This window comes from Saccostrea echinata, unplaced genomic scaffold (assembly GCF_033153115.1).
Source record: "Saccostrea echinata isolate AGI-Se365-2 ecotype Australia unplaced genomic scaffold, CSIRO_AGI_Sech_v1 ptg000060l, whole genome shotgun sequence".
Taxonomy (NCBI): domain Eukaryota; kingdom Metazoa; phylum Mollusca; class Bivalvia; order Ostreida; family Ostreidae; genus Saccostrea; species Saccostrea echinata.
The window spans coordinates 3,327,359-3,399,447 of NW_026889809.1; the positions used below are offsets into that span (position 1 = coordinate 3,327,359).

A 72,089-nucleotide genomic window follows, 5' to 3' on the forward strand; every position below is an offset into this window, starting at 1 on the left:
TATGTGTGCAGCCTGCATGTAAAAATAGGAATCCAAACTTAACATACTTTAAATACTTCAAAAGAGAAAAAAATGATCATTTTCTTCTAAAAAACCTTCCGCCACAAAATATAGTTCCTCACTTACTGCTTTTGGTATGGAATTAAATCATGGAGTTTTAACTGAATATAGTTAAATTGGCATTGTAGAATCCAAATTTATTGTAAGAATTAAAACATTATGCAGAATTTTTGAAATATAGGTTAAGATAAGAATCTGCTCAAAAGCTCAGGAGCGAACCTCGTTAAGAAAAGACAGAGGCAAAAGAAAAATCAAAGGAAATGTAATAAACAGAAAATTCAACATTTTGTAGATGAATATGGAATTTATTTTACTCATGAGACAGAATTTTTTGATATTTTCACTCGTGCTTCGCACTCGTGAAAATATATATATATATATAAAAATTTTTTGTCCCAGTCGTGAAGTAAATTCCATATTCATCTACGAAACATTGAATATCCTCTATTTACATGTATAATACTTTCTTCAGCGATACTTTATGCTCAATTAAATTTGTTATTAATATAAAGAAAAAGAAAGGTTTATTATATATTTACATTGCCATATGCGTCTGTGGTTGGTGGCGGCGGCCTTGATCGGTCCCCTCGCTTAAAGTTACTCTGGAAAGCAAAACACAAGGATAACTTCTATCTGTCATATAATAAGCTATATAAGATAAAAACGCTAGCTGATTGACTTATGCGAGTATCAATACACTGGAGCTTACACACCGAGGAATGCACAAACCCTAATACCTACTTGTATAATTATGTAGCTTGAATACTTTTGACATGCATATGGGGTTTAAACGGGGTTTATATCTCTCAGTTGATTCGATACGCAAGAGCATGCTCTACGTATGTACATTTTCTAAAACGAGGTAAATTATTGACAAACAAGTTCATGAAACAAGAATATCAGCAGTCCCGTTAAAGTCATCATTTCGTAAGTTCTATGGTCGATTCAATGACCTTGTCAGCATATACAATTTATCATTGAGTCAAATGCTGACTGATAATTTTCATACTAATTGTTAGGCCATTATTTACCCACGGAATTGTCGTCGGATTTTTCCGTTATTTCCCGATAATGACAAGGAGCACACGGCGAGTTTGACCGGTCGACAGGGGATGCTCATTCCTCCATGGCATCTGATCCCACCTCTGATGTTTTGGAGGTCCGTGTTTGCTCTGCTCCTATTTTGTTTTGTTTAATGAACTTTTGAGTTTGAATACTGTTCGCTATCTCCATATATCTCATATACTTTATTATGAGGACCTTATATCCTTATTTTGAGGGACAACTTTTGTGAACCCCGATTTTTCAATTGGCGTCAATATCAATAGTGTTGAAGATTATGCCAGACCATGGGTCAAATAGGAAAGAGAAATCTGAATAATCCCTGGTCAAAAATAGTATAAAATCATGATCTAAGAATTGGTATGATATATGGCTATCAAAATACGACCTTATGATAGGTAATATTTGCTTTCAAGGGCGTTATAACGACCATAGAATTTACGAACTGCTGACTTAAAACGACGTTGTTGACATCCTTGTAACATCATTTTATCTGTCAGTACCTTAACTCTTTTAGAAATTGATCGTTATCAGAGCGTGCTCTTGAGTATCGAATAAGTTGAGAGACGTAAACTCTGTATGCAGGTGAAAGCGGAATATTAATACATAAATAAGGAAAGGTGACGATGGAAAAGCTGAAGTCATCTCGTTTGCCATATAGTTTAGTTGTTAATTGGTCCTTATCGTTTATATAGTCAGCAAAACATCCAAATAAGAAACAGATGTAGTAGATTCTCTAGTGTCTTTTATTTCAAGTTTACTGATATATCGAGTCGACATTTGAATGGAAGTAACTATTGTTAATTAATAAAACGTTGTCGATATATCTGAATGTGGAGTTGAAGGTCAAAGCAAGTGTTTCCTTCTCATGTAGATTGATTGATTGTATGTTGTTTAACGTACCATTTGAGAAGTTTTCACTCAAACACAGACCTCGCCATAAACCGGTGAAGGGCTTCAAATTTAGACCTTTATCGGCACTCAGGGCCATTGAGCATTGAGAGATCTTTAGATGGGACCTCGGGTTTTAATGTCTCATCCGAAAGTCCCGTTATTTTCACTTCTATTTCCCAGGCGTTTGGCGAAGGAACAGTTACTATCTGCGTTGACGTCTTACATTTGACGCGGCTCGGTAAACGAGAATCTAACCCGAGCCTCCCGATCACGAAGCGAACGCCCTACCACTAGGCGCTAGCCTATCGGGACCGCTTTTTCCATGTTAAAGTTTTTGAATAAATCCATAATTTATAATTAAAACATAATTTTTAATTTTAATCATTGAAATAGTTAACACAGCATGTTGTGTAAAACTCTTCATTATGATAATTTATAGATATATATTTACCCTCTTTGACTCCTCTGTGGTTGATGGCGGTGGTGGTGGTCTTCTGGATCCTGATGGTGGCGAGTCTTCTCGTTTGAAGTCACTCTAGAAAGAAAAGCACAAATGACACGTTGATATAATAAATACTCATATTCGGACAGTAAAATAATGATAAACTATGAAACAGATTTGTAATATACTTACAAGTGAGGAAAAGGCTCGCCGATTAAATAGCTTGAGCTTATTTTGGCCTAAAGACTGTCGTGACTTTGACCACCTATATCCCGCAGATTCCTCGACAAAAAGGAAGATAAGGAAAACACATATGCCTAACAATATCTTCCCCATTTTGTCTAAATTTAGGTCTAAAAACTGGCTGCTGTATAATGGGTCTAAAACCCGGCTGCCACTTTTAAAGACACTGAAGTCACGTGATATTTGTTTATGGTTGGACGGAAACGTAAAAGGTTTCTATGGGTGATACTCTTTCTAAATTCTATTATTGATTGAAATTCCAATTGAATTAAATTAGGTATAACTTTTTTTTGAAATTGGTTTTATTTTTTACACTCGACATAATGTAGAATTTCCACACAGTCGTTTCAAAAATTGTACTAGAATTATTTTTTATTAAGTAGCACGTGAAGTACTTAGTGACTTGCATCAGTCCGAGGTAAATCCTACACTTTGTAAGACATTATGAGCTAAGGATGATCATATCAAAATTATATTTATCTTCATATAAAGAATCAACTCTTAATTCCTTACAAATCTCAAAACTTTCAAAATTCATTATTTCTCTTGGAAAAAAAATAATTTGAAATAATGATATACAGTCATCATTATGACATTATCATATAACGAATCAATCCTTTCTTAAAGTAAAGTTTGTAAAGACAACTGCAAAAAAAATCTCTAAGACATATTCCGCTTACAAATTTATACAGCTATTAAGTGTCAGAAGTTTTTGCAAACTATGTAACTTATAAATATATTGTTGTTAAGCCTCTGAGCTCAGTAATTACAACGAAGCATACATGTTCTTAAATTTCTACATGTCCCTTTCCATTAATAATGTATACATTATTTATGGTCTGTGTATTTTGAATGTTTATAATTGCATGTTACTTTGTTAACCTGCCATGATATGCATTATTTCTTTTTTATTATGTATATATCAACGAATGTGTTTAATCTGTTAGTGTGGGAATAAAAAAAATATTATTAATGATAAGATTTAGAATGTTACGTGAGCTTTTAATTCATTTATAACTTATAAAAATTAGTCTTAAAATCACGTTGATTGGAATTGGTATATCATTGTCATGAAAAAGCTGATTAATAATGTCTAACCCTATAACTAAAGATCCTCTAAATTGGTTTGACCTCATGAACTCTAATACTACGTGTTAACCATTAGCTTAATGTTGCCATAGTATATGAAAACAAACTAATGAGAATATGTATATGGACTATTTAAATTAATCGTAACAGAATTTCTGGGTACATATACAATCAGTTCTTATCTTAAAGGTCGTTCAAATATGTAGCCGGTACAGGGAAGTCCCATATTTTAAGGTTTAAGTGGTTGTAATTTGGAGATGTATTATCTACTTATAAGTTTGTTTTTATATCTAAGTCAGCATTGTATCTATTTAAAAAAGGCAATGACCCTTACAGAGCCCGACCCGAGTTAAAGTGATATGGTCACTCAATTTGTGTACTTTTGACAAAATAAAATTGTGGGTGTTATATGCTCAAAAATGGCTTTCTCAAGAAAAACCCTTCTTTACTACTGTTTATTAAGATATCATGCCTAAAGTGAGTGTCTAGGTATATAAAAAGTTCATGAAGATTAATCACGGAAAGAACTTGACTGACCCCAGGTCTCACACTATCGACGAAAAAGTGAAACTTGCTGGCTGAATGGCTATGCTTTGACGCATTAAACCATTCAATTCCATCGAAACCGCACTTCATTTTCTTCAACAAACTTGTTTTATGCTTTGAAATGATATTTAAGCTTGATCGTTAGACGTCGCAAAACATCAGATTAAACATAATTTAGTTTGGAAGAAGCAAAACATTTATGTCCCAAGTACTATATGAAAAATTAACGATTTGCGGTCCATATAACTTTTATTTTTTAAAAAGAAGTGTTTTAAAGAATTTTAATAAACTTAATCAAAAAGCTTTATAATGAGAGTCTATTAGTGGAAATCTGACGAAATGATGCTAATTGTAATACTCTTAGATTAGTGTGATACACCGTGCTTGACCTTAAGCTGAACTTTACTATTGTATAAAGTAATCTAAGGGTGCCTTAAAATGAAAGGCTCATCTTAAAAGGAATTTAATTGAAATGCTGAATTGGAAATTTTATTTCAGAAAGGGTGAGCAAATTCACAGAGAGATATTCCTTTAAAATGCATTAGAAAATTGTTTGTTGATTAGATTTATTTTGAACTTTTAAACTATTCGTCGTATTTTATAAAGTTGACCAACTAAAATTCACATACCCTTTCCAATCGTATTTTTAAGTTATCCATGATATTTCAGGCATTAAAAGTGCATGAGATTGTACTCTGAACTTTTTTGTGAAGCTATTTATCAATGCTGATTATAAATCTTTTTGCAAAACATTATTAATATGAGCTATATTTTTATCAAGTACTGCCGATTCCATATTTTACGGGAGAAGTTAAAATCGCTTAATGACATGTACACATTAAATCCTTTGATCATGAAACAGAATTTATTAAAAAATCATGTCGCTTGAGTTTTTTTATTAACAATATCTATGTAGTTTTTGTAGATAAAGTCTTCAAACAATTTGTCAGAATTTCCATGGGTACTAATTGTGCTCCTTTATTGAGGCAGAATTTATACAAAAAAATATACGTGAGAAGAAGGAAACTTTGCTGTGGCCTTCAACTTGACATCCAGATATATAGACATTTCAATAATTAACAATAGTTACTTCCATTCATATGTCAACTTGATATATCCCAGTGAACTCAGAATAAAAGATACCACAGAGTCTGTCACATCTGGCTCATATTTGGATGTTTTACTGACTATAGACGATAAGGGCCAACTAACAACTGAACTGTATTACAAACGAGATGACTTTTCCATTTTCTACTATCCTTATTTAATTACATGTAGTAATATTCGGCTATCACCTGCATTCTTATTCGATACTCAGGAGCATGCTCCGAGGACGATCAATTTTTTTAAAGCAAGGCAGATTACTGACAGATAATTTGATGTTATAAAGATTTCAACAACCTTGTTTAACGTTAGCATTTCGTAATTTCTATGGTCGATATAATGACATTGTTAGCAAATTAAACTTATCACTTGGTCGTATTTTGACTGACATACATGTATTTCATACTAATTGTTAGGCTTGATTATATACTTAATTTGACTACGGAATATTCCGTCTACTTGATCAGTACATAGGGCTCACGACGGATGTGACCTGTCGACAGGGGATGCTTACTCCTCCTAGGCACCCGATTTCACCTCTGAAATGTCCAGGGGTACGTGTTTTATGCCTTATTCACAGATTTGTATTGTTGTTTTTTTTTTGTTTTTTTTTTAAAGATTTATCTCCGTTCGTTATCTTCAACTTTTTTCTGTATTTAAAAATATTGTGAACATTTAAAGAAACCAAAAAGATAACACAAACTCTGTACTTATCACATTGACATTGGGGAAGAGATAGAAATAGACATATTCCATTTCCTAATACAAAGTTTACTTTCTAAATAGATTGTATCACACAACAGACCATTTGCCAGAGAGCCAATATGCCTATTCCATCATTAACAGACTTGTTTTTGTATTCTTATGAAGCAGAATTTATTTGAATACTTTTACGTGAAAAGAATAAGTCTCTTGCGTGGCCTTCAATTCGACATTAAGATAAAATGACGTTAAAGCATTAACACTATTCATTTTCACTCCTATGTTGATTCGATATATCCCTTTGAACTCGAAATAAATCATCTCATCCATATTTGAATTGAGAATTAGAAAGACATTAATGCTAAACTTACAACTAAACTTTATGATAAACGTGATGACTTCAACTTTCCAATCGTTAACTTCCCTTATTCATGTAGCAAAATACCATTATCACCTTCATGTTAGATGTTTATGTCTCCTAGCTGATTCAATACGCATGAGCATGTTCCACGTAAGAACCATTTCTAAAACGAGATAGGCTACTCACAAATAAGTTGATGAAAGAAGGGTATCAAGTCAATATTTCGCAAATTCTATAGTCGGTACAATTATCTTGTTTGCAAATATATACAATCTGTCGTTAGGTGGAATTTTGACTGACGTTTTTTAAACACATTGTAAGACCATTATCTTATCTGTTTAACCGATGACACGTATGTCACTGGTCGTACAATATAAAATGTGTACAATATGCATAATTAAAATATTTAGAATAAAATTAAGTTTATGACATGAAATTATGATATGTCATTAATTTAATCATGGAGAAAAATGCACATCGTACTTCTTGAATTTAGACAGTGTCAGAAGGAAAGCGCCAGCAAAATAATGTTATAGAAAAAATAAGTGAAGGTGAAAATTCTGTATATAGCAATAATGAAATGTTAGGAACGTTGCCTAATTTTTATGCAAATCTATATAGTCTATCTTATTACTTTACAATCGTATTCCAAGATAGCAATTAAGAAACCAATAAAAAATAATGACCACACGTGTCTTAACCATAATTTTAAGTCTAGAAACGATGTGCATTTATTTAATAGCCTTTTTGTAAGAAGGGATTTTTTTCTAGTAAAATGCTCTCTCTCTCTCTCTCTCTCTTACAGAACAAGTATACTTCAACAGTCCCTCGTTTTCTAACCATTCATTTTTCATTCAATTCACATGAATGATTTAAGAGGGACAATTTTCAGGTTATCTTTCAGCAAAAATATTTTGGCTCCGCACCACTGATTGCTAAAATGGTAATGTTTATTTACACAGCTTTTAAAATTTAAATGACAGTTCATGAAATTTACACAAAATTTCCCTTGCTAAAAAAGAGAAAATTCTTGATTTATGGAAAACCATTGTAAGCATTAAGACCAGAAAATTGTGAAAAAAAATATCGAGATCATTTGAAATTTTCACCCCCCCCCCCCACCCCGCATAAAGGGAAAAGAAATGGAATGGCAAACATTAGCTACATTTATCTGTTTACACTAGGCAAAAATTGTACCTGTAACACTATGGAAAAGGGAAAAATGAATAGGACAATGTCGGTGGAAAACGTGTGTTTTAATATTATAAGTGTGATTGATATCATTTGAGGTTATTCTTAGTAAACCTTCAATAATAAAGACAGAAGACTAAAAGATTAGATTATGTAATTGGTTATTGATTGACTCTATTGTGGTACGTGAAGAAAGTAAAATTTGAAATCTAGCTTTAGGCTTTTCAATTCAATATATAAAAAACACGCAAATGACTGAGAAAGAGTCAATAAATTGTGTACACAATTTGCGATTGTGTACACTTAGGGCTAATTATTCCACCATTTTTCCAGTAGAATTGCTCTATGTTGTAGTACACAGCACCTATGAATTTAGTTTTAACTCTGTTATCCTCTCTAACGCATCAAATAAATAAAATCTCTAAAATATCAATGAAGTGATGTTCTGAACCAAAAATATAAATTATGACATTTCTTTGCCATAGTCTGAAAAAAAAATTGCAGACATCCGATACAATTAACGTTTGGGACCTTACATCTTGTAATCTGTTTTTTTTTTTTTTTTGGTTTTTTTTTTATCGATGTGTGATTTTAAAGAATTTAAACTTATTTTTCTTCTATAGGTTGTAAAGGCCTGATAATGTGGACACATGATCAAGAAGTCTTCAATCCTAAAGCTCAAGGTCAAATCTTGAGGTTAAATGTTAAATATGATGATCATTCAACGATCCTTAAATTTTTCTTCATTGAACTTTGTTAAAAGGCCAAAGTATCTGAAAATCCCTGGTGAATTTTCTTCACTCTGAAATTTATCAATTTCAGTATATTTTTCAATTTGTTTTGGTTAGCTTTCCCTAAAATTTGATTTATACAATTTCTTCTAAGAGATCAAAAAATGTAGCTGCTTTACTCATTTATTCGCAACTTACAAAGCTATCTAAATTCCATTTTTACATCGAATTGTACACAGATATAGCAATAACAATATATTTATCTGAATTAATAAATGGGTCTCTTTTATAAGTAGACTAACAAAAATTTGTAATATCTCAAATTAATAGGTCATTTTTACACATTTTTACACATTCTAATGACAAATGTCCAATATATTTCAAACTATTCTTTTTGAATAGTCATATGATATTCTGGGAATAATGAGGACAAAAAGCGGGGGTTCATACTTCATTCTAATCATACATAGTTAGAATTTGTGTTACACATAACAAAATATAAAAAGGACAAGTGCACTTAAGCAATGCTTAATGGGCCCTTTTCAGTGCCGTATTGCTTTAGAATATATTACCAAATTGTTCTCATTTGGTAATAGTTAAACACAAGTGAACATTTCTAATTACAATCACGTTAAAACATCACCTAAATCAGCATGGATTTGAAACAAATGAAGTTCTTTAAAATGCTTGTAGAACTCCAAATCCGAAAAAGTCGTACCGAACCTATTTTGATTTTCGTTTATTTAAATCAAGGGGAGGAGGCATTTAAATCGAACACTTGAACAATCTGATGGTGGATCATTGACAGGCGCGTTTGCCGAAAGATACTTCATGCGCTATTTTACCTGAGAAAAAAATTGAATGAAGTTGTATAGATGCCTGTATCCATAGTGATCAAACTCAGAAATTTGCACGCTTGCATTTGAAATAATACAATAAGTATTGACATTAGTTCCTTTAAATTTTAAAATAAAAAAAAGTGTATTTAGGTGGCTTTCGATACCAGTACCATTGTCTTGCATGAATTTTAAAATGTTTGACGCTTTTATTTATGATGACATTTTAACGAAACTAAACTCTCCTAACCCTCCCGTGTCCCTAAAACCAAATACATACAAACTTCTCTATGCGGCACGACTTCGATATGATACAAAACGTGGCTATCTTTTACAGTGAGCATCTTTGAGGAATGTTTACGTGGGTAGAACTCACGTAACTACCGGTATTTTAAATAATTTATTCCACGGGTGGGTTCAACATAGGTCATACAGGTAAATAGCTCTCGCTTGCTATAGGAAAAACATTGACCTTTTCATACATTTTTAATATTTTAAGTACAAGCCTAATCTTGTACTAATTTCCTACTTTCACACAAGTTTTATAAATGTATAATGCGTTTTTTGTCAATCGCACAAGTTTGTACAAAGTTAGGCTGATAGTAAACAAAAGCTTTGAAATGAATGACAGTCCTCGATTTACTATAGAAAATCAGGAATGCTGGCTGACCACTACCACATTGTATGGCTTTACTCTTTGCATATTCATGAATATCAGCGATAAAATTTATTGAATCTTATGGTTTAGATATCAATCAATGATCTGAGATGGAAAATTATGCTTAATTTGATTTTTTTTTATTGGCTCTTTTTTTCATATACAATGTAATAAAATAATAAACATGCAACAAATTTAACTATATACAGTAGCGTCAGTCTGCATCCCGCAAGACAATGTTTTGCAATTCATGAAAGATCACAGTGCATACTCTCTACAGATACAAAACATATTTTCACTTCTTTCACATAGAAATATGTTACAGGGGATATTACTTTTTGATTATGACATTTGATTTAAATACATAGTGAAATAATATCATTAGTTCTGATGTAATAACTATAATGCATCTAGTATTGGTTGCCAAGTTTCATTAAAAATATCTAAATTACTATTTGAGCAATATGCTGCCTTTTTAAGTAGTAATTTCTTTTTCAGGAGGTATAAAAAGGCATGAAAACTTGGTTCTTTTTTAAGGACATTCAAATTAGCTATAGACACTGAATGTATATAAAACTTAGAAAGCAAAATACAGTAATTCAAACTATCACATTTTCCCTCATACAGACCTAATATAACATTTTGACAAGATAGCTTGTCTATGTGGAAAATGTGTAAATCATTCCACCAAGTTAGAAAGTGGTTCCAAAATGTAGCAACATAAGTACAGTAATAAAACTTGTGTTCTATAGTATCTTCCATTTTACATAAAAAACATTGGGGGGAAGTTTTAATTTTCATTTGAAACAGTAGTTTATTACGAGATAAAAATCTATGAGTTAGCTTATACTGAAAAGACTGTAGTGATGTTTCATTAGAATATACAAAAGGTAGCATGAAAATTTTTTCCAAGTCTGTTTGTGAAAAATTTGCTTTAAATATTTCCTCCCACTTTTGTACACATGTTGGTACTTCATTTAAACTTTCCACTGTAATCCAGTAAAAGTCTTTACAAGATGTTTTTGACAAAGGACTTCTTTTATTATTGAAACATAAGGTCAAAGAATCTCTATTAAAAGAACCTTTTTTGTTTTGTCTTACATATTTTCGCCAATGATATGGAATTGCATTTCTTAAACAAAAGTAATCAAAAAAAGGTATATTCAAGTCATACAGATTACTTAATTCTTCATGGCTTAAAAAATCATAATTATCACCTAAAATGTCTCCAATAAATAAGATACCTTTTTTATACCATTTTTTCCAAAACACAGTCTCATTATTTATTTTAATGTTATCATTGAACCAAAGAGCTTCTTTAAATATTATTGGTTCAATATTAATAACAATGCATCTAAGTTGTGTCCATGTTTCAAAAATGTCTCTGTAAAATTGTGGTAATGATGAACATGCATGTAGCCTATTTAGACAACCTCTGGTAATTATAAAATCATTCAATTCTATATCATTCAGGTAAGATTGAATTATACTTCTCCATCTTCTCTTGTATTAATAAATATCCTTCTAATCCAACCAAGTTTGAATGATTTCATTTGTGCTTCAAGATTAGGAACTTTCAATCCACCCTTATTGATTTTTTGACAGGATACTGAACTTTTAACTTTTGGCTTTTCATTATTCCATATAAACTTGTTCAGTTCTTTAGACACCTCCTTTATCATTTGTGGGGGAATTGGAAGTACTTGTGCTTGGTATACTATTTTTGATATTACTAAAGTTTTTACAATTAGAATTTTGCCAATAAGTGTTAAGTTCCTCATTTTCCATAAATTCAAAGTTGCTTTTAGTTCATCTAATTTTGTATTTAAGTTTTTAGCAAGGGTCTTTTGTTCACCGCTTGAACTAAACCAAATACCAAGAGTAAAAAATTGACCTTCAGACCATTTCACTGGCAAGATTCCTGGTTTGAAGTTTTTGTTCTTTCCTATCCAAATTGCTTCAGTTTTATTCAAATTAATTTTCAGACCAGAACAGTACTTAAATTTTTGAATAACAATTAATATTTCAATTCCTGATTTTTCATCACTTAGAAAACATGAAGTGTCATCTGCTAACTGGCTAATCTTAAATTCTGTCTCCCCTATTTTTATTCCACGTATATTTCTATTTGCCCTTATGGCTATTGCAAGTAGCTCGACACATAAAATGAACAGGTAGGGTGATAAAGGGCATCCTTGTCTCACCCCTCTAGTTTATTTGAAGAAAGAGGTTGTATACCCATTGTTTATAACACTACTAGAGATATCTGTATAAAGGATTTGAACCCAATGTCTGAAACTTTCACCAAATCCAAATATTTCTAAAGCTTTATCGATGAAAGCCATTCTATCGTATCAAATGCCTTTTCAAAATCAACTAAGAGAATTAGTCCAGGAATATTCTTAATACTAGTATAGTTTATAAGATCAGATATGGTTCTAATATTTTCTCCTATAAATCTATTCTCTAAATATCCAGTTTGGTCTGAATCTATTAAATGAGGTAAATAAGTTTTCATCCTTTTTGCCAATACCTTTGATAATATTTTATAATCAAAATTTAGAAGAGATATTGGTCTCCAGTTTTTTAACAAAGTTCTATCTTTATCTTTTTTAGGAACTAGAGTTATTATTCCTTTTCTTTGGTCAACTGAGAGAGTGTGTTTTTCAGTGCTTTCATTTATACTATCAATGACTAGTTCTGATATCTGATTCCAGAAATACTCATAAAATTCCATTTGAAACCCATCAGTTCCTGGTGATTTATTATGTCTAAAAGTTTTCAAAATATTTGCACATTCTTCATAAGTAATTGGTCCCTCACATGAAAGAGATTCCTCTTTTTGTAGTCTTGGAATGTTTACATTATTTACAAAATAGCCAAGATTTTCATTATATTCATTATAATCCAAGTCAGATGTATATAATTTCTTATAAAATTTCATCTCCTCCTCTAATATTTCACTTTTACATTGTACAATATTTTCATTTATATTTCATGTTGAGATACATTTATTTCTGTAATTTCTTTTTTCCAAAGATAAAAAGAATTTTGTGCATTTTCCCCCCTCTTCACACCATTTTGCCTGAGATCTTAATATAATTCCTTTAGTTTTGTTATCATTTAATATTTCCAACTCTTCTCTTATTTCATTATATATGTTAATATTTTCTTCAGTTGGATCTGTCGCCAATTTTACATTTTGTTCCTCTAGTTTCTTAATAAGACTTTCTTCACTCTTTCGATTTCTACGAGCTTTTAGTTTTGAATACTTTACAATAAATCCTCTTAGTTCACATTTAATTGTATCCCATTTCAACTGCTTATTTTCTAACTTAAAGTATTTTTCTTTTAACTGTGCAATTGTATTTTTTATTCTCTCTACAAATACCTCATCTTGTAATAAGGATGCATTAAATTTCCAAAAACCAGGGCCTCTAGCTACAAAAATTTTTCCCTTTAAAGTTATGGTTATAACACTATGATCTGTTTTTATTGATGGTTTTATACTTGTCATTCCAAAAGGTACCATAAAAGCTGGAATCAAGAAAATATCTAATCTTGATAAAATAATTGGATTTTTTCGCAAAAAAGTGAAAAGTTTTCTATCTGGATTTTTTTCTCTCCATATATCTATTAAATTTAGATCATTCATTGCAGCGATTAGATTATCTCTGTATTTGGATTTCCCTTCAATGCCTCCGCCTTGTTTGTCTATAATAGGGTTTAAAGTAATATTAAAATCACCACCTAACATCAAATTCTTATCACTCTCTTCTTCTAAATGATTCAACAAAAAAATCTAAAAATTCAACTTGTTCAACTGAGTTATCTTTTGTTGGTGCATATATATTTATCAATGTAAATTTTGAATCATCTAGTAAAATAGATACTTTCAGAAATCTGCCAATATCATCACCCGTGTGTTCAATTATTTTATAGTCTATATGATGTGGAAATAAAATTGCTACCCCTTTGCTATTAGATTCTCCATGAGTAAAAATGATATCCGATTCCCACTCAGTTTTCCACATCTGCTGATCTTGTTCAGTAGAATGTGTTTCTTGTAAATAAATGATTGGGAAATTTCTCTTTAAACCATGTAAACAAACATCTTCGTTAACTAGATAAACCTAACCCCCTTACATTTAGAGATAAGCAAGATATATTAAAAGACATAATCTATTTTGATTCTGTTACAGAGCACCAACACTGGCTCACTCGCAATAAAAAAGAGTGCAATAAACATTGCCAATACAATTGAAGTTGCATGTAAACAAATAGTTCTTTTTTTAACATAGAGCCATGTATATAACAGAAACACAAAAGAAAAAACATACAGCGTATGTACAAAAAAAGGATAAGTCATTTTATTTCGAGTACCTTAGGCTTTAACCAAAAATGTGTCTTTGTCATCTCTCGATCAGTATCGAGATTTCAATACCGGAAAGGAAAAGCAGTAACAAATTTTAGACCAAACACTGCGGATGTAAAAAATCCGTATTGTTTAATACAAGAAAGGAAAGGAAAAATTTTGTCAATTTAGACATAAATAACAAAAAATAATTAAATAATTAATAATAAGCATTATTAAATATTTAATAATAATCATTTTTGATGGAAAAGAGCAGTGACAGTTCCAATAAGGAAATTACCTGACATGAGCACATATTTAGCCACTATGTGCAAGAACAATGTCTGCAGTCAAGTTTTCAATAATTTGAAACCTGCGGAAGCCTAGGTGTTTACCGTAAAACCTGGAGATAACGCATGCCATGTTTGTAACATTTAGTGATCGGAGAACTTTGACGAGCCGCCTCCCTGCTCCATACTCGCCGTCATCGTTGTGACCCTCGTGGATTGCGCCGGTACTATCTTTAAAACGGTACACTAAAATATTGTGTTCAGCAGTTGAGTAGGCTGGGTCAATAATAATTTTTTTTTATAAAAGTTCCTGACTTGTTTTTATGTCTCTAGTCTCTACTGTTGCTACAGCTGCTTTGAATGTGTTTCCGTCATCTGAGCAATCCATGGTGGACATAGAAATCTGTTGAAGCTTTTCCTTATCTGATTGGGTCATCTCAAGGATATTTTCTGGCTTTGGTTTCAATACTTTGTCTCTGTACACATTTCCATTCACGAATACTAATTTCTCTCCCACAAATCGTGTCATTACTTTCTCCTTCCAGTACTGATTATTTATCTCCTGAAGTTTCTTTCGGTTTTCCGCTATTTCTATTGGTCTCTGTGGCGTGACGTAAAAAGTTCTTTCGGGTGCATTTGGTTGCGCGGACTGGTCAGACGCTTCACGGTCACTTTTGTTCAGTTCTCTTTGCGCTTGGAGGATTTTTTCCTTATCAGTAAATTTTGACAGTCTGCCTGTAATAATTCGCGATCTCCCTGGAGTTTTCGGCCCATTTCTATGTATGTTTGCAAAGGAAGTGTCCACTCCAAAATGCTGCTTTATGAGTTGTGGGATTTTCTCAAATAAGTTTTCTTCATTGTCTTCTGGAAGATTGTGAATAAGAATATTCTGATTCATGGATCTTGACTTTAAATCTGTAATTTCAGATTGCTGTTTTCTGACCGTTCTGTCTAAATTAATGACAACTGATTTTAACAGATTGATATCGTCTCGCAAACTCCTGTTTTCCTCTTGAAGCAGTTGAATATTGTCAATATTCTCCTCCTGTTGTTGAGCAACATGAGATATGCGAAAATCAAATCCATCTTCCTCCCATAGATCTTTCCTTATATTACTTATATCTTGTGTTAAACCCTTAATTGCTTTCAAAGATTCAGTTATTTCCCCCCAGGCTTATCTGCAAATTCGGTAGTGTCTGCATCGCACCGAGTAGCTCAGGCGTGAACGGCGGCATGAATTGAGGAACAAACGAAATACCGCTAGTGCTGGAATCCGAAGTAGGCTGACCGTGTCCACTGTTACCTATTTGTACTGACATCTGCTCACGACTAGAACTCATAATTCAATTGTTCAAGGGGAAGGCAAAAAGGAAACACAAATAAATCACTGAACACTCACCAAAAACTCCTTAAAAAAAATGCTTAATTTGATACTTCATTTTTTTTTTCACATTTTACCGGGGCCCATAAGTGCACTCGTTCTTTAAGAGAAATTGAATCTGAGGAATAATTCGGCGTATCTATATATACTACCTTAGAATTTAAATATAGGAATCCCATGTTGACAATATTTTCATATTCTCTGGAGACCACTCAAGATCTTCCCGCAATTTTTGGAATTCATAAGGGTGCAAAATGTGCTCTTTCATCAGCCAAACTGTATTTTTCAACAAGTACAGCATATGAAGAAGAAATCGATTCGACATTAGGTTATATTGACGGCGTTAATCTCATGTCGACTAGATAATTAACCCTAGTAAACTCGGGAAAACAAGAGACTCCTCTTGTCTTGTATATCTGTTTCATAATTTATGTTTTATTAAATATTGCTGATAATTGCAAACTGACAATAAAGTACGAGACAAACAGAAAGGCTTAAACTTTTCCATCGTCTTCTGATATTCAATGCAGCAATATTCTTTTTTTTGGTGATCTCCCAGCTGATGCTGTATGCAGGGACATATTCTATGAATAATTGCATGTAAATTCTAAACCAAGGCAGACCACCGATAAATAAACTGCTGTTACAGAGTTTTCAGCAGTTTTGTTAAAATCTGCATTTCGTAAATTCATTACAATGGCCGCTATAATGACACTGTTTACAAATAAAGGCTATCTTTTGGTCGAGTTTTGATTGACATGGTTCATACCAATTATTATATCATATTTATTTTTATGCTGAGTTTGATAATAGACTACTCCGTATCCATGATCAAAACAGACGCCGGATGTGATCTGTCCACAGGGAATGCTTAATCTTCTAAGTACCTGATTTCATCTCTGGTCTTCCAAGATCTCTGTGTTTTGCTCTCGATGGTTGTTCTGGTTAATTGGTTATGAGATTGATCACTTTGTTATTTTTTCATTACACCTGTACTTAGCAGGCATGGCTTTAATGCAGTGAAAAATATTTTTTGTGCCAGAATCTTAACTTGGATTTCGGTTTGTACGGTCTCATCCGAAGGATTGATGTCCACGTCCCAGTCACATGGTTATAATCAATGTATCGTGGTTAATTCAAGTATGAAAAGAATATAAAGAATAGTGGTCAGCCTCATATTTCTTTAAGTATCATAAAAAAAATCACAGGATCAGAGTTAATGAAAATATCAAAAGAATTTGAAGTTTCATCATATTAAAACAAAGTATTGTGGTAGACTAAAGCATCATACTAAATCAAAGTACCATATTAAAGCAAAGTCTCGAAGTTCCTACTCTGATAAATTAAACAATACTATAACATTATTTAAAACATGATATTTTACTTCAGTTTATTAGTCCCCTACCGGTTAAACCGGAGGGGACTATAGGTTTCCTCTGAGTCCGTCCGTCTAGCTGTCTGTCTGTCTGTCCATCTAGCTGTCCCTCTGTCTTTCTGCCAGTCTGTCCCACTTGGTTTCCCGCACATTTTTTTTTCTAAACGCTTGCAGATATTGAGCTGATTTTTTGGTATGTGACTTTACCTTGATGAGTTATATATCAAGTTTGCATTTCATTCCACTTTATGGATTTTTGACGAAATTATGTTATTTTCAATTTTTAACGGGAACCAGAATACACTTGCTGGTAGGGAACTAGTGTTGCTAATGCAATACTCTCAGAATGCTTGTTAAATGTATAGTATGATAGTATGATAGATTCTTTATTTCCAGATCAGGACCCTTTCAGGCAACACAAACAACAAGCATGATTTCTACAATTACAAACAGTACAGACAAAATATGTGTATACTTTAGAAATAATCTACAGTAAATGTCTTTGTATATTGTACAATTTGACACTGTATATGTAAGTAATGTTGATAAATGAAATAGTACTACCGTATATCCAATGCAAAATGGGGAGATTCTACAATCCTCGTATTGCAAAAGATAACATGTGGCGATGTAAAAGTACTAACTATTACAATACATGAAGTGTCAATTTTTTGTATGTATTATTATTTTTTTTAACAATTACATACATATATTTACATGTACTTAATATTAAAAAAAAGGGAAAAAAATGTTGTAATGTGACTTTATGTGCATAATATTTTAAATGGCTTGTCTAGCCAGTTCACGTACAGCAGAAAGCACTTGAACAAAAAATTGATACAGTGTGTTTGTATAATATTCATCTTCTCTCTTTCTGTAACATAATTCAAAGATTCAAAAAGTGTGTGATTTTCATCTTCAATAACATTCATTGAGCGTTTAGTACAAAGGAATGCCCAAATAACGACCTCTTTCTATTTGTAAATTGTGAGAAGATGTATGCAACCTACATATTACTTTCCTTTATTCAAATGGTAAGCAAAGTAAATATTTTTCAAGTCCAAAATTTGATTTGATCTTAACATAAGTATCCAGTTTACCTTCTTGTGACAATCTTATTAGGTTCAACTCATTCATGTAATATGCAAATAATTTTTTTTGCAATTTGTTTTGAAAGTTTGCAATTTGTTAGAAAAAGTATCCTTATTAAAATTTAACATTTCTGCAATTTTACTAAATGTTCCATACCAGGATGGTATACTGTTACTCCAATTATTCTTACTTTGAGAGTATGCTGCTTTCAATAATGGAAATGACATGTCTGGACATTCTAATCTATGGACATAATTCAAAATACTTTTAATAATATCAAAATGAAGAGACAGTCTTCCAAGCTCAGATAATGAAGAGAAGTTTGCACATTTCTATGCAATCCTAATATATTCTTACAAATTTTTATGAGTAGATTCCCACACTTTAACTTATTAATTAAAAATGTCATATACCGAGAGTTTGCAGGTTTTACGAAAAATACTAGGTCGATTGATGTTCCCCAATATTTCACATCCATAAAGCAAAATGGGTTTTATTGTATGATCAAATACATGAAGGGATGTTTTAACACTTGGCTTCACAGACAAAAAATCTTTGTAGTTTATAAAATGCTTTCAAAGCTTTTTTTATAGAGGTCTTCCTGAGCATATGAGAAGGTTCCAGAGGCACTAAAGACTACCCCCAAATATCTATAAGATGACACAGATTCTAATATCTGATCAAATAGCTTAAATTCTTTCTTTTTTTTTTTTTTGTATATTTAGAGTTATCTCTCCTAAGTAGCTCTGACAAAAAAATTGTTGAATGAGCAATAAACACACACACTCACCTCGTGTCTTTATTTATTTTGTATTTACGGGTTTTCTTTGATAATCCTTTACGCTAAAGTGAAAAGTATAATTGATGACAAATCTGTTATTAAAAATTGCGAAAAACCAAGAGCGCAGAGGAGCGAAATGTTTAACAATAATGAAAGTCTTGCAAAATATTACCTTTTTTGAGTACTTCTGGGATTTTTCCTAATTGTGATGAAACTACCAACATTGTCTTCCTAATAAACGTATCCCAAGGTTACGATTTAAAGTGCGATTTTCTAATCAAAAGATTTCAGCCGTCACATGCCTTAATGTATATAAACGCAATAAGAAATACAAAGAAATATTTTCAAAGTTTGTGCAAATTATCATAATCATCAATTAATAGATGATTAATTTGCATTTCTTTTTTCTTATCTAATAGAACTAAGCCTTTAACCTCTTTTCCAGTTATCAGCTCGGTTTCAAATTCCATTACCACTATTACAATTCCAAGGAGGTTTCTTGACGTAAAATCAATGTTACGTAAGTCCTGAAATGAAAATTAAAAAAAAAACTTGAAGTTACAGACGACAGCGAAAGGATATACTGGAGTAGGTTGATGTGCTTAGAAATAGAATAATTTATTATATTTCTCCTCTTTCTGCATGCATTGTATTCTTTGAAACTTCGTTCATATACAGTGGGTTTGCTTTCAATTAATTTTTAACCCTGATCAAAGCAGCTTAGAATTAAATTGTTATTGGCATTTCTTGCATCTTGTCTGAATAACAATATTCTCATTCCTTCATCAAAGCTTAACTAATTTCAAGTTAATTTTTTTGCAAGGCCGTAACTAGGCAAACAATTTAGTGAGGTAAGGGATCTGGGGCCACCCGAGTCCCAAGCGGCTCCAGGGTAGTGTCCTAATGAGGGTTCTCTGAGGGAGGGGGAGTTCCCGAAACCTGGGTTTTAGTAAATTAAAGACTTAATCTTCGAAAGTTTTCACATTTTGAATTAAATTTTACATGCGTTTTAAACTATGATGAAGCACCTGGTGAGATAATCGATTTACAAAAAGTTGAAAATATTAATTTAGTACAAAGACATGCGTAATTAATTAAAGTTGAAAGTAAAATTTTTCACTTTTTAGAAAACTCTAAAATTTTAATTAGGTATTCGCCTCACTTGCCTCAATGGTAGTTACGGCCTTGGAGAACTGACACAGAAATAATTGTTGTTGCCATTTAGGCGCGGATCCAGGAATTTTTTTACGGGGGGGGGGTTCCACCCCAGTCAAAAAAAGTATATACTTTTAATAACTCTGCAAATTCCAGGGGGCGTCCGGACCCCCCCCCCCTCTAGATCCGCGCATGCCATTGATTGTACGGTAGTCAGTTGCAGCTTCAAAAATGACCGGTTATTGTAACTTCAATGTGACAATATTTTGGTGCTTCATTTAGGTCAAAACTAAGAAATTTTGTGATGACCATCATGATACACAGCACAATAATCTAGCTTTTAATTCTTTATGAGAACTACAGGAGTAAACAAAAATGACACTTTGCTGACTTACTTGTTAGCTTGTTTTTAATGTCTTACTTGTTAGCTAGCTTTTTAATTACTTACTCGATCTATAGTGACTTACTTGTTATCTCGTTCTTTGGAAACTTACGTGTTTGCTCGTTCTTTAATGACTTACTTGTTAGCTCGTTCTTTAAAGACTTACTTGTTTCCTCGCATTCTCTATCCAGAGTTGTCTTCCGTGTATGTCATTCTCTATCCAGAGTTGTCCTCCGCTATGCTCACAACACCTCTGTCAATGCTCGTTGTACAAGATTCTTGTACAAATTTTAAACGGTGAAAATTTGAAATTTAAATAGTAATTAATTATTGTAATTATCGATAAAGATATTAATTCATTATTTATTTTAAACCTATAATACTTCAAAACGACTTATTTTCAAAGTTTTTAGGGAACTATTTTGCGGAGTAACAATTTAAAAAATCTTAATTAAAAAATCCTTTTAAGGTGTAATAAATTAAAATAAATAATGTTTTCCGATAAGATATATAATTAAAAACGATTATTTATACAACTTTTAACCATTTACAATTTTTCTAAGAATCTTGTATAACAAGCGTTGACAGAGGTGTATGTGGGAGCGTAGCGGGAACGACAACGGTTTCCTCGTTCTTTAACGACTTACTTGTTAGCTTGTTCTCAAGTCACTTACTTATTAGTTCGTTCTTTAATGACTTACTTGTAAGTTCGTTCTTTAATGATACTTGTTAGCTAGTTCTTTAATGACTTACTTGTAAGCTGTTTCTTTAATGACTTACTTGTTAGTTCGTTCTTTAGTGACTTACTTATTAGTTCGTTCTTTAATGATACTTGTTAGTTCGTTCTTTAGTGACTTACTTGTTAGTTCGTTCTTTAATGACTTACTTGTAAGCTGGTTCTTTAATGACTTACTTGTTAGTTCGTTCTTAAGTGACTTACTTATTAGTTCGTTCTTTAGTGACTTACTTGTTAGTTCGTTCTTTAGTGACTTACTTGTTAGTTCTTTCTTTAATGACTTACTTGTAAGCTGGTTCTTTAATGACTTACTTGTTAATTCGTTCTTTAATGACTTACTTATTAGTTCGTTCTTTAGTGACTTACTTGTTAGTTCGTTCTTTAGTGACTTACTTGTTAGTTCGTTCTTTAATGACTTACTTGTTAATTCGTTCTTAAATGACTTACTTATTAGTTCGTTCTTTAGTGACTTACTTGTTAGCTTGTTCTTTAGTGACTTACTTGTTAGCTCGTTCTTTAATGACTTACTTGTAAGCTGGTTCTTTAATGACTTACTTGTTAGCTCGTTCTTTAGTGACTTACTTGTTAGTTCGTTCTTTAATGACTTACTTGTTAGCTTTTTGAAATATATTTCTATTTTGTTTTCTTAACTGCAATCAGTATTCCTATTTTGAGAGCATTCGGCTGGTGTTCAAAACTATAGAACTATAGAAGTATCTTAAGAGACTTACTTGTTAGCTCGTTCCTTAATGACTTACTTGTTAGCTCGTTCTTTAGTAACTTACTTATTAGTTTTTTGAAAAAAAAATTATTTGTTTTCCTAACTGCAATCGGTATTTCTATTTTAAGAGTATTCAGCTGGGGTTCAGAACGATGGAAATATGCATAAAAAATTCTTCGAATTGTATTTTGTAAAAATAAATTCCAAGAAACTTTTAGAAAATTTGAAATCACTGAATTTTACAAAAATCAGTAACATCAAAACGCACGACTTTTCAACACTTTATACAACCGTTCCACACGATAATTTAAAGTCCAGGCTTTTTGATATCATTAACAGCTGCTTTTTCAATAAAAATGGAACTCGTAAATTTACTTACCTTGTCATTAGTCATTTGCAACATTATTTTGTTAAAAAAAAATTCTGATTGTACGTACAAGTACTCTAAAGTTGACATTCAAAAGATCCTTGAGTTTCTGATTGTCAATATCTGTGTAGTTTTTGGAAACCAGATCTTCCAACAATCTGTCGGATTTGGCATGGGTATCAATTGCGCCCCCTTATATGCAGACCTATTTTTGTATTCATATGAAGCAGAACTTATTCAAAATTTTATACATGAGAAGAAGAAAACTCTTGTCAACTCGACATTTACATACATATGACGTATTATCAGTTAACAATAGTTACTTACATTCATATGTCTACTCGATATATCCATTTACATTCTCTAATTTTCTCTCTTCATAATTGTTTATTTTATCAATCTTTATTATGAATTTAGTGCATTTCAGAACTGGTGTGCTTAATAAACGTAAGAGCCGTTTGTGACCTTGGAAAGTTAAATAACGGCAATGAACATTGAGAGAGAAAAAATGACAAATTATTTATAAACGCACAGTTGTTGTATTTTTCGTTAATTGAACAGGGTAGTTTTTTTTTTTTTTTTTTTTTTTTTTTTTTTTTTTTTTTTTTTTTACATATTAAATTAAGTCAAAACAATATACATTTTGGTGTTCCTAGATATTGAAAATGCATATAGTTCCTATTATTACCTAACCTACTATATAAATTGTAATTAGGCATTTTGAACTGTTTCCTGATTCATTTTAACTTTTTTGCACATCATGAAACAGTCAAAACTGTTTACCCGGTCACAGAATGAACTGTTGCATGGCTGAACTAGTCCATTATGACGTCACAATTAGTTTCCAGTACTTACAGCTATAATATTGAACAATGTATAAATTGAAGAATTTTCATGGCAATAAATTTGAAATTATCATTTGAAGAGTAATCCTAATACCCATATAAATATATATTCAATTTTATATCATTTGAAAGAAGGGGCCAAGAATACCTTTTCTGAGGGAATTTTGGAAAAATGTAGGCTCCTTTCACTCACTATAGATCTTTGCCTTTTAAAACGTCCGACTCATCGTGTTATATTCAAACCTTCCAGTCATCATATGTCTTTTACTAAACAATACTTGTATACATCAATATTTATTAGGAAATGATAACACTAAGAAATAATGCAAACTTTTGTCGATGTGTCTATATCATTACTTTAAGATATTATATAGTAGGTTAGGTAATAAAACACTTATTTCATGACAACTCGGGGAACAGTCAAACTGTTGTCCCTCGATAATGAGGAAGACCTGGGAAACTGTTGCCCGAGGCCGCACTGTTCCCCTCGTAGTCATGAAATAAGTGTATACTGTGTATTCTACGTTTGTCTACAAATACAATTTATATCTATCTATCATCTATCTATCTATTTATTTTATCATATTAAAATACAAAAGTGTATAATATAGGAAAGTTTTAAACATTTTTTTTTTTCATATTAAACAAGCAGTATGTTTTAACGCATTCTCAGCAAAGTTCTGATTTAATATATTCTTAAAAATCTGTGAGCTACCTGTGAAATTACACAAAATAATTGTTCTTTGCTGTAGTTCATGGTATATATAATAATCATGTGCTGAACCCAATTTAGTTTTTTTTTAATGAATTTTGCGATTCATTCATCTTTTTATCCTTGATTGACACGTACTCTATAAAAATTGGGACGCTTGAATGAAAATAATTAAGGAACCCATTAGTTGTTACTTAATAAAAATTGGGACATTTGAATCAAATAATTAAGTAACCCATTAGATATCACTATATTGTTAAGATAGAGAATTGAATGGATTCTGTTACATGTCCGGGACAAAAACGCTTGATTGTGAGGCAGCCAAACAACCGCCCGGTAAAGATCAATTTTCCTGCTGGATATAGTAATCACATCTCAGCAATGGTTATTTCCATCATCATCTCCAAACAAATTCCCATATAAGTCTACAGTGGATTGTATTGCTCTATTATTCTGATTAAGCACGGCGTTGTAACTTTTATATCAATAGATGCCAAGGGATCCAATTTTCAGCGAGGCATCTCTCTGAATAAAATGTGAATGAATGCAGAAACAAAAGGAAAATATAGTGTGCCTCAAGGAAATGCATAACGATACAGTTATAAAATAACACAGGAGGAACACGTTGAATGACAATATTCTTATCTGGCGACAAAACAGCATAATGTACTCACACTATTTGTATTTGTGAATGCTTTACAAATAAGAGACGATGTATTGCGGCGCTAAAGCTCTGACCCTGAGCTCGTTTGTTCTGGGTGCCATTTCCATTGCTACCCTATCATTGTCAGTGGCGACTGATTCCTGGCTGTTCACAGAAGAAGAAATGGACTGCGTCATTGAAAACATGACCGTCAAACTACCAGTAAATGTTCGGTCTGGACTGTTCCGTTTCTGTACCGTCTACTTAGATGCAGGTCAGTGGTTTGATAGAAACTAACAATTAAGGTTCAGATAAGTCTGTGAAGTTGTTAAGTGTATTTGTAAACTGTTGCGAGATATGCATACCTCTAGGTAATTTTTTTGAATACCGTCAAAGATGGATAGAAACGTCTGTCGATTCCTTCGAACCAGGTAATAGAAAGGTTCTGTACTAGCATAAACTTGAAATAATTTAAAGTTACATGATCACTTTTTGACGTAAATATTCATTAAATATTTTAAGCATTATATATGTATATAATTAGTGCGTACATGTATATATGTACACTCCTGTATGATCAGCAGCTTTATTTTTTTTTTTCACATGAAGAGCAAAGCTTAATATGAAATATGAATATTTGACACCTCTTTTTAGAATTATCCTGACATATACAATGTACGATATAAAAAGTAGTTTGCAAATGATGGAAATAATATAAAAAATGCAAAGGTTACTAAGAACCTTCGTTAAAGTATGTTAGAAAGCAACAATCATATTATACGAAATCCGAGAAAGAGAAAGAGGATCTTCAGTATGCTAAAAACTTTAGTTTGCCCGTTAAAAGCCTAGTAATATCTGGATTCTAATAATACAGCAACATGTAATTGTCGAACAGCCGTTCCTGACAGAAATAATCTATTTTTAACCTCTAGCTTCCGGTCAGTGTGGCCAACATCGATTATAACCAGAATATAGCTTTTATTCTCGTCTTATAGTTCGACATCGATAATTTAGCACTTGTTATTATGGTAAACATTCCGTCTAAGTTAAGTTACTGGTTGAACGATTTTTCTCTATTGTTCAAAATGTAAATAATAACTTCATGAAAATTGTTTTACATCAAATATAGTCGCCCGCGTGACGCAGTGGAAGAGCGTCTGCTCTAGAGTCGCGGAGTAAGGAGTTAATCCTTACGTTGGGGTTCGAATCCCACTGTGGGACGTGGAGACCGGTCCTTCTGATGAGACCGTATAAACCGAGGTCCCTTGTCGCAATAGGTGCTGGCACGAAAAAGATCCCTCACTGCTCAATGGCCCTCAGTGCCGAGGTCAAAATTTGCTGCTCTCCACCGGCAAGTGGTGGCGTCTCCATATGAGTGAAAAATTCTCGAGAGGGACGTCAAACAACAAACAAACATCATAAATATTTTGCTAGTTTCAACTTTATTTAGAGAATTGAAATATTATACTGGCTTGGATTTATATCTTTGAAGAATACCTCTAGAATTTCTTTATTCTGATCTAATCATACCTCTTTCTATTTTGGTATTATAGTGTGAAAAAAGCACGCGATTTGACCCATTGTTATTTATAGTGGTTCTTCTGTACTCCTCTCCCAGTCGTCAGCTGATGCAGTGAACCGAAATCAATAGATTGACTAGTTACCACCCTAATGGTTTTTGTAGGATTTCTTGCTTTTGACATACCAAATAAAATTAATGAGACAAAGACGTTATTTCATAAGTACTCAGTTTATTGGGTTAATAATGTAAAACATATTGATTCTCGTGAAAAGACTAAAACCTTCTTAAAAATCTCGCATTTGAACCAAGATTCAGCGCTCATAATTGGACTGATGGAAGTAGGTTTACTATCACTTTGATTTCGCTTTGTTCACGATTTTGTACTGGATTAATACCATTGATCAGTGTTCATTATCGACACCTTTTTTTCATTGATAAAATAAAAAAATCTAAAAGTCTTCAACAGACTGCAAGAAAATGGTTTGTGTACACGTGTGTAGTAATAAAAGATGCTTACGATTAGCTGCCTTTAAGTCCAAAATATGATATTTTTGTGAGAAATTGGCGCTTTGCAAGCAATTATTTATCTTTTACAAACTTTGACTTTTAACTTTAAAACTCTCGTTTTCTTACTCCATTTAAGAACATCTTTATTATTTATCAGGGCTTTATTTCTGTAAAAATCCTTTTTGTATTTTAATGTCACTCATCACATGGAGAAATGCTGCACAGTTGATCACGTGTCTGATGCTAATAAATATTGATTCTTTTTATTCTCATCATATTTGTCAACTTTTTAGACATTTTAATTATAAACAAAAGAGTACATTCTGATCCAGCTAGACACAGATAGAAACAAATGATGAAGAATTTATTTCTACTTGATATTTTTATCTGTGTTTTTCTAATTTTCCCTTCTATTGGAATCTGTCATATTAAAAACAATTTGGTAGCCATGCAAATTAGCAAAATGTACACTTTTTCGCCATATGTATTCCTTTGAGAGTTTTGCACAGTGATTAATGTATTTTAAGGAAAAAATAAAGATTCACAAATAATCTCTCTTTTACTGAACATACATACATGTTTTCTCTCCATCCCAATCACCCTAGCAAAAAATACTATTGTAAATCAAAGTTTTCAAAGTTATCACTTTAGTATCATTGTTATCACTATAGTAAATAATTTTTTTTAGTCACCACTGTAGTGTCATAATGATCACTATAACGTCATATATGTCCTTAGAGTCTTATATATCCTTAGAGTCTTATAGAGATCAATAAAGTGTCAAAGTTATCACAGTGATAAATCAAAGGAAAAAAGATAATACTACAGTAAATCAGAGTGTTAAAGTTATCACCCTGGTAAATCAGAGTGTTAAAGTTATCACCCTGGTAAATCAGAGTGTTAAAGTTATCACCCTGGTAAATCAAAGTGTTAAAGTTATCACCCTGGTAAATCAAAGTGTTAAAGTCATCACCCTGGTAAATCAAAGTGTTAAAGTTATCACCCTGGTAAATCAAAGTGTTAAAGTTATCACCCTGGTAAATCAAAGTGTTAAAGTTATCACCCTGGTAAATCAAAGTGTTAAAAGTTATCACCCTGGTAAATCAAAGTGTTAAAGTTATCACCCTGGTAAATCAAAGTGTTAAAGTTATCACCCTGGTAAATCAAAGTGTTAAAGTTATCACCCTGGTAAATCAAAGTGTTAAAGTCATCACCCTGGTAAATCAAAGTGTTAAAGTTATCACCCTGGTAAATCAAAGTGTTAAAGTTATCACCCTGGTAAATCAAAGTGTTAAAGTTATCACCCTGGTAAATCAAAGTGTTAAAGTTATCACCCTGGTAAATCAGAGTGTTAAAGTTATCAGAGTGTTAAAGTTATCACCCTGGTAAATCAGAGTGTTAAAGTTATCACCCTGGTAAATCAAAGTTTTAGAAGTGAGAACTATAGTAATATGAAGTTTAAAATTTATTACTCCATTATATAATGTTCTGTGATAAAAGTCTCGTTTAATTTCACAGAATCAGGTATTATCAAGTTTTGCAGATTTTCTCATTTTACTAAATATATCTTTTGTTGTATAGTATTTCAAATATGTCATGCTATCTGCATGCACTATATTTTATTTTTAATTTGATACTTTTTGAAACCTTGCTTTTTTCAACTCATTTCTAATATGAATAATATTTGTCTTTCATTTTAATTGTTTTTTTTAATGAAATATATGGAGATAACGAACAGTATTCAAGCTCAAAAGTCCATTAAACATTACAAAATAGGTGCAAAGCAAACACGGACCTCCAAAACATCAGAGGTGGGATCAGGTGCCATGGAGGAGTGAGCATCCCTTGCCGACCGATCACACCCGCCGTGTGCTCCTTGTCATGATCGGGAAATAATGGAAAAATATAAATGTCACATTTTATAAATGTCATAGAGTACGTCAAACAAGATGTATAGAGTTATCATCTTATACACAACAATATATAGTGCATTTCAGTGATAACTATAGTGAATCAAACTTTTCATAGTGATCACTATAGTAATTCAATTTTTTCAAAGTTATCAAGTTAGTGTTAAAGCGATCAGTTAGGTAAATCAAAGTTTTTAAAGTTATCACTAAAGTAATTCGAAGTTTTCAAAGTTATCACTATAGTAAATGTTATGACTGTAGTAAATGTTATCACTATAGTATCACTATAGTAAATGAAAGTTCTCAAAGTTATCACTATAGTAAATCAAAGTTATCACTATAGTAAATGTTTTCATTATAGTAAATTAAAATAAAAGTTTTTAAAGTTATCACTATAGTAAATCAAAGTTTTCAAAGTTATTACTAAAGTAAATCAAAGTTTTCAAAGCTACCACTACACTATAGTTTTTTTGCATGGGTATCTTGAGTCAAAATTAGGATCCACTTGTAGGTCAGAAGCAATAATACTTGGATTTCAATTACATCAAAAGAAAAGAAAAATATGTCACTGTTAGCATACTGTAATTGATGATTGTATCACAATGGGTTTATAACAAATGGTGATAGTTACAATATGATAAATGATGATTGCGTCACTCTGGGTATATTACGGATAATGATTGTGTCACCATGGGTATATTACAGATGATGATTGTGTCACTATGGGTACAATACATGATTGTGTCACTATGGGTGCATTACATGATTGTGTCACTATGGGTATATTAAAGAGGATGATTTTGTCACTATGGGTATATAACAGATGATGATTGTGTCACTATGGGTACATTACATGATTGTGTCACTGTGGGTACATTACATGATTGTGACACTGTGGGTATATTAAAGAGGATGATTTTGTCACTGTGGGTATATTACAGATGATGATTGGGTCACTATGGATACATTACATGATTGTGTCACTATGGATACATTACATGATTGTGTCACTATGGATACATTACATGATTGTGCCACTATGGTACATTACATGATTGTGTCACTGTGGGTATATTAAAGAGGATGATTTTGTCACTGTGGGTATATTACAGATGATTAATGGGGTCACTATGGGTACATTACATGATTGTGTCACTATGGGTAAATTACATGATTTTGCCACTATGAGTACATTACATGTTGTGTCACTGTGGGTATATTAAAGAGGATGATTTTGTCACTGTGGGTATATTACAGATAACGATTGTGTCACTATGGGTACATTACATGATTTGTCACTATGGATACATTACATGATTGTGTCACTATGGGTACATTACATGATTGTGCCACTATGGGTACATTACATGATTTTGTCACTGTGGGTATATTAAAGAAGATGATTTTGTCACTGTTGGTTTTACAGATGATTATTTTTTCACTATGGGTACATTACATGATTGTGTCACTTTGGGTACATTACATGATTGTGTCACTATGGGTATATTAAAGAGGATGATTTTGTCACTGTGGGTATATTACAGATGATGATTGTGTCACTATGGGTACATTACATGATTGTGTCACTGTGGGTACATTACATGATTGTGTCACTGTGGGTATATTAAAGAGGATGATTTTGTCACTGTGTGTATATTACAGATGATGATTGTTTCACTATGGGTACATTACATGAGTGTGTCACTATGGGTACATTACATGATTGTGCCACTATGGGTACATTACATGAGTGTGTCACTGTAGGTATATTAAAGAGGATGATTTTGTCACTGTGGGTATATTACAGATGAAGATAGTGTCACTATCGGTACATTACATGATTGTGTCACTATGGGTACATTACATGATTGTGTCACTATAGGTATATTAAAGAGGATGATTTTGTCACTGTGGGTATATTACAGATGATGATTGTGTCACTATGGGTACATTACATGATTGTATCACTATGGATACATTACATGATTGAGTCACTATGGGTATATTAAAGAGGATGATTTTGTCACTGTGGATATATTACAGATGATGATTGTGTCAGTGTTGGTACATGTACATTACAGATGATGATAATAGGTATATTACAGATGATGATTGTGTCACTACGGGTATATTACAGATGATGATTGTGTCACTATGGGTATATTACATATGATTATTGTGTCACTATGGGTATATTACAGATGATGATTGTGTCACAATGGGTATAAACCTGAACGAAGAGAGACTGGAGGAGAGACTAACATCAACAGCTATAATGCGTAAGTCTAAGTGTCACTTTTTACTACTTACGTTTTGGTTTAGCTTCGAGATTACACATACCATTTAATGTTCTCTCTCTCTCTCTCTCTCTCTCTCTCTCTCTCTCTCTATATATATATATATATATATATATATATATATATATATATATTTATCTGCAATTATCTATTTCCATTTTGCAACTTTGATGTTATGCTTCATTTCCAATTTTATCTTTTTTTGAGAAGTGTAACCGTAAATACATAAAATACGCCTTTAAAAATAAGAAACAAAAATTGTGAAATGGTTGGTATGGGATCTGTTTGAAGAATGTTTCTACAAAATTATTGATTGACAGACATGTAGAAATAAAACACAGAAAATTACACGCTGTCTACATCGGTCTATAGCATCCCAATGATTCTAACACCTCTTTAATCGCTTGCTTTTGACATTATGAAATCAAGACTTCTACAGTGCAGTTCTCGGTGCGTTTCTAATATAGATAAATTCTGATTTCTGAAAGAAGAGATTGCAAAAAAAAAAAAAAAAAAAAAAAGATTGATATCCCATCAAGAATATTGTGGCTGCAATTTGATCATGCAATACAAAATGCCCGATTGGGATTATATGCAGCAAAGCAAGAATTAAATCATAATTTCTCAAAATCTTATTAAAAAGTAGCTCAGTGAATTTCCTGGCTGTTTTCCCCTTCATAGTTTAGCAAGTATATGTTTAAAAATAATATGTCATTAGATTGCCCCCTGGTCAAAAGCTAGAAGCAATTTTAAATAGGGGCGATCTACATGATCAATGTATGACATTTGCTTTTGTTATTTAGAGGAGTCAGATCTCTACTGATTGAACACCCTTCCTTGTTTGAGTAATAGAATTATCGCTGGCATTCTAACAGTTAATAGATTAATTTGAATACTTCGTGTCTGGAAGTAAATTTGTAAAATAGGTCAGTTTTCCCAATAGGATTTAACATAATTATGACCAAAGCTAAAGATAGACTTGTCTATGAGAATTAGTCTGAGGTTGCTGTTATGACACTGCTGGATAACACATTTATATTCTGAGAATAGAGGTCCATAGGGGATAAGCAAATTGAAGAGCAGATCTCATAATACTCTGGAGCAAAAAGCAATATATGCAAGAATACATCTAAAATATATAAAGAGAAAAACTGTCTGCCAAATAACTATCTAATTTGCGCACTTGAAGAGATCGAATGATCCAGTTTGAGCAGAAAATATCACAAAGATCATAATGCTTCAGAAGTAGCTCAGACAAATTGTCATAATTTAAATGATGTGGAAGACTTCAACTCTCACTCTGAGAAGCATTGATGTCAATTAAAATAACATCATAGGAACCTTAGCATATGCTTCAAGAAGTTCATTCTAAAGTGTACAAAGTCAGGTTTAATAAAGGTTGTCACATATGTTTTCTTAATTCCCACAATTCGGGTAAAACATGGAATGGTCGGTTGAACAAGCCTGGCGGAATGCATACTCTGGGGCACCTGATCCACCTATTGTGTAGCCAGTCATTTGTATTATTGTTTTCAATTTCTTGGTTGGATTAAGAAGATTAATCACTTCGTTTTCGTTACCTCTTTCCATATAAATGTATCTATAATAAAAAAGCTATATTAGCTGACCCAACTGTAGTATTTCTAAATGTTCCAAATACGCAGATAAGTAACTTTAAATTATTCCCTAAAGAAAGCAAAGAGACAAAAAGTATTGCTTATCAAATGAATGCGATTCCAGTCTGCAAATATTTTCGTTTTTTCCCCTGAAGAATACATTTTAACAATAAAACAAAGTAATGATAAACGTAAATACTGCTACTTGTCCAAAAAAAGCTACGCCTGTTGAAATATCAAAAATTCAATTGTCACAAAGCAGTTTCTCTTATATAGTCAGATTTAATTAGTTCTCAGTCAGAATACTCTTGATCTTCACCCTTTTTCATGTATAGGGAGAATATAGTGTGACAGAATAAGAAAGAAAGGGCAAAAATTCAACAATGGTCAGAGAAAAATTACCGTTTTTATTACTTGCATTACTTTTATTACTCCCACCTTTGATGTTTTAGAGTTCCGTGGTTGCTCAGCTCTACATTTGCATTGTGTCAATAGACTTTTCAGCTCGATTACTGTTCGTTATCTTCATAGTTCATTGCATCAAGGAAATCAATTTAACTGGAACTGGTTGGAAGCCATTAGATAGATGAGGAAAATCATAGTTTAAGTCATGTTAACTTGAACAATATTCTTTCTTTAAAATAGCGCTTTAGCGCATGGTATGCTACAAATAATTATATAAATTACTCTAGACCTAAAGGTTAGATTTTTTTTCTTTATTAGAACTGTTATTAATAAATGGAATACACTAGGAACGAAACAATTTGAATCATTGTATTAATTGAAAGAAAGCGTATCAATGTATAATATATACAATACAATCCATTCCGCATTCTTTTAATAAAGAGATTTTTTTTTGAAATTACACAATTTCTTCTCCAAATTACGTTTACACTTGATTACCTTGATTTAATTGTAATTAACATGAATTTGGGTGACTTAATGTTTTAAAATAACCTAATGTGACCTATACTTGATCCTATTAAAGGAATGTTTTTAGTTTTGTGAGTGTTACTGGTGTTTAAATCACTCACACTTGTCACGTTTCAGAGTTTGTAAAGTAAAAGCACAGCAAATTTAAATATTTACTTTTAAAGAAAGGGGTCATACACAGGAAACAAAAAAAATACAAGAAAATTAGACTACTCACATGTTATATATTTTAGATATATGGTAAATAGAATGCTATATGCCAAAATCTATACCATATGTCATCCCTCAGGTCCCATATCAGTCCTTGAGCCTTCGACATTGGGATGATATAAATTTAAGAATGTAACATTTTCTACTATTGCACATGTAATAATGATTTTTTTTTTGTCTTTTACACAATTCTTAGGAAATTATGTATTAAATAAGAGAATTTGTTCGTTGAAACATGATGAAATTCTATGTTTATATTTAATCATTAAGTCGTTGTGTTCGAAGATTCAGAACACTTCATTTAATATAAGTAACCTAGAATCAGGAGCATGTTTACAAAATCTTAAAAAGGAAAAATATTCGAAACGTTATTTATAGCAAAGGTGATTACTCTTGGATGTTAAATAAATTCAAATCGAATTACACACAGGCTGGCATTATACACAGGTTGGCATTATACACAGGTTTGTGTGAGGAATGATGAGTTTGGGGAGGATACGAAGAAAAACTTGTTCCAATAAACAAAGAAAGGAATGCACTAATCCCCAAACCTGACTTACGGACACCCCAATGTTCATGTTTTTCTTATCTCAAAAGACTTTAATCTCGATTTATAATGAGAGTTTTCTATATATTTAGAAATATAAAAAAACTTGTAACTACGAGTAGAACAATACTTTCGATGAAGCAGCCGGTTAGTTTACATATGCAGACTTCGGGAAAGAACTGTGCGTTTACTGCCATTCAGAAGTTGATTCTGATAGATTTTTTTTTGCTTCAGTTGCTAATAGGGTGTTCACTATGTCTTCTATATACCCGATAAATAAATGTTTTTTTTTCCTTTTTGCTTAAGATGCTAGCAGAGTGTTCGCTATGTTTTCTATATACCCGGTAAATAAATGTTTTATTGCTCTAGTTGCTAACAGAGTGTTCACTATGTCTTCTATATACCCGGTAAATAAATGTTTTATTGCTCTAGTTGCTAACAGAGTGTTCACTATGTCTTCTATATACCCGGTAAATAAATGTTTTATTGCTCTAGTTGCTAACAGAGTGTTCACTTTGTCTTCTATATACCCGGTAAATAAATGTTTTATTGCTCTAGTTGCTAACAGAGTGTTCACTTTGTCTTCTATATACCCGGTAAATAAATGTTTTATTGTTCTAGTTGCTAGCAAAGCGTTCACTATGTCTTCTATATACCCGGTAAATAAATGTTTTATTGCTCTAGTGACAAAGGATTATCCACGCTGTTTCCACTCAAAGGGCTTGTTTTGATCGGAATTCTATTATGATCTATATTTTATTGTATCTAGGTGCTAACAGAAAAGTCAATAAGATCAGCAAAACATGTATCGAGTTCTATTGTGACCTTTTGTTTGCTATATAGGTGACATGAGAGTGTCCACGGTGTTCCCTGTCACAAACTTCTGTTGTCAAGAATTTGTTTTTGTTTTTTAGGTGCTAACAGAGTGTCTACGGTGTTCCCAATCACAAAAACTTCTGTTGACAAGAATTTAGAGTTTGTTTTTGTTTTTTAAGGTGCTAACAGAGTGTCTACGGTGTTCCCAATCACAAAAACTTCTTTTGTCAAGAATTTAGTGTTTGTTTTTGTTTTTTAAGGTGCTAACAGAGTGTCTACGGTGTTCCCAGTCACAAAAACTTTTGTTGACAAGAATTTAGTGTTTGTTTTTGTTTTTTAATGTGCTAACAGAATGTCTACGGTGTGTCCAATCACAAAAACTTTTGTTGACAAGAATTTAGTGTTTGTTTTTGTTTATTAGGTAAAAACAGAGTGTCTACGGTGTTCCCAGTCACAAAAACTTCTTTTGACAAGAATTTAGTGTTTGTTTTTGTTTTTTAGGTGCTAACAGAGTGTCTACGGTGTTCCCAATCACAAAAACTTCTGTTGACTGGAATCTAGTGTTTGTTTTTGTTTTTTAAGGTGCTAACAGAGTGTCCACGGTGTTCCCAATTGTTTCTCTAATACTGCTTGTGATTGCCACGATTCTGAGTGTTATCGGAAACATCAACCATGACGTCAAAACCCTGATTTCGTCCGGAATTCATATCTTATCAGGTCAGCAGTACTTCATGTGAATTTGTTGCACAAAAGTTGAACCACAATAAATTGAAACATAATACATATTTGTTTTTAAAATCTGCTTGTAAATTTACTTACCTTGTCATTGGTCATTTGCAAATTTTTTTGTTAAAAAACATTCTGATGGTACACACAAGTAATCTGAAGTTGATATTAAAAAGATGCTTGAGTTTCTCATTGAAAATATCTATGTGGTTTTTGGAGACCAGGTCTTCCAACAATCTGTTGGAATTCCCATGGGTACCAATTGCGCCCCGTTATTAGCAGACCTTTTTTGTATTCATATGAAGCAGAAATTGTCCAAAATCTTATATGTGAAAAGAAGAAAACACTTGCTGTGGCCTTCAACTCGAAATTTAGATATATCGACGACGTATTGTCAATTAACAATGGTTATTTCCATTCTTATGTCGATACGATATATCCCGGTGAGCTTGAGATAAAAGATACCACAGAGTCTGACACATCTGTTTTATATTTGAATATTTTACTTGAAAAAGACGTTAATGGTAATCGTACAACCAAGCTTTATGATAAACGTGATGACTTTAACTTTTCAATCGTCAACTTCCCTTACTTATGCAGCAATATACCTTCATACGGGGTTTATATCTCTCAGTTGATTCGATACGCAAGAGCATGCTCTACGTATGTACAATTTCTAAAACGAGGTAAATTATTGACAAACAAGTTGATGAAGCAAGAAATCAGTAGTCTCGTTTAAAGTCTCATTTCGTAAGTTCTATGGTCGATACAATGCCTTTGTCAGCAAAAACAGTTTATCATTGAGTCAAATGCTGACTGACGTTTTTCATACTAATTGTTAGGCCATTATTTACACACTGAATTGTTGACGGATTTTTCTGTTATTTCCCGATCATGACAAAGAGCACACGGCGGGTGTGACCGGTCGGTAGGGGATGCTCACTCCTCCTTGGCACCTTTTGTATTGTATAATGGACTTTTGAGCTTGAATACTGTTCGTTATCTCCATATATTTCATTGTTTCATATTGTCACCCATCATGACATATTCATACCCTACTGTGTATCACTCAATACATGCATTTACCTGACGGCGTGATCCGACTTTCTGGATCACCACACTGTGGTTTCTGAATCCACATCACCACATTCTGAAATTGATGACATAGTAAACAGTTCACATGATTTATGCTTAATACTTAAGGAATAAATTTAATAGCTACCCAGGTTACTAGTATACTGTATAACCTGTGTTGGGGCAGTTTACGTGAAGCCGTTCATAAAAAAGCGTAAACTGTTCCAACCCAGGTTATACCAGCATAACTTGGGTAGCTATTAAATTCATTCCTTATAATTTAATTTAATTTTCAATCACTAAGTGTAGAAAATAAGACAATTTCTCCTTCAAAAATGCCTTGAAATATTTTAAATGTAGCGTCAAGCGGATCGATATGTTTTTACGTCATTGTGACGTAGGCAACACAGGTTATACGATTGAACTAATTTTTTTATCCAATCAATCGCGTTACAACCAAAATTAAATTATTATTGATTAAAAAAAGCCTGGAAATGTGTTTTGTTAATAGATTAAAGTTGTATAATTGATCTCAAAAGTTTAGTTATGTTTAATCATATTTAAAACTAACAATAGAGAACTAACTGAAAAGTCTGTTTTGACTTTTTGATAAGTAGATATAACAAAGTAATCATTATATCGTATAATTACGTTCAGGCCTAGAGTAAACGCCACTTATCAAGTAAACTTGAATCGCTCAACCACACACTTCCCTATTTTTCATCATTTACAGATCATATATGTATCTTAGAACTATATGGTTAAATGAATTATATCATATATTCACTATGCTTTAAGCATTCACTGTGTCACCATTTTAGCAATATACATTTTCTGTAGGACTGATGTTGGCTGTTGGAATTATCCTCTATATATCCGCCATCAACGATGAGGTTGGACATCGCCCAAAGCCGTCTGAGGCAGACGACGACACCAAAAAGTTTGGTTACGAGTATGGCTGGTCATTCTTCTTTGCTGGAACGTCTTTCCTTTTCATTATGACGACAGCAGTGATCCTTGTGTCGCTGTATCTACAACGAAACTCAAAGCGAGAGGATCTCATTAAGATTATCCCGGGTCTAGGTGACGTAGTGGATAATGATGTCACTGATGACGTATTTGCCACCAACAATCCAACAATAATTTTATGAAAACTTGTCAGTCGCATGATGTAATGATGTTTTGTTACAGAATTTAATGCTTTTTCCAATATTCATTTTCACTGTGATATCTGAAAAGGTTGTGTTGAAGATAAGCATGATTTTGGACAACTGCTGATCTATGCTCAATAACAAACTACCATCATGTAAGTGGCCATTTTCCTTTGCTTTTATCAATAATATTGATATAGATGCTATTAAGTATTTGCCAGCATTTTCTAAGAGTTCACCGTGGCAAATGAAGCCAATTTGTATCTTGAATTTTTATAGTATTTTCTGAAATTTCAGAAAAGAAATGAGTTTTATAATTTTTTGTTGGTATCTTGTACATATTTGTACTCATATAGTATTTGAGATTGTGCCATTGTAAATATATACATGTATTTTATTTCTCAAAAATTGTTCAATGTAATAAATTTTTTTTTTAAATTGAATATCTTGAATAAAAAAATAGCAATAACATAAAACAAAGTTTTAAGTTTAGCATTAGTTGAAAAGAATTCATTACAGTTTTACGAAAAAAAAATAATCTTGGGTTTGAATAATCTTGGGTTATGTCCTTTGTACATTTTGACAATAAAATTTATGTGCCTCATCTTTAATGAGGACTACAGTGAAGGGTTGTCCTTGAGGACACATTTTGCACCGGAATATAACATTGTAATACCGTAAGATATGAAACAACCCTATTTACAGCAATGTCTATTAAAGAAACGGTCATACAGTTTTTGTTTCGAGAACAAACTGCCTATAAGAAATGTTGTTTTCACTTCATTAAAATTATATATAGAAAAATAAAAAAATAAATATTAAATTACAAAAAAAGTAATTGCACCAAGCAGTCAATGGATACAGTAATTCGTTGGTGCGTGTGTATGAAATATGAAGATAACGAAAAGTAATTAAGCTCAAAGGTTTTTTTGTTTGTTTTTATTGTTTAACGTCCCTCTCGAGAATTTTTCACTCATATGGAGACGCCACCACTTGCCGGTGGAGAGCTGCAAATTTTGTCCTATACTCGGCACTTACGGCCATTGAGCAGTGAGGGATCTTTTTCATGCCAGCACCTACGGGACCTCGGTTTATATGGTCTCATCCGAAGGACCGGTCTCCACGTCCCACAGTGGGATTCGAACCCGCGACGTAAGGATTAACTCCTTACTTCGCGACTCTAGAGCAGACGCTCTAATCACTGCGCCACGCGGGCGACTCAAGCTCAAAGGTCCATTGAAACAATACAAATTGGGATCAGAGCAAACACGGACCTCTTAAACAGCAGAGGTGGGATAAGGTGCCATGGAGGAATAAACATCTTCTGTCGACCGGTCACAACACCGTGTGCTTCTTGTCATGATAGGGAAAAATTGAAAACTCCATAGTCAATTCATCGTGAAAATAATGGCCTAACAGTATGAAAAATGTCAGTCAACATTCGATTTAACGACAGATTGTTTTTGTTGATAAGGTCATTGTATCGACCATAGAACTTGCAAAATGTTGACTTTAAAAGAGACTGTTGATATCTTTGCACCGTCAACTTACTTTTCAAAATCTTTCCTCTTTTTAGAAATTGTTTGTACGTAGAGCAAGCTCTTGCGTATCGAATCAACTGGGAGACATAAACTCCATATGTAGGTGTTTATGATATACGGCTACATAAATAAGGGAGACTGACGATAGAAAAGTTGAACTCATCACATTTATCATAAAGATTTGTTGTTAGGTTACCATTAACGCCCTTTTCCAGTAAAATATCCAAATATGAAACAGCTGTGTCAGACTCCGTGGTGTCTTTTATTTAAGGAATGAATTCAATAGCTACTAAATTTATATGGTATAATCTGGGTTGGGGCAGTTTATGCTTTATAAACCGCGAAGCTTAACTTAATTAAACTTATTATCAATACCAGCCGCCTAGTGTTAGGGCGCTCCGCGCAAGTTACTGTTATAATAATATATATTTATGTATCATCCATGTAGGTTTGGTCAATATAGGGCTTATAGTTACTTGGAAATGAGACCTGCTCCAAAAACTTTAACCTACCCCAAAAACATTAACCTGGTCACTCTTAAGCTGAAATTGCAGCATCTGAAACCTTGACTGATAAAATGAAACATGCTGGAAGCATCCTCCATGAATCTTTGATTAATATATGGCATAGAAGTACTTGAAAAGAAATCTGCTCCAAATCTTTAACCTGGGACAACGACGCCGAGGGTATTACATAAGATCCCCCAACTTCGTTCAGGTGAGCTAAAAATCAGCAAAGTGGAATACATGCATGTAAGTACAAAGTATCCAAATGTAATCACTTATAATAAAAGAGAAGGGGCGGACATATCAAAGTACAAACTATCCAAATGTAACGACTTATAATAATAGCGATGAAATATCAAAGAAAAAATTATCCAATTGTAATCACTTATAATGATAGAGAGACGATATATCAATGAACAAACTAATATCCAAATGTAATTACTTATAATAATAGAGAGAGACGAAATATCAAAGTATAAACTTATAATAATAAAGAGACGAAATATCATCGGGACATTGTTGTCTTCAATTTCTTTTCTTAGTTCACAAAATAATCAAACCTTTCTTGCTTGGTTTATGTCTAGAGGGCAGAGAGCAGTAAAGAACCATTGCGAGTATGGCATGGCACATTAAAAGATTAGTCATTCATACTCCCTGCCGCAATCTAGCCATGTAAAATTCGCTTAAATATTTACCCTGATGCTGCTATAAAAGTGTAGAGAAATCTTGGATTCTTATCGTTCTTTTTTCCTTCCTTTTTTATTTTCTATTTATTCTAACTTATTTATTTTATTTTTATTTTTTTGCAAACACCCCATATCGACATGCCGTATGACTAAGCATACAAAAAGTTAAGTGTAGACGTGAAAATCGCCATTAAAAATGGATTCAGCGCCATCTAAATCAGAATTAACTGAGATATAGTGTTAGATGATTGGCAAGTAAACAAAGTATATTGAATCAAGGGAATGACATGTTGGGATGAACATTTCAAAAATGCACTCATCTCTGACATTTGCTATTTCAACTTATCTATAATTCATGGTCATATAGAACCCATAATACTACTACTGAGGTCTTCTGAGATTATAAATGTGAGTGAATGTCATCTATCCCATACTAGTTGTCACTTTTTGTCACGTGGAATCCGGGGATAAATGGAGCAGGATAAACCCTGACCAGTAGCTATTCCTTCCTGGCTTGTTTCTAGATTTAAGTATATCAACAAGACATTTTATTACCACGAGTCCGATATACACTTTAATCGCTATTCGGTAGTGGATTCTCGATTAAACTGTAGCCTTTGTGTGGAGTAATGCTATTGTATCTGAGACACATTGTAGTAAGATGAATATAGACTCTTACACGAAATAATAGGAAAGCTTTACAAAACGAAAGTGTTTTGTTTCATTAACGATGAGTTGTAATTCCACGGTGGCTCTTATATCCTCTCGATCTTGATATATCAGTTTAATTTTTTTTGGCGATGTGCCAAATAGAAAGGTCACACCAGCTTTATTTCACTCACATTATTTAATTAATCGGCGGTTAGAATAATGATTTTCGCAAAGTATGCTTTTTGTGAATTACTAGTAGATAAATCTATGAAGTAATCCGGCGATTTTAAAATGTTTTACCCCCTTTTTTAAATTTTATGGTATTGACTGATTCATGGTAAAAATTTTGTCATGAATCCAGCTTATCCAAGACAATGAGAAATTACTTTTGCGATTCAAAAAAACCTTATGAAAACAATTCCCGATACCGTATACAAGTGTTAAACAAGCTGACTATGGGTAAGAAAACAGAGCTGAGTGAATGTAAATAATTATTTAAACTTTGAAAGGTTAATTTTTTAAAAGTTGATTTAAAAGCAAAATAATAAAAAAAAACATATACAATTATGTCTAGTGGTTGTTGCTGTTGGTGTATGAGAGTCATATTTGGATGTTTTACTAGAGAAAGACACTGATGATAAACTGACTGCAAGACTTCAAGATGAACTTAATGACTTAAACTTTTCTATAGTCAACTTCCCTTGTTTATGTAGCAATATACCAATATCACCTGCATATGGAGATTATGTCTCAGTTGATTCGATATGGAATCTTTAGCATGTTCTCCAATTTCTAAAACGAGACTATTTACAAATACATGTAAGTAGATGATACAAGGATATCAACAATCTCGTATAAAGTCAATATTTCGCAAATTTTAAAAATACAATGACCTTCTTTGCAAATACAATCTGTCGTTAAATCGAATGTTGTCTGACGTCTTTCATAAAAATTGTTAGACTATCATTTCCATACTAAATTGTCTACGGATTTTTCCGTTTACCCTATCATGACAAGGAACATACCGCCGTTGTGACCGATCGACAAGAATATTTACTCCTCCATGTTACCTGATCCCACCTCTATTTTCAGAAGTCTGTGTTGACTCTGCTCATAAAGAGTATTGTTTAAATGGACTTTTGAGAATGATCACTAGCTGTTCGTTATCTTCACATTTTATTTAACTTTGTGTATAGCTAGAACTGTCACAAATTCAAAGGGGTCTAGGGATCTTGCATAATAATATGACTCAATATAAGTTTGCCTTTGTGGTGAGATCAGTCGAAATTGACCAGGTGGTTTTATAGATGATGACAGTGATCCAAGAATACAGAGGACAAACAGGTAGATGGACCATTGAAAAGGGCCAAAATGTAGGGAACCCCGTTCTTCAACTGGCGTCATAATTGACACTTTGTCAGAATGGATTAAGAGCATCAGATGGATGTTGAAATCTCGCATTAAGCGATTGAGGGGCTGCATGAAAACTATTTATCCTTCTGTGTTTGATAATTCAGAAGTGAAAAAGGAATTAGATAGAATACACGATCAGTATGTACTGGTCCCAGCTGACAAAGCTGGTAACAACATAGTCTTTTTTTTGTAAGGCTCATTATTTGAATTGTATTTTAAAGGAACTAGGATTTAATTCTGCAGGTGGAAATCCAACTATACACCCATAGATCCCTTTCTAAGCAGGAAATTCTTCAAAATCATATGCCCGTTTTTTAGATATTTTTGATATTTCCAACAATCAAAATGGATTTGAATTACCACACCTTTACTTGATTCCTAAACTTTATAAAAATTCTTACAAAGAAAAATACATAGCGAGTTACAGTAAATGTTCTACCAAGCCTCTTTCTTTACTCCTCACTAAAACATTTACTGTAATGAAGGAGAAACTTCAGTAGTACTATACAACAGTATATTCGAGAAGTGGTGTAAATCAGATGTGGATACTTCAAAACTCCAAAGAACTTTTAGAAAATTTGAAATCACAAAAATTTGCTTAAATCAATAACATCAAAACGTACGACTTTTCAACACTTAATACAACCATTCCCCACGATCAATTGAAGTCCAGGCTCATTGACATCATAGACAGATGCTTTTTCAATAAAAATGGAACTCGTTAATATACTTACCTTGTCATTGGTCATTTGCAAAATTATTCTGTTAAAAAGCATTCTGATTGTACACACAAGTACTCTGAAGTTGATATTAAAAAGATGCTTGAGTTTCTGATTGACAATATCTATGTAGCTTTTGCAGATCAGGTCTTCCAACAATCTGTTGGAATTCCCATCGGTAACAATTGCGCCCCCTTATTAGCAGACCTATTTTTGTATCATATGAAGCAGAATTTATTCAAAAACTTCTACATGAGAAGAAAACACTTGCTGTGACCTTCAAATAGACATTTTGTAATATCGACGACGTATTATCAATTAACAATGGTTACTTTCATTCATATGTCGACTCGATATATCCGAGTGAGCTTGAAATAAAAGATACCACAGATTCTGACACATCTGTTTCATATTTAGATATTTTACTAGAAAAAGACTTTGATGGTATTCTAACAACAAAGCTTTATTATAAACTTGAGACTTCAAGCAATGTACCAATATGCCCTTATCACCTGCATATGGGAATTATGTCTCTCAGTTGATTCGCTATGCTAGAGCATGCTCTACGCATGAACAATTTTTTAAAACGAGGCAAACTATTGACAAACAAGTTGATGAAACAAGAATATCAACAGTCTCGTTTGAAGTCATCATTTCGCAAGTTTTATGGTAGATACAATGACCTTGTCAGCACATACAACCTATCATTAAGTCAAATGCTGACTGATGTTTTCCATACTAATTGTTAGGCCATTACTTATACACAGAACTGTCTACGGATTTTTCCCGTTTTTTTCGATCATGGCAAGGAGCACACGCCGGGTGTGACCGGTTGGCAGGGGATGCTCACTCCTCCATGGCACCTGATCCTACCTCTAAATTTTGAGGTCCGTGTTTGCTCCAAATTTGTATCGTTTCATTGAACTTTCGAGATTAAATATTGTTCGTTATATTCATATTTCATTATTAAAAGACCTCACCATAGCTTCATGCTCAGGCTAGCTTAAACAGCGGCATCAGTATTTGTTTGAATGTAGGTACTCTATATTCATTGAAATACAAGTATAAAATGATTTATTGTTCTTTTCTTCTTAAAAATATATTTAGACCAACCGTTTCAATTTATTGTGTACTTCCATATAGATGGAATCTAAAACACTTTTTTTTTATATATATATTTGAATATCAGAGAAATGCCCTTATAGAGATATGTGAAATAAATGTATATGCAAATATAAATATATAAATGTATATATTTCTGTTTTGGGATATTTTTTTCCAGTGAACTAATGTCTCCGTTTCTTCTTACCTTCCTTACAACCAACTAAAATACCCTCACTTTTCAAGATGCCATAGAAATTCTAGATATAAGCAGATCAAAATAAAATGTCGGAGTTGAACCTTGAATTGCTACATGATATGATGCCCAAGCTCAGTTGTGAGAAACTTTCATGTATGATTTTATATTAAGACGCAATAAAGGTGTATATACGATATACAATATACGATATTGAATGTTGGAATTAAAATTGGTAAATTAAAGGATTTTAATAAATATGTTTTTGTCCAGATTTTCTATCTCATGTACATAAGATATTGGGCTGATAATGCACTCATGATTTAACTTGATTGCATTATAAATAACTCATATTTTAAAAAAGACTTATGTATTCAGAATTCTATACATACATTTTCACCAAGGTAATTAAGTAAAAGTTAAACATAACGAACAGTGGTCAATCTCTTGCTATCAATAATGCAAGATTTTTCTTCTCATGTTAAAATTTTGCATAAATTTTGCGTCATTAGGAAAAAAGCTCAACTAATTAAGGAGCATAATTTGTATCCACTGGACTTCTAACAGACAGTTGGAAGACCTGGTCATAAAATACTATACAATGTCATATGTCAATAATTTGAAGTCAAGCATGTTTTTGATATCATCCTCAGTGTATTTATGTGTAGAATCAGAATTATTGTAACAAAGTCTAACTGCCGATGACTTACTACATGGTGAAAATATTACTGTAACAAAGTCTAACTGCCGATGACTTATTACATGGTGAAAATATTATTGTAACAAAGTCTAACTGCCGATGACTTATTACATGGTGAAAATATTATTGTAACAAAGTCTAACTGCCGATGACTTATTACATGGTGAAATTATTATTGTAACAAAGTCTAACTGCCGATGACTTATTACATGGTGAAAATATTATTGTAACAAAGTCTAACTGCCGATGACTTACTACATGGTGAAAATATTATTGTAACAAATTCTAACTGCCGATGACTTATTAAATGGTGAAAATATTATTGTAACAAAGTCCAACTGCCGATGACTTATTACATGGTGAAAATTTCCGAGTTCCATTTTTATGAAAGAAGAGGTTTTCTATGGTGTCAAAAAGCGTGATCTTTCTTTAATTTTGCGGATTGCTGTATAAATATTGAAACGCCTTATGTTTTGATGCTGTTGATTTTGGAGGGAAAAAAATGTGAATCAATTTTGTACAAAGTTCTTTAAAGTTTTAAAGAATCATAATATTGATTCACAACATTTTTTGATTTGTTGTAACACGTACATACCTCTGAAGTTTCTCATCAAAGCGTTAAAAATTTTGTGAGAAGTAAATAAAGGGGTTTTATAGAATTTACTGGACATTGCAATATATCATTCTTTGAACAGATTTTTATAGTTTTTTTAGAATCCAGTAAAGGTACAGTCGCTCAGAACATTTAACTATGAACTGTAGGAATTCCTTACATAAGAAAATACATAGACAAAGGTATCTTCCTTGCATAGATAAAGCTGTTTTCCTCCAAAGCAAGCTTTTTAGGACGTTCTTACGACCGACATTTGAAGCCAACACAAACATTTCTGACACTGATCCATTCCCAAATTTTACACTTCCTAATTCAGTTTAAACATGTTATTGTAATCGATAGCTTAGAGTTAAAAGCTGAAATTCATATGAACGGGATTCCAAAACAATACTATCGCGTGCATCGCGCGGAAATTTTGGGCTAGATCGTCCATCTTCAAACAATTTCCAGTCATTACAAGTGATTAGAACGAAGAGGGAGAATTATATGGTATCAGAAAAATACAAAATGGTCTGACTTGACGCCACGGCTTCAGTGGATAACTTGATAAATGATTCTTTGATCGTGAGAGGGTATAGCTTTTCATTCTTTTCCATTGATTTGGTTATTTGTATAAAACTCTGTACAAAAAAGAACTGTTATCTCAGAATAAAGGAATCCGGAAAACCGCTTCCTCACTGATGTTTGCGGTAAATCCAGCGCCTTGTCACGATCTTCCGTTTTATTCTGTGTTTGAAAAAAGAGAAGTCATCGAATTTTCTTTTTAATATTACTTTTTGTTTGTTTGTTTATTTAATTTGTTTGTTTGTTGTGTTTTTGTGTGTTTGTTTGTTTTATTTTTATGCACCAATAATCGAAGATTCGGGGGCATAGAGTTTGACCTTCTTTCGCAAAAGTTTACCAAACTTTAACCTTGTCCATAACTTTTTAACGACTGGTGCTATGGCTTTTATATTTCACAAGTGTAATTCTTGTGACACATACTTACATTTGGTACCAAAATTTATGACCTTTTGACCTTGACCTTGGAGTTTGGCCTACTTTTAAAAAACCTTAACCTTGGCCTTAAACTTTTGAATGGTTGGTGCTAGGGCTTTCATATTTCACATGTGTATTTCTTGTGAGAAGACCTTCCCCTGGGCACCAACATCTCTGACCTCTTAAACTTGACCTTGGAGTGTGACCTACTCTTGAAAAACTTTAGTCTTGGCCATAACTTTTAAACGGTTGATGCTAAGTTACTAAGGCTTTCATATTCCACATGTATATTTCTAGTGGCAAGACCTTTACTTGGGTACCAACATTTGTGTACTTCTGACATGGACGCTGGAGTTCAGTCTCGTAGACCAGTTAACAATACAAATCGTGAACAGAGCAAAAACACGGACCCCTGGAAACATCAAAGGGATTATCATGTGCTAAGGAGGAATCATAATTAACAGATTTTTTAAAGACAGGAAGCTTTGAAAAAACAAGTCTTTTAATCCTTGTCGTTCCGTGTTTCCCTCTTAATCTCTCGTAGATATCGTAGTTAAGAACCCTGTCTACACTGCACAATAATGAGTTCTGATTTTGTGGAATTTTTTATGCAGTAAGATTAATCTGCCCCTTGGTCTAAAATCAAATAAATTAAAATCTGCATTGTATTACTCAATTAATGATCAATTCAAGCATTCTTAACAAAAAAAACAACAACAACCAAAAAAAAAAAAAAACAAAAACAAAAACCAAAAAAAAAAAAAATAAATAAACAACAACAAACAAACAAACAAACCAACAAACAAATAAGCAAACAAAACCCCCAATCTTTTCTCATATGTTTCACTTTTGCAAGGAACATTAAATGCCATGTGGCATAAGTGTACTTAAAAAAACCTGAGAAAGCGCATTTATCATGTTTATAAAAAAAAGCAATAGAAGTCGGCATAACAAGCTTAACATCCTGTGAAGTCAGTTTAATTATTATATTCCTCGACAGGGTAGGTGGAACATCAGTTGCCAGTACGCAGTAGTCAATGTCAAACAAGAGTAGAAGAGAAGGTTTAATTTCTTATTGATTCCAAACTTGTGGAACAAAATTAAAAAAAAATAATGTTTTGTAATGAGAAAGTTTCAATTGCATTTTTACAAATCACTGAAAAGGAAATTATTTTCAGAATTTTTTAAAAAAAATCTAATTTTTTTTTTGCCTTGTTACATATAAAGTCGTTTGAAATTAAACTTGCATATACTATGTATACAAACTCTATTTGAAACTTTAGCATCTATTATCATTCGGCTGTATCGCCATGTATACCTGATTATACCGGAGAATAAAAAAAATGTTTAAATCTATAAAGAAAGTGAAGGTACAATGCATGTTTCAATAACATTTGTGCCTGTGATATGAATGTTAAGACCCGTGATCTACAGGATTCCAGTACAAGGATAAATCTGCCCACAAGAGGAGATCACGTGGTTCTATACATGCCGGAAAATTGACAGGTGTCATATGAGTGATGGTTAAGTGAGGGAGTTTTCATAATTGTCTTTACACCACGGACAAGATTGAATAGTTCTCAATACACTGGCTGTGTTTGGAGATTATATTACGTTGTAGTAGGGTAGTAAATGAAAAAGATAAAGATAACGAACAATTATCAATATCAAAGAAAATCATACCGAACGTGAACAGGACAAAACACGGACCGTAGAAAGACCAAAGGGATAGGTGTTTGTAGCCTGCCTCAATTTAAAAATTAATTGAAAAGTGAAAAGTGTTAACTGATGAAAAGTCATATATATAACTAAATGCGGATTGAAGACCACGAAAAAAGTTTTCTCATTTTCATCTATATTGATTGATTGTGTTGTTTTACGTCCCGTTCGAGAGTTTTTTTTTTACTTATCGGTATATAGAGACGTCACCATGTACCAGTGAAGGGCTTCAAATTTAGACCTTTACACGGCACTCAGGGCCATTGACCAGTGAGGAATCTTTATCGTGCAAACGCCTTCTGTGACCAGTTCCGAAAGACCCGCAACTTTCACTAGAAAGTGCCGAACGCGTGGCGAAGGAATGGTTGCTACCTGTTTTCCATCGACTTAGGTCAGTCGCGGCCGGGGTTGAACCCACGACCTTCCGATTAAAGAGCGAGCGCTCTACCAACTGAGCAACTCTGACGGTACCTTCACGTGTAGAATTTTTTTAACAGAGTCTGCTTCATAAAAAAAAATAATATTAATAGGTCAGCTTATAAAGGAGCACAGCATTTCCCCATGTGAACTCCAACAGATTATTAGAAGATATCTGGTGTTCAAAGACTGCAAAGATTGTTTATGAGGAAATCCAGCATTCTTTTTAATTTCAAATTTTAGTGTAATAACACCTGTACTTGTGCAAAGAATCAGAATGACTTTTTAAAAAAAGTAATTTGGTAGATAATCAATCAATCACAAGTAATGAAAATTCCCAGGTTCAATATTTATTGTTTATGATATCAAGAAGCCTATAAGCAATTTGAACCACCTTAAAGAAGTAGAAGTTTTTACTTACTTGTTCTGCATTTCAGTCTGTCAAGTATAGATATCGTAAATATAAGCTGACGACTTTTAGGCTCGCCCAGTCATATGCATCCTGGAAGCAACCCAGTCTGGAGAAACCAACCAGCGACTCAATGTCTCCGACAACCATGCACTGCGCCCATCTTTGCAAGCAAGATGACTGTCTGAAATTGGCTAGTCAAAAGGCTTTGTCTCTTTTCTTAAAAAAATATTTAAAAAAAAAACAGTTAATGTGATGAGTTATGATATTTGAAATCACTTGTTAATTTTACTATATTTAACGAAAAACAATGTTATCCCCAAAACAGTTAAAGTGATGAGTTATATTTGAATTTACTTGTCTATTTTACTATATGTTCAGGATATAACATTTAGCTTTTGCTACTGTTCAGCAACATGATTATCTTGCAATATTTAATCATTAGATGACCAAAATAAATATAAAACTCATTATCATTACAAAAACATTAATAAATCTATTGGAATAATCAAACATTATTAAGATAAATTCCTTCCGTGAATATTACCATGATTGTCTAAGAATGACAACTCAGTTAAAATCAGTAGACTCCAAGAATTTACTTACCGGACAACGCAAGTCGTGTGAGACTTTTTAGTATAGACTGTGTAGGAGAAAATAAAAGTTCAAGTTTATATCGAGTCTTGATTCGAGAATCCTGTGTTAAGTTAAAAATCAGAAAAATGACGTCATTGAGAAGACAGAGGGATGGTTATTAAATTTTGTATCTCTTTGTAACGTTCCAAAAACAAAGCATAATTATTGTTATCTTGTGATTTCTAAACTATTTTCAAAATGTGTCTAGAAAATATAAACACCGAAACTGTGATATTAGTAATTCGAGTAATATCTAATAAGATTATTAAGGAAATACCATCCTCTGGTATCTAGCACAAATGCCTGGTAATTAATGCATCTTGATTTTTTGTTAGAAAACTTGTCAAAGTAGCAATAGGTCAAAATCTTGGGAAAAAATATATATTATTGAGGAAAGTCTCGTCTGACCCTAATATGTAACTACATGTAGGCCTATGTGTGGGCATGGTGTACTGAATTCTGTGTGGACATGGTGTGCTGAGTGTTGTGTGGATGTTGTAAACAAGAGGCCCATAGACCATATCGCTCACCTTAGCACTTAAGATAGGCAAAAGCAGAAATCAGTTTAGTACTGAAAAGTTTAACTATATATAAGTGGTCAGAGGGGATGATTTGAACAACTTGAATCTACACTGCTTGAGGATGCTTCTATATATTTATTTGGCTAATCATGGCTAGATTTTTCAAGAAATTTTCCTATACGATTGATCTTCTATTGTGGCCCCACCCTACCCCCGGGGGTCATGATTTGAACAAACTTGAATCTACACTACCTGAGGATGCTTCCATATAAAATGACCAATCATGGCTTTGCTGTTCTTAAAAAGAATATTTTTCAAGATTTTTCCAATACATTCGTATGTAAAACTTTGATCGTCCATTGTGGCCCCGCCCTACTCCTTGGGGTCACGATTTGAACAAATTTGAATCTACACTACTTGAGAATCTTTCCACATAAGTTTCATCTTTCCTATCCCAGTGGTTCTTGAGAAAATTTTCAGAAGATGTCATTAATTTTTCACTAATTTTTAATTATCTCCCCGTGGAAGAGTGTGTGGCCCTTCATTTGAACAAACATGAATCCTCTTAACCCAATGATGAAATATATGGAGATAACGAACAGTATTCGAGCTCAAAAGTCCATTAAACATTACAAAATAGGAGCAGAGCAAACACGGACCTCTAAGACATCAGAGGTGGGATTAGGTGCCATGGAGGAGTGAGCATCCCCTGCCGACCGGTCACACCCGCCGTGTGCTCCTTGTCATGATCGGGAAATAACGGAAAAATCCGTCGACAATTCAGTGTGTTAATAATGGCCTAACAATTAGTATGAAAAAAGTCAGTCAGCATTTGACTTAATGATAGTGCATTTGCTGACAAGGTCATTGTATCGACCATAGAACTTACGAAATGATGACTTTAAACGAGATTGCTGATATTCTTGTTTCATCAACTTGTTTGTCAATAATTTACCTCGTTTTAGAAATTGTTCATGTGTAGAGCATGCTCTGGCGTACCGAATCAACTGAGAGATATAAACCCCTTATGCAGGTGATAAGGGTATATTGCTGCATAAGTAAGGGAAGTTGACGATTGAAAAGTTAAAGTCATCAAGTTTATCATAAAGCTTTGTTGTTAGATTACCATTAACGTCTTTTTCTAATAAAATATCCAAATATGAAACAGTGTGTCAGAATCTGCGGTATCTTTTATCTCAAGCTCACCGGGATATATCGTGTCGACATAAGAATGGAAATAACCATTGTTAATTGACAATACGTCGTCGATATATCTAAATGTCGAGTTGAAGGCCACAGCAAGTGTTTTCTTCTTTTCACGTAAAAGATTTTGAACAAATTCTGCTTCATATGAACACAAAAATAGGTCTGCTAATAACGAGGCGCAATTGGTACCTATGGGAATTCCAATAGATTGTTGGAAGACCTGGTCTCCAAAAACCACATAAGATATTGTCAATCAGAAACTCGAGCATATTTTTAATGTCAACTTCAGAGTACTTCTGTGTACAATCAGATTGATTTTTTAACAAAGTAATTTTGCAAATGACCAATGACAAGGTAAGTAAATTTACGAGTTCCATTTTTATTGAAAAAGCAGCTGTCAACGACGTCAGAAAGTCTGGACTTTAATTTATCGTGGGGAATATTTGTATATAAAGTTGAAAAGTCGCAAGTTTTTATGTTGTTGATTTTGGTAAAATTTTGTGATTTCCAATGTTCCAAAAGTTCCTTGGAATTTTTTAGTATCCACAACTGATTTACTGGGGCAAGTTTGGTTGAAAATGGCCCAGTGATCTTTAGAACAAGTGGAGAATGTGAATTCTGTGTGGACATAGTGTTCTGAATTCTGTGTGGACATAGTGTGCTTAATTGGATATGGTGTTCTGAATTCTGTGTGGACATTGTATTGTCTGGTTATTATTATACTATGGGTCAAAAATTTATTACAGAAACAAGTGCCTGTGGTATATCGTGATTAAATACTTCTTAAACCTAACTAAGACACTCTCTTTGTCCCCAAATCTCAAGATTCTCACCAGCTTAACACTTGGTAACCAATTTTTATTAAATCAATTTTATTATTAATTATCAAAATTAACAATATTTTTGTATAACAATACAAATATATGGCAAGGTACAGTTACTTTACATGTACAACAATATTCACACATGTTTCGTCATGTATGGTAACTTGTGTATCAATTAAAATGGTTTGTTAAACCATGATAATATACATACTATGCTATTCAATGTATAAAAGGTCATGCACTCGGGATCCCATTTATAACCAGTGCATGTATTTGAAACTATGTATGTTATAAACTTTTAAACAGAAATTCAATCTGCAGATTGCACACTTAGCACTTAAAACTTATAGATATGTGTAGAAATAATATTTTAGTAGTAGACATACATTATTTTCTGTCTATTCTTTAACCTTTACTCTCATTTGATCTTAAAGTAAAATTGTTGGGGGAAATGTATAAAAATACAATAATGTGTGAAAAGTACAAAACCGGATTTTTTATCACATGTTCAGTTGATGACCAATAAGTATTAATGTATACATATCTGTGTTATAATACTACAATACTAAGGACTATAAAGCTACAATATTCTACTCTCTAACTACTTACATAACATACCTAGAGCTTACTTATTGTAATGGTTTAAACTTAAGGACAGATGATACACAAAAAAACCCGGATGCCTGGATTGATATACATTTTTGGACTTATTTAATTGTAAATGCAAATATTAAATTTCTAAATATAAAGAAATTGCAATCTCTATGATACTCAAAATTATACTTTTTTTGCCATCACCCTTATGAATCTATAGAACTTTCCATGACTTTGTAGGACATTACTGTTAAATTAAATCTATGTGGTTAGAATTATTCATTTTACTTATATATAAACATTGTTTAGTTGTTATTTTCATGATTTTTGAAAAAAAATTTGTATCATCTGTCTTTAACTGGCAAGTTACAAACATGTACCGTAATATATCTACAGCTTACTTTCTGTAATGGTTAAATTGTCTTCTGTCCAAGAATTCTACAATAATGCAAAGGATTTTAATGCATGCTCTGGTATAAATTTTCGGTTTTGAATTGGTACCTCCCAAATTCTTATTTATGAGCACTGAGTTCTTTAAACTGGAATGTGACAAATGCCTGATACTTAAAATTAAAAGTCCCTGTTGCTTGATCGACATATATAATTGAGGACCTGGTCTGATTGTCTAATAACAAACTTTAAAACTCACATCGTCCTTATTCATAAAACACATATACTGTAGAAAATCTAAACTACTAAAAACAGCTCTTACAGAAAATTGTACCCACCAATAGCTCCTTACTTTCTATGATAAAGCAACACATCCAAGAAAGAAATAGACATGGTTATTTAAAAAAAAATTGGCACATACAAGATACTTTACAATCTAACCAGGGTCTCTTTCTTACACATTATCTCATCTTTGACATTCCAGTCTTTTACATGCATGTTCAGACACACTCCATGTTTTGGTCTTTTGTGATGATGACTATTTTAACTTGATTTTTTTTTGTCTTTTGTGTGGACTATTTTAGCTTGTTCATTGTGGCCAGCCTTACATAAGTTAGGATTAAAAAGAAGGCAGAAAACACTAACAAAGCCATGATGTTCTGCCAGAGATCAAAGTCTGTCTGGTATTCAATCCCCTGCTCACTAAGATACTCGTTCCCACTGAAACAACAAATTATTACTGTAGAGTTGTTACACAGACTTCATTATCATTCCTAATTAAAATCAGATTCCTTTGTACTTACCACACAGTGCTGTTGTCAAAGTGTTTGTCTTTCAACTCGTTAATGTTCAGGGCCTTAAAACAAAAGATTAACACAAAATAACTATGTATTCCATGTATTAATGAAAAACATCAACAGCAATTGAAATTCTCTTCAATTAGATTCAGGCCTAAGAAAAAAAATGTTAACTTTATGGTTCTGGGCCGACCAAAATATTTTTTTTCTTGTAAAATCTTGAAATTGTACCTCTATACCTTCCTTTCAAACACAAAGGTTTATAACACAAAAAAGCACTTTAAGTAGCTGCTTTTAGAGCCATCTGGTACATTTTATTGTTAGAAGGAGAAAGCTTCAACCTGTCTTTGAAAAATGTATGTCAAAGTTAATCCTTTAAGAAAAAAAAGAATTTTAAAAAACCCCAAATCTCACCTACCTACCCTACCTTTTATTAGCATGTAATCATAAACAAACATTTTTCTCTTAGGTATTATGCTAACAGTGTTCATGGAAGTCAAAAACCTTCAACAAATAATATTTTTAAGCAAAGTCTCAAACCAAATGAATGTTTTGGTAGGGTGCATCCCTAGATCCAACATCCATGCAAGTTTGCTCTTGGTAGGACTTGCTTGGGAATGGACCTCCTACAAAAACTTAAACCTGGTCACTCATTCAGAAAATACATACATGTGTGTCAGATGCAGCATCTAAAGGAAGTATTGTGAGGGTAGGGCCAGATCTAACATTTGAAGCAAGTCTGGTAGTGTGCATCACTGAGGCATCTTCCATGCAAGTTTCAGGTAGGGCTAAAATTTACTTGACCAATGGGGATAGACTTGTTCCTAAAACTTTGAACTGACATGCAAATGACTTGTAAATCATAAGCTCATCATCAAGGGGAGCCATAAATTACAAACAGCTAAATAGGCAGATGATGGAGACTTTACTAATGATAAACTATAACTCTTATCTTTGTCAAGTAGAGGTAAAAACTTTGACAGAAGCATGATATTGTTCTTACATTGAGACCATATCTGAAAATGCTGAGCCATTTAATCCATCTCAGCCATTCTGCAATGGAGGCTATGTTGATCAGAAGACCACTGAACACCTGAAAAATTCAATCCAAATTTAAACATTGTTTGCAGTTGCATGAATTAAAACAAGAGGCCTATGGACAAAAACACTCACATGAGTCACCTTGGCCCTGCTGTTTTTTCAGAACAGTGTCCCAACCAAACCCCTCGGGTCAGGATTGGAATATTCCTGAATCAACACTACCTGAGGATGTTTGCATAATTATTATGACTAATTATGACCATGCTGCCCTTTACAAGTAGTTTTTTTTAAAAATTTCTTTCTTTGATCATTTACCTTGGCCCCAACCTACCCCCAGGGGTAATAATTTGAAAAAAAAATGAATCTACATCATCTGAAGATGTTTGAATATTAATACCACTAAACATGGCCCATCATCATCCATTATTACAAGTCAGTAGAAAATGTACATCTTTTCTATCTTTTTTTGGGAGCATTTCTGATATGAAATACATGTATAGATTGCTACCAAAATTTCCCTTTATGTATTATACATTTGCTACCAGAATTTCCCCTTATGTATTATACTATGTTAGGAATAGACCATGAACCTTATAGATGTATAACAGTACAATGGCTTGGTTAACAAGGACTACAGTAAAATAATAATTAAGGTTCTGATACACAGTGTGTTCTCCTATAGGACATGAACAACCTGTCAAAAACTTGACTATCATTTCAGCATAAAACATGCAAAATAACATATTGTTATATAATTCCTAAGTCTCACTTACCATCATAAAAACATAGCACAAGGCAATGTTATACATATACTGTCATAAAAAACATAGCACAAGGCAATGATATACACTTACCATCATAAAAACATAGCATAAGGCAATGTTATTCACTTACCATCATAAAAACATAGCATAAGGCAATGTTATTCACTTACCATCATAAAAACATACAATATGTAGCACAAGGCAATGCTATACACTTACCATCATAAAAACATAGCACAAGGTAATGTTATTCACTTACCATCATAAAAACATAGCATAAGGCAATGTTATACACTTCCCATCATAAAACCATAACACAAGGCAATGCTATATACTTACCATCATAAAAACATAGCACAAGGCAATACACAAGTTGGCAATGGCAAAAATCTTAACCAGGGCACTGAAGAAGAAAGCCAAACCAGAGGCTGCCATGGCAACAGCAAACAGACTCAGAGTGTAGATAAAGAACTTGTCCACTTCTGCTGTGAAACCTGAAGGTCAAGAGTTGCTGTGTGATATGCCACTCAAATTTCATTCATTATTTTTCTTATTAGTTTAGTCCATAAAGAATTTTTATGTATAGAGAATGATGACCAATAACAAAGGAAGAAAGCTTACCAATAATGAATGTATTGAAACACAGAATAAAATATTCACCAATCATAAAGTATGTAACACTAACAGAATAAAATATTCACCAATCATAAAGTATGTAACAGAATAAAATATTCACCAATCAAAAAGTATATAACAGAATAAAATACTCACCAATCATAAAGTATGTAACAGCAGAAAAAATGACAACTGGGAACAACCTCATCGGAATGACATCACAAAATATCTTGGAAAAAAAGTAGGCTGACACACGGTAGAACCCGCCCACATTCTCATGCCTGGTAAACAAGAGAATCTAATTATAACTATCAAATCCCTGTCTTTTTATTCATTATGGTTTAAAGCATTACAAGATTGAAGTATTAACTGAATCAGATCATTGCTGATATGTTTCAGCTATACATTAGCTGCTCCCCAATGTCTGGGTAAGCAATGAATTTCAGCTTTCTCTGTATTGTTATATTATACTTCTTACATAAAAATGGCTCTCTCCTTGATAAATAGTTCAACTGCAGACAAATTTCCAAACACTTGGTTCATCACAATGAAAAAGAAAGCACCAACTCTGCATAAAAATAAATTATAGCAAACTGCAAATAAAATGATGGAACATGCTGATAAATATTCACTTCGTGCCATACTACAGATGGAAAATAAGCTTTTACTTAATCTAAATAAAGTTACTATTAAAAGACAGTTGTTTTTAAATACATAAAACATTATAATTGATACCTTTAGTAAGAGGTAATAATTCAAATAGATAATAGATGGAGATGGAGTAATTACATAACATTGAACACATGAATATACACATCTCAAATTTATATCAAATGGACTGCTCTCATTTCCCCCGATTAATATGTAATATTTACACATCTGTTCTGGATAAGCCTAGTTTACCTGTGTTTTGTGTATACACTTATTCTGGATTGTCCTGGTTTACCTCTGTTGTGTATACATGCCTATAATGGATTCACCTATTAACTTGTGTTGTCTATACACACCTGATCTGGTTACCAGGTTTACTTGTGCTGTATGTACACACCTGATCTGGTTACCAGGTTTACCTGTGCTGTATGTACACACCTGTTCTGGTTACCAGGTTTACCTGTGCTGTATGTACACACCTGTTCTGGTTACTAGGTTTACCTGTACTGTATGTACACATCTGTTCTGGTTACCAGGTTTGCCTGTGCTGTATGTACACACCTGTTCTGGTTACCAGGTTTACCTGTGCGGTATGTACACAACTGTACTGGTTACCAGGTTTACCTGTGCTGTATGTACTGACCTGTTCTGGTTACCAGGTTTACCTGTACTGTATGTACACACCTGTTCTAGTTACCAGGTTTACCTGTACTGTATGTACACATCTGCTCTGGTTACCAGGTTTACCTGTGCTGTATGTACAACATGTACACACCTGATCTGATTACCAGGTTTACTTGTACTGTATGTACACACCTGTTCTGGTTACTAGGTTTACCTGTACTGTACGTACACACCTGTTCTGGTTACCAGGATTACCTGTGCTGTACGTACACACCTGTTCTGGTTACCAGGTTTACCTGTGCAGTATGTACACACCTGTTCTGGTTACCAGGTATACTTGTGCAGTATGTACACACCTGTTCTGGTTACCAGGTTTACCTGTGCAGTATGTATACACCTGTTCTGGTTACCAGGTATACTTGTGCTGTATGTACACACCTGTTCTGGTTACCAGGTTTACCTGTGCTGTATGTACACACCTGTTCTGGTTACCAGGTTTACCTGTGCTGTATGTACACACCTGTTCTGGTTACCAGGATTACCTGTGCTATATGTACACACCTGTTCTGGTTACCAGGTTTACCTATGTTGTATGTTCTTACCTGTTCTGAATCCCAGATTTACAGTCATTTTCTATTTGCCAATAGATTCCTCCAACTATGGCAGCAAAAATTAGGATCACAAATAACTACAAACAAAAAATGTATTCCTTAACAAATGAAAGGTATATATATATCAATAAAAAAAAAAGACAAAAAATATCAGGTCAAATTTAGCCCAAAAACAAAAGAAATAACAAAAGAAAACAAAGAGAGATTACTCTAAAAATTTTTAAAACTTGTGTTTTTTCCCTGTAGAAATGAATGGAAAAAGTGAAAATATTTCTAAAACATCCTTCCCCCTGTCAGTGTGAAACAAAAAATCTCTTTAACAGGTATTATGACTTGTTATTAAGAAATAAAGACAAAACACAACAAAATTGCTCATTTTATTACCAATTTAAAATGAGATGACAACTAAATAATTTTCCCTTTATCAATCTTATATGTTTAATTTTACAAAAGTTAAACAGAGAGATTTAAGAGTCATTTATCTATATCCATGAGTATTTAAAAATCTAGTGATGTTTTGAAGCCTCATTTCAATGGATAACATTTTCTTACTCCCCTTATAAAAAAGTTGAAATCAAGAGCAATTAACTGAAACTGTTATTAAAATTATCAATCAATTACTAATGAACTCTTCTTTGCATTTAAAAAAGTTTTAATGGCCAAAAAACCATTAATGATGCTTTAAATGAGCGTATGTAGCCAGGAATCAAAAGTCAGCATGCATAAATCTTATTCTATTCATAGGTAAATTACTAACAGTCCTACCTAATAATAGCATTTACCTGCATCACAGAAGTCTGGGGATTCCTGGCGATGTTTTTAATTGTTCTTCCTGAGCAGATCAAAAGCTGAAAGAAAATGAGTTGTATTTGTGATTAGAATTCAAAAACAACTAAAGTACTGGATGATAACAAAAAAGTGTTGTGATCTCCCTTCTCTTGCAGCCTTCACACATGTGAACTTCAGTTTTACAGTATTCAATTATAGATCAAACAATCAAGAAACTGTAAGCAGTTGTCCTTTGCCTACAATTAATGACCTCTACGAATAGAAGTAATGACTCTCATTAAGTTTCATGTTAAGGAAGAGAAGTTGCGCAGTGTTGGTGGTTGTGGTGTGACATTTTGTTTTGCCACCTAGGTGTAATGTCTTACCTGTGTAAAAATAAGGGTTGTAGTGATTGACAGTGGTACCACCTCAGTTTTAGTTACCTAGCTCTGTTGAGAGGTGTTCTTACTTGTGTAAGGTGTTGTATTGAATTATTTTCAGTTACCTAGCTCTGTTGAGAGGTGTTCTTACCTGTGAAAGGTGTTGTATTATTTTTAGCTACCTAGCTCTGTTGAGAGGTGTTCTTACTTGTGTAAGGTGTTGTATTGAATTATTTTTAGCTACCTAGCTCTGTTGAGAGGTGTTCTTACCTGTGTAAGGCATTGTATCATTTTTAGCTACCTAGCTCAGTTGAGAGGTGTTCTTACCTGTGTAAGGTGTTGTATTGAATTATTTTTAGCTACCTAGTTCTGCTGATAGGTGTGTAAGGTGTTGTTTTATTTTTAGTTACCTAGCTGTGTTAAGCAATAGGTGTTCTTACCTGTGTAAGGTGTTGTTTTATTTTTAGTTACCTAGCTGTGTTAAGCAAGAGGTGTTCTTACCTGTGTAAGGTGTTTTATTTTTAGTTACCTAGCTGTGTTAAGCAAGAGGTGTTCTTACCTGTGTAAGGTGTTTTATTTTTAGTTACCTAGCTGTGTTAAGCAAGAGGTCTTCTTACCTTTGTAAAGAAGAATGTTTTGTATTGTACAGCGGTAGTGGTGCCACCTCAATATAGTTACCTAGCTGTGTTGAGCAAGAGATGATCTTACCTGTGTAAAGAAGGATGTTTTGTATTGTTCAGGTGACAGTGGTACCTAGTAATTACCTAGCTGCGTTATGCAACAGGTGTTCTTACCTGTGTAAAAAATAGGTAATCGAAGATTACAAAGCTCACCTCGACGAATGTTATCAGTATAAGTAATGCAAATCTCACATCATATTTTCTTTATAGTTAGTGTGCATCCTAAAAACAATATTCATGCAAGTTCTGTGTAAGTAGGTCTTGTAGTTCATTGGGAATTGACCTGTTCCAAAAACTTTAACCTGTTCACTAATCAAGAAAATGTCTTTAATTTCCTATATCCAAAGCAAGTCTGGAATTGTCCATCCTTACATGCATCATCCATGCAAGTTAAATCATAAAAGACCATATAATTAATGAGCTACTCCAAAAACATTGCCATGGTCACTCATTTGGAAAATGTATTTCATATCCAGCATCCAAAGCAAGTCTGGTAGTGCCCATCCCTAGATGCATCATCCACACAAGTTTGGTCCAGGTAGGGTTTATAGTTACTTGGGAATGGACCTGCTGCAAAAAATTTAACCTGGTCACTCATCTGGAAAATGTAGGTCAGATCCAGCATCCAAAGCAAGTCTGGTAGTGCCCATCCCTAGATGCATCATCCATGCAAGTTTGGTCTAGGTAGGGCTTATAGTTACTTGGGAATGGACCTAGTCCAAAAACTTTAACCTGGTCACTCATCTGAAAAATGTAGGTCAGATCCAGCATCCAAAGCAAGTCTGGTATTGCCCATCCCTAGATGCATAATCCATGCAAGTTTGGTCTAGGTAGGGCTTATAGTTACTTGGGAATGGACCTGCTCCAAAAACTTTAACCTGGTCACTCATTTGGAAAATGTAGGTCAGATCCAGCATCCAAAGCAAGTCTGGAAGTGTGTATCCCTAGATGCATCATCCATGCAAGGTTGGTCCAGGTAGAGCTTATAGTTACTTGGGAATAGACCAGCTCCAAAAACTTTAACCTGGTCACTCAACTGAAAGATGTAGGTCAGATCCATAATCCAAAGCAAGTCTGGTAGTGTCCATCCCTAGATGCATCATCATGCAAGTTTGGTCCAGGTAGGGTTTATAGTTACTTGGGAATGGACCTGCCCAAAATCTCTAACCAGGTCAGTCAGACCAAGGTAAATAAATATTGTGTTTCCTATTCCAACCCGAGAAAAAATAGGGTAGGTAGGTAGGGAAATCATTTTCAGTGATTCATTTTGGTGTGCGTCCTGCGTAAATTACGCACAAATTTTGCTCAGGACGCATTATTTCAATAAATGTGCATCCCAATGGACGCAATAAATTTATAGAAGGACATGTACTATTTAAAATTATTTCGGTATAATCTGATTCAAAACTTGACTGATTGCATCATATCCACGTGCTAAGCGATATGCATAAACGATTTTAACAGGTATAAGGTTGCCAACAACAGGTCAGATTTCACAACTGTAGTTAAAAGCAATTATCAGAAAATATTTGAAAGTTAGATGGCACAGTTCGATTATCACTGATAATGTCTATACCGTGGAACGTTTCTGAAGCGAATACTATACCTTTGTATTTAAGCTGTAGCCTGTATCATTGTTTTTTTTCTTTTCGTCTTTTTCCTTACAACTAAGAAGTATAAAATTCAATCATTTTTATTTCTGACCATTTGTTATTTCTTCTTAAACTTTTTTTTTACTTCATTCTGCTTCTGTGCATTTTATGACTGATACAATGTTCGATCTAAAAATAGAACCAATGTGCACAGTGGACAATACATTATTTTTATGACACAAAATCATGTTCTCTTACTTGGACAATTAGTAGTAAAAGTATAAATCACTCACAACTACAATAAAACATTTGCACTTTCGCGCAATACCCTTTTTTATTTCACCAGAATTTCCTCTGTGATATCTAATATACGGCACCTTGGATTTGGACGCATTGATTTTGGCACGGGACTCACTGTTGTCATTAAGAGGAGTCCTTTGGACCCATGATAACCATTTTCAAAATGAATCACTGCATTTTATTTAATTTTATTAGTTAAAATTAAACTTTCACAATAAACAAAATGGTAAAAACCAAGAATTCATTTCTTTTTCCCCAATGGCATTTCTGTTTAATGTGTATAGGATGTACATTTTCTCAAACACGGAAGTGATCGAGATTAGGATTTCTAATAGTGAAAATTGAATTGTTCACTACCGGAAAGATATCGGCGGAAAATTTTTCAGGGTCGGCTCATATATTTTAGGGTCGGTCGGGGAACCGGAAACACACAGTTTATCTAGGCCTCATATAGAAAATGTAGGTCAGATCCATCATCCAAAGCAAGTCTGGTATTGTCCATTCCTAGATGCATCATCCATGCAAGTTTGGTCCAGGTAGGGCTTATAGTTACTTGGGAATGGACTTGCTCCTAAAACTTTAACCAGGACGACCAACGCTAACGCCGACGCCAACGCAAGGGGTATAGCATAAGCTCATCTCAGCTTCGTCGAGGTGAGCTATAAAGGTCTTGTGTTGTACGGCAGTAGTGGTATCACCACAATTTTAGTTACCTAGCTCAGTTGAGAGGTGTTCTTACCTGTGTAAGGTGTTGCATTGAATTATTTTTAGTTACCTAGCTGTGTTAAGCAAGAGGTGTTCTTACCTGTGTAAAGAAGGAGGTATTGTTCAGGTGGCAGTGGTATCACCTCATTTTTAGTTACATGTACCTAGCTGTGTAAAATGAGAGGTGTTCTTCCCTGTGTAAGGTGTTGTATTATGTTTAGTTACCTAGCTGTGTTAAATGACTGGTGTTCTTACCTGTGTAAAGAAGGAGGTATTATACTGTACAGGGGGTAGTTGTACCAACTCTTTCCTTGCTAATTTGGACTGATATTCATCATAAATGGCCATCACTTCACTTTGGACTCTGCAATAAGCAACATGATCCTCAATTACTGACATTATCATGCATAACACAACTAAGCATCCTTATAAAAAAATCATTGATTTAAGAGGATGTGAACCAAAATTTGCAGGGCATACAACATAAATTTGTATTCAAAACTTACTTTGCATTAACATTTGATTCTCTGAATTTTTGTACAAGCATACCATGAACATCCTCCTCATCTATAAATAAGAATGGTGGCAGTGTTATTGTATTCACATAGAATGGTGGAGGTGTTACTGCATTCATATAAAATTGAACATTAGAATGGTGGAGGTGTTATATATTGCATCCACATAAAAGTTAACATAAGAAAGGTGGGGTGATTTTGTTTTCACATAGAATGGTGGAGGTGTTATTGTTATAACATTGTAGTTATAAAAATGGTGCAGGTGTTATTGCATTCACATAAAAGTTAACATAAGAAAGGTGGAGGTGTTATTTAAATTACATAAAATTTAACATAAGAATTGTGGTGTTGTTATTGTAATCACAACAACATTAACATTATAATGGTGGAGGTGTTATTGTAATCACATAAAAGTTAACATATGATTGGAGGAGGTGGAATTGTAAACACATTAAATTTAATGAAATAATGGTGGAGGTGTTATTGTAATCACATAAAAGTTAACATATGATTGGAGGAGGTGGAATTGTAAACACATTAAATTTAATGAAATAATGGTGGAGGTGTTATTGTAATCACATAAAAGTTAATAAGTTTAGGATATGCATTTACATAGAATGATGGAGGTGTTATTGTGATAACATAAAAAGTTTTAAGAATGGTGCAGGTGTTATAACATTCACATAAAAGTTAACATAAGAAAGGTGGTGGTGTTATTTAAATCACATAAAAGTTAACATAAGAATAGTGGAGGTGTTATTGTAATCACATAAAAGTTAACATAAGAATAGTGGAGGTGTTATTGCAATCACATAAAAGTTAACATAAGAATAGTGGAGGTGTTATTGTAATCACATAAAAGTTAACATAAGAATAGTGGAGGTGTTATTGTAATCACATAAAAGTTAACATTAGAATAGTGGAGGTGTTATTGTAATCACATAAAGGTTAACATATGATTGACGAATAATTCAAGAGAAAGTTAAACTCATTTGACAGTACCCCCACAAAAGTGAAATTGAAAATGTAGTCATTATTTCCTATGCCTCTCTTACGCATAGTCACATACTCCTGTGCATGGAGTGTTTTGGTGCATTTATCTTTCTCATAGGGATATTATCCAACCTTTCAAACAAGGTAGCCCTTAGCTGATCAAAAGGGGCTGGGATATTCCGACGCCTCTAGTCTACAGTCCAGTTACTCCCACAAATGTTCAACTGGATACAAAGGTGAATTGTACAGACACAGTCGAGCAGGTTAATGTGCAGGTTAATGTGATTTTTTTAATAGAAAGTCTTGATATACCCTGGTTACATTGGGTGGGGGTAAACATGCTGAAACAAGAGATGTTTGTGAAACACTTAGAACACCCCCCCCCCCCCCCCCCAAATAATTGGAATTTTTCTAGGTTCAAGGGGCATAACTCTGTCAAAAATTGCTCGATCGTACCCAAAACAGAAGTTGACCTAGATATTTGTATGATAAATCTGTATACCAGATTTCATTTTAGTATGTGCAACCTCTGCAAAGAATGAACGGAAACTGTTAGTGGACCAACAGACCAACCATCAGAAAGCAGCAAAGCAATATGCCCTCCCTTCTTTGAAGGGGGGGGCATAAAAATATATGTTTATTCAAATGTTTAAATTGAACAGAGATGTGATTAAAATGATGGAATACATGTATGTATTTTCATAAGCTGAACACATAATATTATGATGTAAAAATAATGAAAAATGGAGAAAATGAACAGTAATCAAGCTCAAAAGTCCACTGAAACAATAAAAATTGGCAGCAGAGCAAACATGGACCTCTTAAACATCAGAGGTGGGATCAGGTGCCATGGAGTAGTAAGCATCCCCTTTGTGCAGACACATTAACATTTGCTCCTTGATTGAGCAAACGGAAAAATCCATAGACAATTCAGTGTGTAAATAATGGCCTAACAATTTGTATGAAAAACGCTAGTCAGCATTCTACCAAATGATAGATTGTATTGACCAAAGAACTTGCAAAATGTTGACATCAAAAGAGACTGTTGACATCCTTGTTTCATCAACTTGCCAATAGCTTGCCTCATTTTAGAAATTGCTCATACCTAAAGCATGCTTTTGCATATCGGATCAACTGGGAGACACATATGCAGGTGACAAGGGTATATTGCTACATAAATAAGGGAAGTTGATGATGGAAAAGTTTAAGTCATCACATTTATCATAAAGATTTGGTGTTAGGTTATGAGCAAAATTATCACTGGTGAATAGATTTTATATAAATACAAATGAAAACTGAAAAAACAGAGGATAATTAGAGTAAAGAAGACAAACAAAGTAGGGGACTAAATTTAAGTAACTTTTAACAAGTTCATGCCTTAACAATCTTTTACCACAAAACAACCCATATCCATTTAATGAATGAAAACAAACAAAATTGATCACATTGGACATGTATCCTCTCCTGCCGTGTATTTAGGGGGATCTGTAAGTGGGTACTGTGGGATAATGGAAGTGAACTGGGTGTTAAGAATCAGGGGGTGTTATCCAGAAACACAAAATGAATTACCTAATTTTTTCCCTGAAATTATCAATCAATGATAAAAATATCAAGTTAATAAAAAAAACATAGGTAATCAGAGATTACAGAGCTCACCTCAACAAATGTTGTCTTTAAGTAAGGCAAAGTCCCACAATAAACTAATAATCTAGTAGTGTGCATCCTTAGATGCAACGTTTACGCAATTTTGGTCTGAAAGGGCTTGCGGTTACTTGGGAATGGACTTATCCAAAAACTTTAAACTAGTCACCCATCCAGAAAATGTAAGTCAAATCCAGTATCTGAAGCAAGTTTGAGAGTATTCGTTCCTTGATGCATCATCCATGCAAGTTTGGTTCAGATAGGCCTTATAATTTCTTGGTCATGGACCTGCTCCAAAAACTTTAACCTATTAACTCATCTGGAAAATGTAGGTCAAATCCAGCATCCAAAGCAACTCTAGTAGTGTGCAGCAATAAATGTATCTACAGTGCAAAGTTGGTTAGCATAGGGCCTATAGTCACTTTAGAAGAAACTGCCAAAAACTTTACCCTGGTTGCTCATCTGAAAAATGTAGGTCAAATTCAGCATTCAAAGCAAGTCCAGTAATGTGCATCCTTAGATCTATCATCCATGCAAGTTTGGTCCAGGTAGGCCAAATAGTTACTATAGATTGAACCAGCTCCAAAACCTTCAACCTGGTCACTCATCCTGAAAATGTATGTCAGATCCATCATTGAAGCAAGCTCAGTGTTCTGCATTCTTAGATGTATCATCCATGCAAGTTTCATCAATTTAGAGCTTATAGTTACTTGGAAATGAGACCTGCTCCAAAAACTTAAACCTGGTTCAAAAACATTAACCTGGTCATTCTACAGCTGAAATTGAAGCATCTAAAACCTTGACTGGTACAATGAGACATTCTAGAATCATCTTCCATGCATCTTCGATTATGGGGAATATAAGTACTTGAAAAGAAATCTGCTCCAAAAACTTTAAACTGGGACACCGATGCTAAGGGTACTACATAGGCTTCTCCAACTTCATTGAGGTGAGCTAAAAATGCTTACAACACTGATAATATTGACAGTGGATCACTTCAATAAGGGCAAAGATGTACTGTTCAGTTAGAATACAATGTTGGGTAAAATTGTGATTAAATGTTTAATTTCCATGCATTACATTGATGAAGTATAAAGGCTAATCTACATGATATTTTCCGTCTGTATGATAAGATTAGTTATACCTGTGGTAGTTTTTTCTGGGTCTAAGGTGTCAACGTCGATACTGAAGTCTCCACTGATAACATCTAGGAAGAAATCCGGTGGGTTATTATGTTCCTGTATAGTGTAACCTGAAAAAAAAACCCCACAAGATTAGTACATGTGCATAATATAGTAAGAAGGCTATTTTATTTTTACTAGGGATCAGTATTGACAAAAATTTCGTATCATGATATATCAGGATTTTCCCCCAAAATATCCTGATAAAACATAAAGCATAACTTTTCCTTTTTTCCTTTTTATTTATATAGTTTTTGTAATTCTACTGATAAATGGAATAGACTTGAGTCAATTGACAAGCAGTATTCTAAGACTGAAGAAAGTATCGATGAATCCAATTATATACGACATTATCAGGTTATGATCACAACATTTATTAACCCATGTACATAAATGAAATGACTTAGGGAAACTACAGGATGAAGTATGTAAAGACCCTTTCTGAGTTGGGCCTCACTATGTAAACAGTGTGAAAATGACATGTACTTTTAATACTACAAAAACTTGCACAAATGCCTGGTAAGGTACCTCAATTTTTTGTGTGGAAACTTGTAAAAGTAGCAATACTTCAATGAAAAATTCTTTGGGAAAATTATACATGTATATTGTGGACAAAAACCTGTTATCTGACCTTAAATGAACAAAAACAGATACACAGTTCCATGGATTATATTCAAGGTATTAAATTCTTTCAAAGATTGTCTCACCTATGGATTGGAAGAAGTCCAGAGAGTCCTTGGTCGGGCCGTGATAGACAACTTCTCCCAAGGAGAGCATCATAAGAGTGTCAAAAAGTCTGTAGATAGAGTAACGAGGCTGGTGTATAGAGAAGATAATAGTCCGACCCTTCAACGCCAATCTGTAAACAAAAATTAACCTCTTTTAAAAAAATTCTTCTAATATTTACTCAACATAAAAATGGTCAAAATAACTGTCTTAATAATAAATGGTTATAAAATATATAATTGTATGTTTATCAACTTAGAGCTGTAGTTGTAGAATGTTTCCATCCAAGCATCTCTCTCTCAATTCAGTCACTCAAGGGAAGGTAACTCTCAATCAGCCACAGTTTTAGTTTTATATACATGTATTTGCTATTAAAGTCTCTAATTCTTAAGTTCTGATAAATAACATTTTGAACACATTTGTAAAATTAAAACAGTAAAATGGTCTAATCGGTCATTGTTTTAGTACCTTCTCAATAACAACATGACAGAATTGGCCGTGTTGGCATCCAACCCAGTGGTTGGCTCATCCAGGAACAGGACAGGAGGGGAGATAATTAGCTCCATTCCTATGTTGGTTCTCTTTCTTTCTCCTCCAGACACTCCACGTATAAACTCATTTCCTACCTGTCATTGTGTCAACATTACATTTTATTAACATTATGTATATCCATTACCCCACGTATAAACTCATTTCCTAACTGTCAACATTACATTATTTTAAACAACTGGAGTTGTTTTTATTCCAGAGATGCTGTTTACTTACCTTTGTGTCTGCACAGTGAGTGAGGCCGAGTTCTTGTACTACTGTATTAACTCGCTCATCTCTATCTGCCTTTGTCAAGTTTGAAGGCAAACGAAGAGCTGCTGAGAACTGGAAATTTTCTCGGACTGTTAACGTTCCCATGACAACATCATCCTGTTATGGCAGAAAAACAGAAATTATGAAAATCTTATAGAACTCATTTTTCTAATGCAATATTTTTCACTATCGTTTGTATGAGATTTCACTAGAGTATGAGGATAGATTTGCACCCCCCCCCTCTCAAAAAAAGAGCCCTTGAATAATATGAAATATGGAGAACAGTAATCAAGCTAAAAAAAAAACAACACTAAAACAATACAAATCTTAAGCATAGCAAACATGGACCTCTGATAACCTCAGTAGTGGGATCAGGTGCCAAAGAGGAGTAAGCATCCCCTGTCGACCAGTAACACCCACCATGTGCTCCTCGTCATGATTAGGCATATGGAAAAATCCAAAAACTTCAGTGTGAAAATTAAAGGCTAAATAATTAATATGAAAAATGTCCGTCAGCATTCCACTTCATGATAGATTGTATTTGTTGACGAGGTCATTGTATTGACCATATAACTTGCGAAATGATGATTTCAAACAAGACTCTTGATATCCTTGTTTCATCAACTTGTTTGTCAATAGCTTGCCTTGTTTTAGGAATTGTTCATACAGGGAGCATGCTCTTGGATATTGAATCAACTGTGAGATATAAACCCGGTGATAGGGAATTTCAGCATAAGTAAGGGAAGTTGCAGTATCATTTTATGCAAGAACATGACTCAAGAGCAAAAACCTGTAGGCCTGAGTATTGCAAGCTACCTAACAATATGATACGGTCATTCGATACAACATGTATCATGATACAGCTGTAAACAATTGAATTAAACGATATCTTAACATATTATTCTTCGCTAACCTCCACAGTTATAGAAAATATAAAAAGAATATCTTGATACCCCTGACCAAAGTTAATAAAAGGTGGATTTATAGTCTTGACATTCTATTTTGTTCTTCGTTACCTTTTTTTCAGCCATTTTAAAACTGTAAAAATTTTTAGGTTGTACATGTATGTAGAAACAAAACAATGAAAATTATCTTGTACTATATCACGATATACACATAGAGGATATTCAATGTTTTGTAGTTTGATATTGAATTTATTTCACATGTGGGACAGGATTTTTTGATACGAGTGAAAATATCAAAAGATCCTGTCTCACAAGTGAAATAAATTCCCTATCCTGCTACAAATCATTGAATTTTCTGATTATTACATTTTCTTTTTTTCCCTTTGCCTCTGTCTTTTCTTAACACAGTGCCATAGGCTGTGGAGAAGTCATAGCTTAGCAGTTGTGCGATTGAAAACATTGTAACATACTTGGGAAGATATTGGCAATTTTAGTCTCTCTCAAGATGTTTTAGTTACTATCTCTATCTTATTACAGACCAGAAATTATCTTTTACTTACTTGATATCCTTTCACACTGTGAGAGAATATCATTTTGGTATCCTTTCACACTGTGAGAGAATATCACTTTGGTATCCTTTCATTCTGTGAGAGAATATCACTTTGGTATCCTTTCACACTGGGACAGAATGTCACTTTTATTCAATAAATAAATCACAGTATTTCACTGCTGAAAATGTAATATATGGCAATACGATACGTGTATGGTGAGCCCTTGCAATCAATAGGATCGATGTATTGCTGTATCGTTACACCTCTAAAAACCAGCATCGATAATAAAACACTCACTTGTACAACATATCCAACCATGCATTTAAAATTTTCAGGGGGAGGAACTCCATCGAACAGAATCTCTCCTTCTAGTCCACTGGGGTCCTTTCTACCGGCCAACACATCAAGAAGTCTGTAGAGAAAAAGATCATAAATTTCATCAGGACACACATAGATCATAAGAGAAATATAATGTTGAAGTAATGAGCTATTAATTGCTTCCACACCTTCTTCTTCATTTTCAATTTGATTAATTGTGCAAATTAAAAGACATAAGACATTAACATTTACAATCTTACAATGTTTTATTTTTTTAATTGAATACCAATTCCTACTTCCCATTATCTTCCTCCTACTTATTTGACATAGGAGCTAAAAACTTTCTGCTAAATTTCCTTTTAATTAATTCCTCTCAGAATTTGAGAATTTTCTGTACAAAGTGAGTGACATAAAGTTCATGTGTATATATTCACAAAACCCAATTACATAATTAAACCAAGGTTCAAGCATACTTACGAGGACTTTCCACTTCCTGTTGGTCCCAAAATGGCATTCATTCCTGGTTTGAATATACAGCTACAATGTATAATGGCAATAATAAAATACACATTTTCAGGTTTCACTGAAAAGTTATCTTTTTATAAAGTAAAAAGTTACTTATTTTTTTATTACCCAATTTTTTTTATTTTTTTAATGACTATACAATGCATGCATAAAGTGGGGATGAATGAACAAATGCGAAGCTATACAGATGAAAATTGGCAATACTCCGGCCATTACTCATCCAATACTCATCCACCCTGTAATCTTTGCAGGGAACCTAAGGAGCTAGTGAGCTGGTTATCTGTTTTGTCTGGAACTTCTGAATAATGATCACTTATTCCACTCATAATGACCACATATTCCACTAACAATGACCATTTACTCCACTCATAATGGCCACTTACTCCACTCATAATGACCACTTACTCCACTCATAATGACCACCTACTCCACTCATACTTACTCCACTTATAATGACCACTTACTTCACTCATAATGACCACTAACTCCACTCATAATGATCACTTACTCCTCAGAATGACCA

The 72,089-nt window shown here is 33.3% G+C and overlaps 2 protein-coding genes across 2 annotated transcripts in view; one reads left to right on the forward strand and one right to left on the reverse strand.

Moving 5' to 3' along the window:
- The first annotated feature begins 24,486 nt into the window (after positions 1 to 24,486).
- LOC133174982 (voltage-dependent calcium channel gamma-5 subunit-like) lies at positions 24,487 to 38,473 on the forward strand. Its single transcript, XM_061310073.1, has 4 exons — positions 24,487 to 25,027; positions 30,894 to 30,971; positions 35,694 to 35,828; positions 37,752 to 38,473. The coding sequence occupies exons 1-4, from the start codon at positions 24,823 to 24,825 to the stop codon at positions 38,060 to 38,062; spliced, it is 729 nt and encodes a 242-aa protein (XP_061166057.1). The 5' UTR covers positions 24,487 to 24,822; the 3' UTR covers positions 38,063 to 38,473.
- A 14,531-nt stretch (positions 38,474 to 53,004) lies between these two features.
- Positions 53,005 to 72,089, reverse strand: part of LOC133175004 (broad substrate specificity ATP-binding cassette transporter ABCG2-like) — a 19,491-nt gene continuing 406 nt past the window's right edge. Inside the window, exons 2-17 of the mRNA XM_061310098.1 lie at positions 71,519 to 71,578; positions 71,021 to 71,135; positions 69,232 to 69,384; positions 68,935 to 69,092; positions 68,448 to 68,599; positions 67,704 to 67,811; positions 63,917 to 63,977; positions 63,666 to 63,774; positions 59,768 to 59,833; positions 58,977 to 59,062; positions 57,578 to 57,667; positions 57,256 to 57,380; positions 56,824 to 56,978; positions 55,683 to 55,772; positions 54,686 to 54,738; positions 53,005 to 54,602 (exon numbers count right to left, since the gene is read on the reverse strand). Coding sequence (XP_061166082.1) covers positions 54,458 to 54,602; positions 54,686 to 54,738; positions 55,683 to 55,772; positions 56,824 to 56,978; positions 57,256 to 57,380; positions 57,578 to 57,667; positions 58,977 to 59,062; positions 59,768 to 59,833; positions 63,666 to 63,774; positions 63,917 to 63,977; positions 67,704 to 67,811; positions 68,448 to 68,599; positions 68,935 to 69,092; positions 69,232 to 69,384; positions 71,021 to 71,135; positions 71,519 to 71,578 — 1,726 coding nt within the window. The 3' untranslated portion in view covers positions 53,005 to 54,457. The remainder of the gene's footprint in view (positions 54,603 to 54,685; positions 54,739 to 55,682; positions 55,773 to 56,823; positions 56,979 to 57,255; positions 57,381 to 57,577; positions 57,668 to 58,976; positions 59,063 to 59,767; positions 59,834 to 63,665; positions 63,775 to 63,916; positions 63,978 to 67,703; positions 67,812 to 68,447; positions 68,600 to 68,934; positions 69,093 to 69,231; positions 69,385 to 71,020; positions 71,136 to 71,518; positions 71,579 to 72,089) is intronic.

Bases quoted from the DNA above. Each gene is read 5' to 3' on its own strand.
- LOC133174982 (XM_061310073.1), top strand. From the start codon at position 24,823: ATGTATTGCGGCGCTAAAGCTCTGACCCTGAGCTCGTTTGTTCTGGGT. The intron at 25,028-30,893 runs GTCAGTGGTTTG...GGTATATTACAG, and splicing joins TACCGTCTACTTAGATGCAG to ATGATGATTGTGTCACAATG. The intron at 30,972-35,693 runs GTAAGTCTAAGT...TTGTTTTTTAAG, and splicing joins AACATCAACAGCTATAATGC to GTGCTAACAGAGTGTCCACG.